The sequence below is a fragment of the Rutidosis leptorrhynchoides genome, chromosome 10, assembly GCF_046630445.1.
Source record: "Rutidosis leptorrhynchoides isolate AG116_Rl617_1_P2 chromosome 10, CSIRO_AGI_Rlap_v1, whole genome shotgun sequence".
Taxonomy (NCBI): Eukaryota; Viridiplantae; Streptophyta; class Magnoliopsida; order Asterales; family Asteraceae; genus Rutidosis; species Rutidosis leptorrhynchoides.
This window is the reverse complement of record NC_092342.1, coordinates 302,405,509-302,477,597: the sequence shown is the minus strand read 5'-3', so window position 1 is coordinate 302,477,597 and position 72,089 is coordinate 302,405,509.

Genomic DNA, 72,089 nt, shown 5'->3' with positions numbered 1-72,089 from the left:
CTCTAATAGTCGGGACATATTCGAGTCTCTTAAATGTCGATTCATCTTTACTCCCATGTGCCAGAATTTTGAGACATTCTCATCTCATGTACTTCTGGACCTTCAAGTAATTAGTGTAACATGACGGTGTATTGATCTTCTCTCCGTACACCATTATCATCGGTGACAGGAATTCGAATAGCCTTCAGGTCGTAGCTACCTCGGTTGTATCGTCAGATGACAAGTTTGTTTCAACTACGAGGTTAAAACTTCCCAGTTTAATAGTTCTATAGAGTACACGTTGTCTAAGGAAGGTACAGGGTTATAAATGTTGCAACCAAATTCTCTAGCGTTAAAGCTTCTCTCAGCACCGGTGTTGTAGTGACCCGAACTTTTCCATGTTTATATATATTAATTGAGATTGATATTTACATGATTAAATGTTTCCAACATGTTAAGCAATCAAACTTGTTAAGACTTGATTAATTGAAATATGTTTCATATAGACAATTGACCACCCAAGTTGACCGGCGATTCACGAACGTTAAAACTTGTAAAAACGACATGACGATATATATATGGATATACATATGGTTAACATGAGATTATGATAAGTAAGTATCTCCATAAGTATATTAACAATGAGTTATATACATATAAACAAGACTACTAACTTAAGGATTTCGAAACGAGACATATATGTAACGATTATCGTTGTAACGACATTTAAATGTATATATATCATATTAAGATATATTAATATATCATAATATCATGATAATATAATAATTTAACATCTCATTAGATATAATAAACAATGGGTTAACAACATTAATTGAGATCGTTAACTTAAAGGTTTCAAAACAACACTTACATGTAACGACTAACGATGACTTAACGACTCAGTTAAAATGTATATACATGTAGTGTATTTAGATGTATTAAAATACTTTTGGAAGACTTCAAGACATATATCAAAACACTCATACTTAACGAAAATGGTTACAGTTACTTTTCCATTCTTTTCTTTCATCAAGAATTCTAGTCGTATTCTTACCCGTATTATACACAGCTTCAAAACGTACTTACTATGAGTATATACCAATAGGAACTAGCATGGGATACCACTCTTGATTATGTCATGTATGACTAATTAATTTTAACTTCTACCATGAGCTAGTCAACTAACTAGAGCTCCTTTTAACCCCACTCACCACTCACCAATTACCACTCATCATTCACTCCATTTCACTTCCAATTCTCTTTCTAATTCTCTCTCAACATACACACACTATTATGAACGTATTTTTCTAGTAGTTAATCATCATATTCATCAAAAATCACTTCAAAAATCAAGCTATAATCATCATAGGAAGAACAATTCAAGAACACTTCAAAAATCCCTTCAAGTTTACTAATTTACTTCCAAGCTTTCTAATCCATTCCAAGTAATCATCTAAGATCAAGAAACCTTAGTTATATACAGTAGGTTATCTTTCTTATTCAAGGTAATATTCATATTCAAACTTTGATTCAATTTCTATAACTATAAACTATCTTAATTCGAGTAAAAATCTTACTTGAACTTGTTTTTGTGTCATGATCCTACTTCAAGAACTTTCAAGCCATCCAAGATCCTTTGAAGCTAGATCATTTCTTGTCACTTCCAGTAGGTTTACCTACTAAACTTGAGGTAGTAATGATGTTCATAACATCATTCGATTCATATATATAAAACTATCTTATTCGAAGGTTTAAACTCGTAATCACTAGAACATAGTTTAGTTAATTCTAAACTTGTTCGCAAACAAAAGTTAATCCTTCTAACTTGACTTTTAAAATTAACTACACACATGTTCTATATCTATATGATATGCTAACTTAATGATTTAAAACCTGGAAACACGAAAAACACCGTAAAACCGGATTTACGCCGTCGTAGTAACACCGCGGGCTGTTTTGGGTTAGTTAATTAAAAACTATGATAAACTTTGATTTAAAAGTTGTTATTCTGTGAAAATGATTTTTATTATGAACATGAAACTATATCCAAAAATTATGGTTAAACTCAAAGTGAAAGTATGTTTTCTAAAATGGTCATCTAGACGTCGTTCTTTCGACTGAAATGACTAGCTTTACAAAAACGACTTGTAACTTATTTTTCTGACTATAAACCTATACTTTTTCTGTTTAGATTCATAAAATAGAGTTCAATATGAAACCATAGCAATTTGATTCACTCAAAACAGATTTAAAATGAAGAAGTTATGGGTAAAACAAGATTGGATAATTTTTCTCATTTTAGCTACGTGAAAATTGGTAACAAATCTATTCCAACCATAACTTAATCAACTTGTATTGTATATTATGTAATCTTGAGATACCATAGACACGTATACAATGTTTCGACCTATCATGTCGACACATCTATATATATTTCGGAATAACCATAGACACTCTATATGTGAATGTTGGAGTTAGCTATACAGGGTTGAGGTTGATTCCAAAATATATATAGTTTGAGTTGTGATCAATACTGAGATACATATACACTGGGTCGTGGATTGATTCAAGATAATATTTATCGATTTATTTCTGTACATCTAACTGTGGACAACTAGTTGTAGGTTACTAACGAGGACAGCTGACTTAATAAACTTAAAACATCAAAATATATTAAAAGTGTTGTAAATATATTTTAAACATACTTTGATATATATGTATATATTGTTATAGGTTCGTGAATCAACCAGTGGCCAAGTCTTACTTCCCGACAAAGTAAAAATCTGTGAAAGTGAGTTATAGTCCCACTTTTAAAATCTAATATTTTTGGGATGAGAATACATGCAGGTTTTATAAATGATTTACAAAATAGACACAAGTACGTGAAACTACATTCTATGGTTGAATTATTGAAATCGAATATGCCCCTTTTTATTAAGTCTGGTAATCTAAGAATTAGGGAACAGACACCCTAATTGACGCGAATCCTAAAGATAGATCTATTGGGCCTAACAAACCCCATCCAAAGTACCGGATGCTTTAGTACTTCGAAATTTATATCATATCCTAAGGGTGTCCCGGAATGATGGGGATATTCTTATATATATGCATCTTGTTAATGTCGGTTACCAGGTGTTCACCATATGAATGATTTTTATCTCTATGTATGGGATGTATATTGAAATATGAAATCTTGTGGTCTATTGTTACGATTTGATATATATAGGTTAAACCTATAACTCACCAACATTTTTGTTGACGTTTAAAGCATGTTTATTCTCAGGTGAATATTAAGAGCTTCCGCTGTTGCATACTAAAATAAGGACAAGATTTGGAGTCCATGTTTGTATGATATTGTGTAAAAACTGCATTCAAGAAACTGATTTCGATGTAACATATTTGTATTGTAAACCATTATGTAATGGTCGTGTGTAAACAGGATATTTTAGATTATCATTATTTGATAATCTACGTAAAGCTTTTTAAACCTTTATTTATGAAATAAAGGTTATGGTTTGTTTTAAAAATGAATGCAGTCTTTGAAAAACGTCTCATATAGAGGTCAAAACCTCGCAACGAAATCAATTAATATGGAACGTTTTTAATCAATAAGAACGGGACATTTCAGTTGGTATCCGAGCGTTGGTCTTAGAGAACCAGAAAATTTGCATTAGTGTGTCTTATCGAGTTTGTTAGGATGCATTAGTGAGTCTGGACTTTGACCGTGTTTTCTTTAAAAATGATTGCTTAAAATTTTTGTTGGAAACTATATATTTTTAACATGTGAATATTATGTGATATATTAATCTCTTAACGTGTTTGATATTATGTGATAGATGTCTACCTCTAGAACAAGTCGCATTGACTTACCTAATAATAATGAAGAGTCAAATGTAAATTGGAATGATTCGTGGACTGATTCACAAGTTCCCGAAGAGGAACCGGAAGAAGAGTCGAAACCGGAAGAAGAATCGGAACCGGAAGAAGAATCGGAACCGGATGAAGAAATAGAACCGGTGGGGGAAATAATAAAACGGTTAAGTAAAAGAAAATCCTCAACCAACCGACCAAGGTTAATTATGGTCAATGGTGTTTCCGCTAAGGAAGCAAAATATTGGGAGGATTACCAATTCTCCGATGAATCGGATTCTGACGAGAATTCCGATGATGTTATAGAAATTACCCCAACTGAATTTAAAAAGGCAAAAGAAAATAATAAGGGAAAGGGTATAAAAATAGAGAAATCTAATTCCAACCCCGATGAACTTTATATGTATCGTCAACCCCCGAAGTCCTTAAGTTGTAACAATGACCCGGGAACCTCTAAACCACCAGGTTTTTCTAAACCAATGTGGAAAACGACGGCTCGTATTAGGGGAACATCATATATCCCTAGAAACTTGGCAAAACGAACCAAAACCAAAGAAGAAGAAACAAGCAAGCCGGAATAAGATAGTTGTATTCGTGTGGTGTAATATATGTAATATAGTGTGCTTATGCTTTATGATATATGTAAAAATTGCTTGTATTAATAAGTATTTTTTTATGAATCTAACTCTTGTCTATTTTACAGTATAAAAACACAAAATGGATAGACAACCCAATATTTTAAGAGACCTACCTGGAGACATGATTGATGAAATCTTGTCTAGAGTCGGTCAGAATTCTTCGGCACAACTATTTAAGGCGAGATCAGTTTGTAAGACATTTGAAGAACGTTCCAAGAATACCTTGGTTTATAAAAGGCTTTCGTTCGAAAGATGGGGGATATCACATTGGGAAATCCATAAGTTACGATGTGTTTACTTTGACGCATATATTGCGGGGAACCCAAATGCTATTTTACGCAATGGGTTAAGAAATTATTTTGACTCAATATATCCGAATCTTGGACTTCGTGATTTAGAAAAAGTGGCTAACATGCAACATAAAGAAGCATGTTATGCTTACGGATTAGTAATGTTCGCTTCTCACCAAAGTGAGAACAAGAACATCGGCCTACAACTATTAAACAAAACGTTCCCACAAGTGACGGAGTCGGTAATTGGGGTAAGAAATGAGGTTTTTAGATTGTTACGGGACTGTTGGACATTACGTAACCCTCGTCCCTTTGACGACGTTACAACACGCTGTCTTATCAACGGCCATAACGGTTATGTTCCACAAGACCAAGGATGGGAAGTAGTCCTAGTAAAACCAGAATGCATGACTTGTTTCTGGACGTATGAATTACGTGTCTTTATTGCCTTTACTGAACGACTTGTGTACTAGCTAGAATTATCTTCACAACTATCTTGTATCAAAGTTATTGTGTGCTACATTTCATGCTTTATGTAAAATAAGCGGTATTGTAAGTTTGTAAAATATTGTATAAAATTTTGAACGCGAAATATTATTATAATCAGTTTTTCATATAGAATTGTAGTAGTTGAATTGTATATTAGCTACTAAGTATGAACTTAACGGGTAGGTACTACCCGAATTTAAACTTATAAAACGCTAATATGAAGAAAAAGCTTTTATAAATGAGTTCATATTATGCTACGAAATACTATTAACTACTCTTGATATTCTGTATGATTAACTTGTTCCATTTGACTATTTTGAAGGAAATGGCACCGACTACTCGACACACCGTGAATATGAATGAAGAGGAATTCCGTACTTTTCTAGCTTTAAACATAGCCGCAGTACAGGCTGCGCTACATACCAACAATAACCTTGGATCTAGCAGTACAGGAAATCGTGTAGGATGCACCTACAAAGAATTCACTGTCTGCAAACCTTTGGAATTTGATGGAACCGAAGGACCGATCGGATTGAAACGGTGGACCGAGAAGGTCGAATCGGTGTTTGCCATAAGTAAGTGTACTGAAGAGGACAAAGTAAAGTACGCTACACATACCTTCACAGGTTCTGCGTTAACATGGTGGAATACCTATCTAGAGCAAGTGGGACAAGACGATGCGTACGCACTACCGTGGTCAGCATTCAAGCACTTGATGAACGAGAAGTACCGTCCCAGAACCGAGGTCAATAAGCTCAAGACAGAACTTAGAGGGTTACGAACCCAAGGATTTGATATTACCACGTACGAAAGACGATTCACAGAATTGTGCCTATTGTGTCCGGGAGCATTCGAAGATGAGGAAGAGAAGATCGACGCGTTTGTGAAAGGATTAACGGAAAGAATCCAAGAAGATATAAGTTCACACGAGCCCGCCTCCATACAACAGGCATGTAGAATGGCTCACAAACTAGTGAACCAGATTGAAGAAAGAATTAAAGAACAGACTGCTGAAGAGGCCAATGTGAAGCAAGTCAAAAGAAAGTGGGAGGAAAACGGTGATAAGAATCACCAATACAACAACAACAGCAATTACAACAATAATCGCAACAATTATCCCAACAATCGCAACATCAATCGCAACTACAACAAACGGCCCAACAACAACAACAACAACAACAACAACAACAACAACAGCAACAGCAACAACAGCAACTACAACAATCATCCCAACAACAATAATAACCGCAACAACAACAACAATCAGAATCAGCTATGCCAAAGGTGTGAAAAGTATCACTCGGGGTTCTGCACCAAATTTTGCAACAAGTGTAAAAGAAATGGTCATAGCGCGGTGAAGTGTGAGGTCTACGGACCAGGGGTTAATAGAACGAAAGGAACAAATGGTGTCGGAACGAGTAATTGCGGAGCAAGTAGTGTCGGAGCAAGTTATGCCAATGTAGTTTGTTATAAATGTGGAAAACCGGGCCACATTATTAGAAATTGCCCGAACCAGGAGAACACGAATAGACAAGGCCGCGGAAGAGTTTTCAATATTAATGCGGCAAAGGCACAGGAAGACCCGGAACTTGTTACGGGTACGTTTCTTATTGACAATAAATCTGCTTACGTTTTATTTGATTCGGGTACGGATAGAAGCTATATGAGTAGAGACTTTTGTGCTAAATTAAGTTGTCCATTGACGCCTTTGGATAGTAAATTTTTACTCAAATTAGCAAATGGTAAATTAATTTCAGCAGATAATATATGTCGGAATCGAGAAATTAAACTGGTTAGCGAAACATTTAAGATTGATTTGATACTAGTAGAGTTAGGGAGTTTTGATGTGATAATCGGTATGGACTGGTTGAAAGAAGTGAAAGCAGAGATCGTTTGTTACAAAAATGCAATTCGCATTATACGAGAAAAAGGAAAACCCTTAATGGTGTACGGTGAAAAGGGCAACACGAAGCTACATCTTATTAGTAATTTGAAGGCACAAAAACTAATAAGAAAAGGTTGCTATGCTGTTCTAGCACACGTCGAGAAAGTACAAACTGAAGAAAAGAGCATCAATGATGTTCCCATTGCAAAAGAATTTCCCGATGTATTTCCGAAAGAATTACCGGGATTACCCCCACATCGATCCGTTGAATTTCAAATAGATCTTGTACCAGGAGCTGCACCAATAGCTCGTGCTCCTTACAGACTCGCACCCAGCGAGATGAAAGAACTGCAAAGCCAATTACAAGAACTTTTAGAGCATGGTTTCATTCGACCAAGCACATCACCGTGGGGAGCTCCTGTTTTGTTTGTCAAGAAGAAAGATGGTACATTCAGGTTGTGTATCGACTACCGAGAGTTGAACAAACTTACCATCAAGAACCGCTACCCACTACCGAGAATCGACAACTTACTTGATCAACTACAAGGCTCGTCTGTTTATTCAAAGATTGACTTACGTTCCGGGTATCATCAAATGCGGGTGAAAGAAGATGATATTCCAAAGACTGCTTTCAGAACACGTTATGGTCATTACGAGTTTATGGTCATGCCGTTTGGTTGAACTAATGCACCAGCTGTGTTCATGGACCTTATGAACCGAGTGTGTGGACCTTACCTTGACAAGTTTGTCATTGTTTTCATTGATGACATACTTATTTACTCAAAGAATGACCAAGAACACGGTGAACATTTGAGAAATGTGTTAGAAGTATTGAGGAAGGAAGAATTGTACGCTAAGTTTTCAAAGTGTGCATTTTGGTTGGAAGAAGTTCAATTCCTCGGTCACATAGTGAACAAAGAAGGTATTAAGGTGGATCCGGCAAAGATAGAAACTATTGAAAAGTGGGAATCCCCAAAAACTCCGAAACACATACGCCAGTTTTTAGGACTAGCTGGTTACTACAGAAGGTTCATCCAAGACTTTTCCAGAATAGAAAAACCCTTGACTGCATTAACGCATAAAGGGAAGAAATTTGAATGGAATGATGAACAAGAGAAAGCGTTTCAGTTATTGAAGAAAAAGCTAACTACGGCACCTATATTGTCATTGCCTGAAGGGAATGATGATTTTGTGATTTATTGTGACGCATCAAAGCAAGGTCTCGGTTGTGTATTAATGCAACGAACGAAGGTGATTGCTTATGCGTCTAGACAATTGAAGATTCACGAACAAAATTATACGACGCATGATTTGGAATTAGGCGCGGTTGTTTTTGCATTAAAGACTTGGAGGCACTACTTATATGGGGTCAAAAGTATTATATATACCGACCACAAAAGTCTTCAACACATATTTAATCAGAAACAACTGAATATGAGGCAGCGTAGGTGGATTGAATTATTAAATGATTACGACTTTGAGATTCGTTACCACCCGGGGAAGGCAAATGTGGTAGCCGATGCCTTGAGCAGGAAGGACAGAGAACCCATTCGAGTAAAATGTATGAATATAATGATTCATAATAACCTTACTACTCAAATAAAGGAGGTGCAACAAGGAGTTTTAAAAGAGGGAAATTTAAAGGATGAAATACTCAAAGGATCGGAGAAACATCTTAATATTCGGGAAGACGGAACCCGGTATAGGGCTGAAAGGATTTGGGTACCAAAATTTGGAGATATGAGAGAAATGGTACTTAGAGAAGCTCATAAAACCAGATACTCAATACATCCTGGAACGGGGAAGATGTACAAGGATCTCAGGAAATATTTTTGGTGGCCGGGTATGAAAGCCGATGTTGCTAAATACGTAGGAGAATGTTTGATGTGTTCTAAGGTCAAAGCTGAGCATCAGAAACCATCAGGTCTACTTCAACAACCCGAAATCCCGGAATGGAAATGGGAAAACATTACCATGGATTTCATCACTAAATTGCCAAGGACTACAAGTGGTTTTGATACTATTTGGGTAATAGTTGATCGTCTCACCAAATCAGCACATTTCCTGCCAATAAGATAAGATGACAAGATGGAGAAGTTAGCACGACTGTATTTGAAGGAAGTCGTCTCCAGATATGGAATACCAATCTCTATTATCTCTGATAGGGATGGCAGATTTATTTCAAGATTCTGGCAGACATTACAGCAAGCATTAGGAACTCGAGCATGTGTTATCGACTGCCTATCATCCACAAACTGATGGGCAGAGCGAAAGGACGATACAAACGCTTGAAGACATGCTACGAGCATGTGTTATTGATTTCGGAAACAGTTGGGATCGACATCTACCATTAGCAGAATTTTCCTACAACAACAGCTACCATTCAAGCATTGAGATGGCGCCGTTTGAAGCACTTTATGGTAGAAAGTGCAGGTCTCCGATTTGTTGGAGTGAAGTGGGGGATAGACAGATTACGGGTCCGGAGATTATACAAGAAACTACCGAGAAGATCATCCAAATTCAACAACGGTTGAAAACCGCCCAAAGTCGACAAAAGAGCTACGCTGACATTAAAAGAAAAGATATAGAATTTGAAATTGGAGAGATGGTCATGCTTAAAGTTGCACCTTGGAAAGGCGTTGTTCGATTTGGTAAACGAGGAAAATTAAATCCAAGGTATATTGGACCATTCAAGATTATTGATCGTGTCGGACCAGTAGCTTACCGACTTGAGTTACCTCAACAACTCGCGGCTGTACATAACACTTTCCACGTCTCGAATTTGAAGAAATGTTTTGCTAAAGAAGATCTCACTATTCCGTTAGATGAAATCCAAATCAACGAAAAACTCCAATTCATCGAAGAACCCGTCGAAATAATGGATCGTGAGGTTAAAAGACTTAAGCAAAACAAGATACTAATTGTTAAGGTTCGATGGAATGCTCGTAGAGGACCTGAGTTCACCTGGGAGCGTGAAGATCATATGAAGAAGAAATACCCGCGTCTATTTCCAGAAGATTCGTCAACACCCTCAACAGCTTAAAATTTCGGGACGAAATTTATTTAACGGGTAGGTACTGTAGTGACCCGAACTTTTCCATGTTTATATATATTAATTGAGATTGATATATACATGATTAAATGTTTCCAACATGTTAAGCAATCAAACTTGTTAAGACTTGATTAATTGAAATATGTTTCATATAGACAATTGACCACCCAAGTTGACCGGCGATTCACGAACGTTAAAACTTGTAAAAACGACATGACGATATATATATGGATATACATATGGTTAACATGAGATTATGATAAGTAAGTATCTCCATAAGTATATTAACAATGAGTTATATACATATAAACAAGACTACTAACTTAAGGATTTCGAAACGAGACATATATGTAACGATTATCGTTGTAACGACATTTAAATGTATATATATCATATTAAGATATATTAATATATCATAATATCATGATAATATAATAATTTAACATCTCATTAGATATAATAAACAATGGGTTAACAACATTAATTGAGATCGTTAACTTAAAGGTTTCAAAACAACACTTACATGTAACGACTAACGATGACTTAACGACTCAGTTAAAATGTATATACATGTAGTGTATTTAGATGTATTAAAATACTTTTGGAAGACTTCAAGACATATATCAAAACACTCATACTTAACGAAAATGGTTACAGTTACTTTTCCATTCTTTTCTTTCATCAAGAATTCTAGTCGTATTCTTACCCGTGTTATACACAGCTTCAAAACGTACTTACTATGAGTATATACCAATAGGAACTAGCATGGGATTCCACTCTTGATTATGTCATGTATGACTAATCAATTTTAACTTCTACCATGAGCTAGTCAACTAACTAGAACTCCTTTTAACCCCACTCACCACTCACCAATTACCACTTATCATTCACTCCATTTCACTTCCAATTCTCTTTCTAATTCTCTCTCAACACACACACACTATTATGAACGTATTTTTCCAGTATTTAATCATCATCTTCATCAAAAATTACTTCAAGAATCAAGCTATAATCATCATAGGAAGAACACTTCAAGAACACTTCAAAAATCCCTTCAAGTTTACTAATTTACTTCCAAGCTTTCTAATCCATTCCAAGTAATCATCTAAGATCAAGAAACCTTTGTTATATACAGTAGGTTATCTTTCTTATTCAATGTAATATTCATATTCAAACTTTGATTCAATTTCTATAACTATAAACTATCTTAATTCGAGTAAAAATCTTACTTGAACTTGTTTTTGTGTCATGATCCTACTTCAAGAACTTTCAAGCCATCCAAGATCCTTTAAAGCTAGATCATTTCTTGTCACTTCTAGTAGGTTTACCTACAAAACTTGAGGTAGTAATGATGTTCATAACATCATTCGATTCATATATATAAAACTATCTTATTCGAAGGTTTAAACTCGTAATCACTAGAACATAGTTTAGTTAATTCTAAACTTGTTCGCAAACAAAAGTTAATCCTTCTAACTTGACTTTTAAAATTAACTACACACATGTTCTATATCTATATTATATTCTAACTTAATGATTTAAAATCTGGAAACACGAAAAACACCGTAAAACTGGATTTACGCCATCGTAGTAACACCGCGGGCTGTTTTGGGTTAGTTAATTAAAAACTATGATAAACTTTGATTTAAAAGTTGTTATTCTGAGAAAATGATTTTTATTATGAACATGAAACTATATCCAAAAATTATGGTTAAACTCAAAGTGAAAGTATGTTTTCTAAAATGGTCATCTAGACGTCGTACTTTCGACTGAAATGACTACCTTTACAAAAACGACTTGTAACTTATTTTTCCGACTATAAACCTATACTTTTTCTATTTAGATTCATAAAATAGAGTTCAATATGAAACCATAGCAATTTGATTCACTCAAAACGGATTTAAAATGAAGAAGTTATGGGTAAAACAAGATTGGATAATTTTTCTCATTTTAGCTACTTGAAAATTGGTAACAAATCTATTCCAACCATAACTTAATCAACTTGTATTATATATTATGTAATCTTGAGATACCATAGACACGTATACTATGTTTCGACCTATCATGTCGACACATCTATATATATTTCGGAACAACCATAGACACTCTATATGTGAATGTTGGAGTTAGCTATACAGGGTTGAGGTTGATTCCAAAATATATATAGTTTGAGTTGTGATCAATACTGAGATACGTATACACTGGGTCGTGGATTGATTCAAGATAATATTTATCGATTTATTTCTGTACATCTAACTGTGGACAACTAGTTGTAGGTTACTAACGAGGACAGCTGACTTAATAAACTTAAAACATCAAAATATATTAAAAGTGTTGTAAATATATTTTAAACATACTTTGATATATATGTATATATTGTTATAGGTTCGTGAATCAACCAGTGGCCAAGTCTTACTTCCCGACGAAGTAAAAATCTGTGAAAGTGAGTTATAGTCCCACTTTTAAAATCTAATATTTTTGGGATGAGAATACATGCAGGTTTTATAAATGATTTACAAAATAGACACAAGTACGTGAAACTACATTCTATGGTTGAATTATTGAAATCGAATATGCCCCTTTTTATTAAGTCTGGTAATCTAAGAATTAGGGAACAGACACCCTAATTGACGTGAATCCTAAAGATAGATCTATTGGGCCTAACAAACCCCATCCAAAGTACCGGATGCTTTAGTACTTCGAAATTTATATCATATCCGAAGGGTGTCCCGGAATGATGGGCATATTCTTATATATATGCATCTTGTTAATGTCGGTTACCAGGTGTTCACCATATGAATGATTTTTATCTCTATGTATGGGATGTGTATTGAAATATGAAATCTTGTGGTCTATTGTTACGATTTGATACATATAGGTTAAACCTATAACTCACCAACATTTTTGTTGACGTTTAAAGCATGTTTATTCTCAGGTGAATACTAAGAGCTTCCGCTGTTGCATACTAAAATAAGGACAAGATTTGGAGTCCATGTTTGTATGATATTGTGTAAAAACTGCATTCAAGAAACTGATTTCGATGTAACATATTTGTATTGTAAACCATTATGTAATGGTCGTGTGTAAACAGGATATTTTAGATTATCATTATTTGATAATCTACGTAAAGCTTTTAAACCTTTATTTAGGAAATAAAGGTATGGTTTGTTTTAAAAATGAATGCAGTCTTTGAAAAACGTCTCATATAGAGGTCAAAACCTCGCAACGAAATCAATTAATATGGAACGTTTTTAATCAATAAGAACGGGACATTTCAGGTGTTGACAACATATATAAACATTATGGTTGATGAGTGAGAACGTGACGAATTTCATGGAAACGGAAATGGACAAGGTGTAATGGCAACTCAAACCAAATCTGGTATTTAATCAGAAAGGGTTGGTACAAACTTCCAGACGTATGTGTCTCGCTGGAAATAGATGAGGTGTAGTTCGCGTCGATGTGTTCAAAGTTGGTCGGTAACGTTTGTGGGTATAATGAAAATGATTGCCACTTAAGAAAAGTGCGTTAGATCAGAATGAGAAAGGATACGGTGACAAGTAGTACTTACTAGTAGCAATGGGTGGCAGTGTTAGCGATAAGTAGCGATGTGTTGTGATAAGCAGTGATGATAGTAGTGACGTATAAGTTGTTAGATCGCATGTCCGCATCATAAGTATATACACATGTATACTAATTGCACCCAATAAGGCATAATAATTATCAGTCGGTAGACTCGTGTTGGGAATCAAAATCATGAAACGGCGGGTGGCTGAATGATAGGTAAGTTGGAAATCGAGTAGACAATACCTACTATGTATTGTGCGGCTGTTACCAGGAATTCCCCCTCTAAGATGTATCTGAAAGGAGATGTGATGCACAGTAGCGAGTAGCAAAGCGTGGAGGTGTTAGTAGTGACGAGTAGTACTTAGTACTGGTAGGTAGTAATGAGTAGTACTGAGTAGTGGCAAGTAGTAAGGGGTAGCGGTAAACATTATTTAGTAGTGACAAGCGGTGAGAAATAGTGATCAGTCGTGACTAGCAGTCAGAGGCAGCGTTGAGTAGTAGTTAGCAGCGTTAAACAGTGCTGAGTATTGGTATGAGATGACGTGTGTGTTCAAGTAGTGTCTTTCTAGTGACAAGTAGTGATCGGCAGTGACAAACAGTGTCGAGCAGTGACGATTTGTGTCATGACTACAAGTTATATTAACAATTAATTTGCACATGGTAAGTTTCTTCTCACATTTGAGATTTCACGGTTTGTTTTCTAAACGTTGTTTATCTAAGTATCCTACTTGACTCGGCCCCAATTCCTTATTTTGCAATGTCGGAACTTCCATATGAGTTACCATAATGTAATCCCGATCATTACATTACGCTATCTCACATTTCCGTTCGACATCACTCCATGAGTTCAAGATGGCGTAGTCAGCTTAATTCAGTTAAACCTCGCGTTACGTGTACGTATGCGATTCGTAGTATAGCATTTAGTTCAAGTCCTTATCATATGGGTATAAGGTGTATATGTACGTGATGTAATTTGTAGCTCTACATGTCGTATTGTGAAGCAAATAGTGCAGGTATGGTGTATAAAAGTCATCCAAGACACACGACTATAGACTAGACTTCACTAATGCGCCTTACGGTTAGACACACTAATGTATCCTAATTCCCTATAGACAAAGCTCCGATACCATATGTAACACCCCGTCAAAAATCCCTTTGACGGAACGTTAACTCTGGTCTCAGTGTTTGGCTTGACTTCTACGTAACGGCAACAATTTACATCGGAAACAATTAATACCTGAGAATAAAACACGCAAAACGGATCAACAATAATGTTGAGTGAATCTACAGGTTTTAGGTAAACAATGTAGTATGTTTAATATTCAATATTGAGAAAATATTTATTAGTGGAAGACCACCAAGGTTTAATGTTAAAAGTTTGTAGACAACACCGTGTCCTGTTTCAAAAGTTTGTTGACACTACCATGTCAAGCTTCAAATATTTGTACACAATACCATGTCACGTTTTATCTCAATTGTTCGTAAACCACAGTTTTAAATAACTTTGTATAGTATCTGAAAAACAGTTATCAGAAAAATAGTTTAATTTCCTTGACCAGGAGATTTTACAAGTACAACATCAAGTCGTAAAAACGTTTGCATAATATGAGCACCTGAATACTAGCAATGACCCGAGTATAGAAACCACTATACCCGCCTTTACCTCCTAAAATTTTATACACTTGTTCGAGGGTATCTAATGTTCAAAATAAATGCACCACAGTTTTTATAGCGGGTGAGGTTGTCAACCTAACGGATCCGTCCATCTAAATTGTGCGTACACCGATGGTATTAAAAGTATTCAAGCTAGAGGCTTTTTGAACAAACTCAATATGCATATATAGTACTCGTGTCAATACAAAAGCATTTGATAAAGTAAGTATAATAGTGTGTATTCTCATCCCTGAAAACATGTAAAAAGTGGGACTGTAGACTCACCTTTGAATAAAGCTCGGACCGAAAAGTGGACAATTAACTTGTACGGTTTACAGCTGAATAATGCAACCTAAGTATACGTATTTAGGTTGGTCAATATATGTATTTTAAATAAGGGTGGTTTCATAGTATAAGTTGTCTTATTGCTCGACTCGACGCGTTTCAAAGTAAAAGTCAACTATATCATGCAAGTCAAATAAAGTCAACCGAAGTCAAACCGAAAGTCAAACTTGGTCAATGTAGTCAACTAAAGTCAACATCAATAGGTTCATGTCAAATGTTGGTCAACATGTCAAACCTAAGTCACACAATACGTTTCAGGTCATGAATGATCATTTTCACAATTTCAGTTTATCGTTGTGCACAAAGTTCATGAACACGTAGCATACTTAGCACAATATCTCATAGTAAAAAATTCACATAAACATGGAAAACTCCAGATCATAAATATACTTAAAATTGATTCCAAAAAGTCTAGCCAGGGACTCATACGATAATTAAAAGTCAGGAATCAGAAGGGGTACATTTGGGGTTTGCCCAGTCAGTTTCTGACCATGCACTGATTTTGTTTTGGCTATAACCGGAGTTAGGGACATGCAATTGATACAAGACCACTGGAAATAGTTCAAGGACAAGTCAAAGTAACACATATAAAAAATCTAGCAACTTTTGTTTAGCCAATTTGTACTGTTTATTCATGCAAGTTGAATGTTCAGTTTTTCAGCTCAAATCCGAATCCACATAAAGTATGGCTCTATTGTGCCCAAAGCATAAGTTTTCAGAGATTGACATAAACTAACAATAAGTCACATATCATGTTAAAATTCATATTACAGAAGCTTACATGCTCATTCAATAAACACAATCCACAGAGTATAAAACAGAGAGCAATTTACAGATTCGATTCTAGTTTAGCTAGTCACATTCGCACGCGATTATCCGAAGATCTAGACACAATTAGGCTATGATATCTACATGAAAGGTGAAGTAATTTTTGTGTAAATTTCAAATATGTAAAGCTTTAATAACAGAAGTTAACACGTTTTATCATACAAGGTTATTTTCATGCAAGTGCTCTATAAAACTACTTTTACACTAATTCAAGCATATCTCGGGTTATACATAAGAAAACGACATGATATCCTAGTCTAAATTGAGTGTTTTTAAATTATATTTCCAGTGGTATAATTTTTACATGCCAATTTGTGGTCTATCAAATCCAGATTTCTGATCAATCACGAAAACACAACGTTAATTTCAATTAAGCATAACTTGATCATCCGGAAACGAAATCAAGCGAATCCAAAGCCTAAAATCAATAGTTTTTCATGAGGATTCTAAATACATCAAAATAATTAACATTTAGTAAAGTCAATTTTTCTGTACACACAAGAACCAATTCGTTTTTAAACCCTAACGCGTCAAACGATCAATTTAACGACACCAATCAACAATAACGCGCATAGACTTGAGCAATTGACAACATAAACTATGAAACATCAACAAAATTGGATTTTAAAAGTTAGGGTTCATAGAATTATACCTTAATCGAGCAAACAATGGACGTTACTAGATGTAGAACGACGCGTAGAACAACGTTTATGTTCAAGGTTTTTGCTAATTTTGAGTTTTTGATGGTGAATTTGGGTGATGATGATGATGAACGAATTTGAGAGATGGGGAAGGGTTTTTGATCGACTAAAATTAGGTTAGGAATGCTTGCAGTGTTTTTATTTAATACCCTAATTAGCTTTAGGGCCTAAGTAAGTAGTTAATGGACCCATTAAGCAAAAAGACCCAAATTAAATGCCATTGATTAATAATTTCGGCCCTTTGAACATAAAAGGAAGTTTTTGGGCTGATTTGAACTAGTTAGTACATTTATAGTGTAGCCCGTTAGGTGTCGATAGGTTATGTGGCCCGAAAACGCAAACTGGAACGTTAACTGAGTGTTTTAGCGAATTTTACGCGTTTTAAATTCTTAAAACTTCTAATAAATTAAAAGTATTCTTAAAACATAATAATTACATAAAAATAATTATTAAAAGTGAAATACCATTTGTTTCGTTATTTTCTTGTATGCGCGTGATCCGTTTCGAGTGCCGTTAACCGTACCGGGTCTCCGGAACGTTAACTAGTCGTTGAAACGAATTCACCGGGTTTAATTTACTAAATAAATAATAAATTAAATAAGTTCTTCGTAAAGTCATTAATTATTAAAAATAATTATTTTTTCGTTTTACTGAGTTCCGTAAACTGAAAAGCTTTCTAGGCGATTAACTTAGTCGTAACGTTTTCTAGTTATTTCGCTATCCGAAACAAGTTCATAGATTAATATAACATATTAATTCAAGTAATCCACTAGGATCAAGTATGCATTTAATTCTGTTAAATACAAAAAGTCTAAGTAATCACCTTCAAATATTTAACGGACAAGTAACGATAGTAACGGAAAAAGTCGGGTTGTTACACGGCATGCATACCATTTCATAATATATCCAACTATAAATGACTTGATAATAATCTTAATGAACTCAATGACTCGAATGCAACGTCTTTTGAAATATGTCATGATTGACTCCAAATATCTCTAAAATGAGCAAATGCACAGCGGAAGATTTCTTTCATACCTGAGAATAAACATGCTTTAAAGTGTCAACCAAAAGGTTGGTGAGTTCATAAGTTTATCATAAAACAATAAAATTCATCATTTTGATATACCACAAGATTTAAATGCGGCATGGTACAAATGGACCCGAATCCTATACCCACCTGTAATGTACATGCGAAATACAGTACACCTTTCTTGTGTACGAAATCATCTTTCATAAATCTTAGTAACCGTACACATATCTCGTGCACAAAAATAACATACACATAACCTGTGTATAAAATCATTCTCTCGATACATAACATTCACTTTTCATTTCTTTCATAGCTTGGCTTGGTAACTGACCTTAACATATAATGCGCATAATAATATTCCCAAAACAGAACATCTCGTCTGTATAATAATCATATAAACTTCGAAGTACTAAACACCACGCCCACTAGCCCTTCCGTCTAGTGAACATTCTGGGTGGGGGTGTTAAACCCGGTAGCTACCTTTAGGATTCGCGTCAATTAGGCGTGCACTAATTCTCAAAATTAGTGATGTTCCCTAATTCTTAGGTTACCAAGCAATAATAATTAGGGGGAAAATATTCATATCAATTGTGGCAATTATCACGTCCACATAATTCAATGGTGGCAATTATCACATCCACATAATTCATTCGAGGAATGTTTTGTTTGTATTTATCTCGTCAAACATTTATAAAAGCATTTCATGTATTCGCAGTTCAAAATGTATCTCAAAAGCATTTAATAAAGCAGTTGTAAAAGTAGCGCATGTATTCTCAGTCCCAAAAATGTAAAGAGTAAAAGGGAATCAAATGAACTCACCTATTGTATTTTGTAGTAAAAATACATATGACGACATTGAACAAAAGTAGGGTTGGCCTCGGATTCACGAACCTATATCATTCGTATATATTTATTAAACCATGTATTTGTAATTGAACATATATATATAAATTTATTAATTATATCATATTTATATGTTTATATTATTAATATGTATATATTTTATATATTCATTTTGTATATAAAAATATTAATTTTTGTTATGTCATATATATTAAGTGTCTTTATATATATATATATTTATATCATTTGTTTGTTAAAAATAGTAATTATAACAATACTAAAATTATATTAAATATGGTAAAAATAATAATAATTATAATACTTAATTTTTATTAATAAAGGTAATAATGTTAATAATTCTATTAATGATAATAATGACGATATTAATAATAATAATAATAATATTGATTTTACTGTTAATATTGTTATGATAATGATTTTTGTAATTACATAATAATATTACTCATGATAATATAAATAATAATATCTATGTTAATATTAACAATTCTATTATTTATAAAAAGATACTAATACTAATATTTACGAAAATAATAATAATTTGTATTATTTTCATAATGATAATAATAATAAATACAATTATGATACTTATAATAATAAATATAATACTAATAATAATAACAATAATAATCACAATAATAACAATAATAAACATAATAATAACTAATAATAATAATGATAGAAATAAAATAAAAGTGTATACCCTCTCCAAGCTTTTTCTAAAAAGAAATGTTCCAGATGTCCCAGACGAGACTCGAACCCGCGACCTCATGCTAGACAACACAGCCTTTACGCCATTGAGCTGTTTGCTTACTTCATGAATTTATTTTACTCCCAAACATGTTAACCCGTATTATCTCAGATCTCATACATCATCATCTTAACTCATAAGCCCAACAGAACCATATATATACCTTGGCCCAAGAGTATAACTTCGGCCCAACAGACAATTTCTCAAGCCCAACAGCAAGTAAATCGGCCCAACAGACATCTTTTATTGAAAAAAAATATGCTGATGCCTGGTTTCGAACCCACAACCTCCGGTTAACCTAACAACACCCCTAACCATGAATCCAAGTCTGTTTTTCTGAAATCATTACTAGCCTAAATGTTTTTAACTCGTTTTCTTTCTGTGTCATTTCCTTCTTCGTACACAGCTCGATCAATGGTTACCCAACCATACAATCACACATATATCATATCCTAATCGTAGTCATACGGTTTAATCATAATTATCATTATTCAAACCATTAATATAATATCATCTTCGCGTAACCACTACCATGATCATACATCAATATCATTTTCATGAAGCATTATCGACTTAATTTTTATCTAATCATCATCTTATTAACATCATCATCTAACACCACAATTCGATTATCATTTAATATCATTCGCTATAAATCCTTTCTTATTACTACCATCGTCTTCATCATTCCTTGTAACGTATCATCTTTAACAGGATCAATCCATTACCACTTTATATCACCATATAACCTTAACCTCTTCATATACAATTCATTATTATCCTCCAGTTATTTCGTACAGGTAAATCAGAAATAGCAATTAAGCTAATCGAAGAAAAAAATAAAGGTGGGATGATACCTTCAAACGGTTCAAAGTGGGTAGGGTCGACCCAAATGTAAAAACTGAACATAACGGCCCACCAACATAGCAGCCCACTCGATTTGGTTACTATGCATTTTAGTTTACCACAGCCCATGATGATGATGTATCTAGGATTCGAAACAGGAAAAGCAAAGTCGACATCCCACTTGTAACCTTTATCGTTATTTAAATCCCCTCTTTGTCCATCATTCTTTATTCGTTAATCATTATCATAATTCAACAGCTCATCACCAATATTATTTTTCATTATCGTTCATCATCTAGGAGTTTGGAAGAAAGAAAAAAAAATATTGCTGCAGTCGTATAGTTCATAAAAGGAGAAAAAAAATATTGCAGCAATAAAGAATAGCAGGTATGTTTAATTCAAATGGGTTTCATCGAATAGGAACTAAAACATGTGTGTTTTTGGGTTGCAATTAAACTAGAAACTAGTAGCAACAGAATTTGGAGAACCACAGCAACCTTTCGTTACATTAATCTTGTTCGAATAATAGACCCAGTTGGCGGTGGTTTGATGATTAAATAGGTTTTATTGTTTTATGATTTAACGACAAAGAGAACAAGAAACAAAAGCATGTATCACAGCTGCAAGTTGCAGGTCTGTTGGTTGTTGGTGGTGATTTCGAAAGAACAACAGAAACTGTTCGAGTAGCAGTAATATTGGTGGTTCGTGATACAATTGTAGCGAGAGAGAGAGAAAGAGAGAGGTGAGATGTTGGTGAAGGAGATGGTGCATGATCATGGTGGTTGTGATAGTCATGGCGGTTGTATGGTGACTCGACAGAGAAAGATAGGAAGATGATTGCAAGGTGGGTTGTAATTGTGTATGTGGGTGTTTGTGTGATTTTATTCGCATAACATCAGATGATACACATATATTATAATCGATTGATTTATACAGAAGTGATAATGGATTAATATTGCTGGTAGGGTTCTTGATGGTTGACAGAATCACGGGTAAAGGAAGAACAGGGAAAAGGAGAAAACAAACAAAAATAATTATATCCGTGATTTAATATATACGCGTAATAATTTGTTTCTATATTTCTATATGTATTATATTTAATATTAATAATTATTAAATATATTAAATATAATGATATGTTAATATTAATAAAATGTTTTTAGATAATATTACCTAATTCTTAATTAGTAAATTTATAAAATTAATAAATAATATTAATAAGTAATAATATAGGGAGAGAGAGAAAAAATGATGGTAATAACATTATTAATGATGATAGTAATAACACTAGTTATAATAATATTAACATTATTAATGATAGTAATAATATTAGTAATGGTACAACAATTTATATATATCAATTTCATATTTATATATTATATATTTAAAATAATAATATCAATAATATTGTTATTAATATTGAAAGTACTAATAATAATAATAATAATAATAATAATAATAATAATAATATAACAAATTAATATATATATACTCAAAATGAAATATTATAAATTTCTACATGTAGTATTTATTATATATATATATATATATATATATATATATATATATATATATATATATATATATATATATATATATATATATATCTATTTGAAATTAGTCGTTCGTGAATCGTCGGGAAATGGTCGAACGTCAATTGAATATATGAAATAGTTCAAAATTTTTGAGACTCAACATTACAGACTTTGCTTATCGTGTCGAAATCATATAAAGATTAAGTTTAAATTTGGTCGAAAATTTCCGGGTCCTCACACATTTCCACTTAGGTTTACCCACCATAACCGTAAACTCGAAATAATTTTACGAACTAAGTGCAAAAAATCATATTCGAAATGAAGCTTTCACGCACTACCAACAGAGATTTGTTTTTGAGTAATAAACATGAAAATGAATTACAATTACATTTTTGATCCTACATTCTTTATGAACATACAAATCTATCTATCATAGTATTAAATATAAATGACCACCTCCAAAGTACCGTTATTTTTCTTTAATGACACATAACTTCTATAAAGTTAAATTTGAGGATTGAACTAAAAAATTAATTTCAAACATGTCCTGAATTATTATTTATCACACATAAAAAAAGGCGAATAAACTAACTTGTGCGACACCGCATTTCCCGCTATTCGAAAAATGGTGGAGTTTTCATTTTTTTTTTTTCCTTTTTTTTTTCTCAGCTCAATTATTTGGCCCAACAAAATAGGCCCTACCTTATATCCAAAATTTTATATATATATAACGATAATCATCCAACCTGAAATAATATATTTTGACCCAACAAAGCGAGTCCGGGTCAATATCTACTTAACTATAAGAGCAAAAAGCTCTTGAGTTAATTAGAGTTCATGTGTAGTACAAAAGTAAAAGTTTATTGTTACCTTTCGTAAGCTGACAACTCTGCTTGGCCCAATATCGGTCCAATATCGGTCCAATATCGTTACCATAGATTTCCTTTGGGTTTCTTTTCTTAAAAAAAATGTTAAGACTCCGTGGTTTATTGAACTTATATTTTGTATAATCTGAATATCTGAATATGATGTTTATTACTCATTCACATATCTATTATATTATGTACTCGTATAATATCGATGAGATATATGTAATATTCGGTCTCAAGTGAGGTTTCTCTCATGGCGCTAAGTTAAATGCAGTTTGTAATCTGAATATGAGTATGGAATAATATCTATAACTAAAACTAATACTCTATGTATGAAGATGATGTAATAATATACTTATAGGTCGCTAAAGCAGGTCATCAAAATCTCATTTTATTACCAGCTAGCAAGTTAATAAAAATAATCAGCTTGTTACTTTGTATGAACATTGCTTGGTTCGATTGTTTAACCAAGGCTGAAGTATTTATTCTAACTTTCTAAGATACAAGTAGTTACTGAGATGGTTTATCGAAGGATCATAGTAGCATCATCTAGTAAGATAGGTTTTTTAATTGCAATGTGACCATACAGATATTCTTGGAAACATAACATTATGTGATTACTTGCTTTATTGTTTCTTTTTCGATATCGGATAGAGAGGATGTTGATGCCTCAAATAGTCTGTTAAATTGGTTGTTAGATGCTTATAGGCAGCAGAGATTACATTTTCATTTCATATATGAAAAAGCTAAACAAGAATACACATTTGAAGATCACATTTAAAAGTTTCTTACAATCTTCTTTTCAATAACTTTGTTTCTTTTTACTTTTGCTTTTCGTATAACACGTCTCTATTCACTTTGGTCGTGGCTGATTTTCATTTGCATTGATATATTATGGTACATCTTTTATTTTCGCATTTGACCAACTGTAACTTCATCTACTTTTTATGCTGATATTATTTAAACATCCCATATCACCAGCAAATATGCCACTTTGTTAACAAAGTTAACTGTAAACGATATAATGCTATCATGTCGATAAAAGAAGAAAGATCTTTAAAATGGCTGGATTTTAGACGTGTAAAGTGTGCATTTGCACAAGGCTCAAAAGGCCAAAATCTTACTAGGCCCAAAAAATAACTCAATGATATATATATGATAATATATAGGGTCAATCACCAAAATACCCATTTTTTGGCCTTTTCTGAGCTGGAACCCCTTTTTTTTTTTTTTGAGAATTTGCCCGCGCAAGGCGCAAGTATCTTTAGACCTTGCGACCTTGCGGCTTGCGCCTTTGCGTGTAAACGCAAGGCGCAAGGATAAGGGCTTGCGTCCTTGCGCCTTGCGCCTTATCAGAATGGATTTTTCCTGATTTCTGGATAAGATTTTTTTGGATTCTTTGTACCTTTACGGATAAGATTATGTACCTGTCTATTTAATGAGGCTAGAACTCCAGATTAATAATTTTATTTTACTTCATTTTCAAAAAGATCAAGTCATTAGAGCATCGTTAAGGTACCAACTTTTATCTATTTTTTCACTAATTTGTGTTTTAATGAGCTGTAGTAATGATGAAGCATTTGTTGTTCATGTATGTTGTGGAGGTAATTTTGAATTTGTTAACAACATACCTATGTATCTGCCTCTTGACTGTTTTAGAACCAGATTAAAACTACCACTTGCTCCACAAAAACCAATAAATCGAAGAGTATTGTTAAGGAAAATTCTCAAAAAAATTGAATTGCCACCTAATGCACCTGTTTCGCTAAGATATATTGATAATAATCATATTTTTGATATTACTGATGATCATGAAGATTTTTTTGAGTTTTTAAAACACGCTGTCACAAACGAGCCTATTGATATTTATGTTGTCGACAAAGTTAGAATGCTTCAACCCGGACAAAATTCACAAACACACCAGCCCCAACAAAATCCACAAACACACCATCTCCAACAAAACCTCCGGATTCTCGAGTCTCAACCAATCAAACAAACTCACCATCTGCAAAAAGAACAGGATGAAATACACAATTCCGAACCAAACCTCGAAACACACTATTCGGAAGAAAAACAGGCTGAAATACCACCTCCAAACACAGAAGAATTTGACTTCTTCAACCATGGCGCCGAGAACGTGTGTAAAATAAAAAAAATAGAGAACCCGTTTATACCTGTTGTTGGGTCTAGTGAATCGGATGAAGCAAGTGACGAGGAAGATGAAGATGAAGAAGATGAAGAAAAACAAGATGTATTCTGGAATATGCCAACTCTACACAGTCAGCAAGATGAAGAAAACCCAGAATTTACGACCCCAATTCCAACCACGTATCAGGTATCTGATTTGGTCAAAGTTCGTCAAACGTTTTCGAACAAGGAAGAATTCCTAAACCAGCTATTTACAAAATGCCTTGAAGAAAACTTTCAAATAAAGCCTGTAAAGTCAGACAAATCTCGGTACACCGCTAAATGTGTGTTGCCAAATTGTGAGTGGAAATGTAGTGCATACAAAATAAGACACACTGAAAACTTTATGGTTAAAAAGTTGCATGACGTACACACTTGCTCACGCACACAAATTATGGGAAACAATAAACATGCTACTAAAAAGGTGTTGGGTAGTATTCTTATGGATTCGTTCAAGGCTGCTAATCGAGAGTATAAAACAAAAGATATATGTGATGATGTAGCTAATCGGTTTAGAGTGAGTGTATCATACAATCAAGCATGGAGGGCCAAGTGTCAAGCAATAGAGATGTTACGTGGCAGTAGTGATGACTCCTTTAGAATGCTTCCCATTTACCTTCATAACCTTAAGATCCACAACCCGGGGACCATCACCAATTTGGTTACCGATAAAGAAAATAAATTTGTGATGTGTTACATGTCCATTGGAGTAGTTGTAAGTAAATATATTTTAGCAAAAACCACCTTTTAATATGTACACCATACGCAAAGGCGCAAGGGTCACCTTGCGCCAACTAATACGCAATGACGCAATAAAAACCTTGCGCCTTGCGTATGGTGTATGAGGTCTTTATTAATAATATTTGATTTACTGTGAAAATTTCATGCATATTCGATCATTTGTGCAACATGTCCGCCCGATAATCATCGTCGATGCTGCACATTTAAAGGGTGGGTACCTGGGTACTAATTTAGTTGCTGTTGCGATGGATGACAATAATAGAATTTTGCCATTGGCTTATGGAATTGGTGAAGGCGAGACAAACAGTGTTTGGTCATGGTTTTTTGGTAACCTAAGAGATCATTTAATGAGTTATGGTATGGTTGATCGTATGTCAGAGATTACTTTTATTTCTGATCGTGCTGCTTCAATAGCACACGGCATTGCAAACGTGTTTCCGGAAGCGTTTCACGCTCATTGTGCACGTCATTTATTCATGAACATCAAAACTAAATCCAACAAGATGAAATTCTTCGAATGGCACTTTTGGAAAATGGTTAAGGCGTACCGTGCGTCGGATTTTCATGATCATCTGGATGTATTTCGAAGGAGATTGAAAGCGTCTTATAAAGTTCTATGTGAGGATGGTATCAATAGATGGTCCAGAAGTCAATCTACTCATATTAGGTATTCATACCTTACAAGCAACAGTGTAGAGTCTATAAACTCTCTATCAAGACATGCTCGTAAACTACCCGTTTGCATGTTGTTCGAATTTTTTCGTTGTTCAATACAGGATTGGTATTTCAAACATCGCAACAAATCAGTTAGTCTTACTTCACCGGTTACTCCATATGTTGAACGTAAGCTAGCTAAGAGGACGGACAAATCAAGAAGATGGCGAGCATTTCCATCGACAAATGATCTAATAGAGGTACATGATGGACGAAAAAATGGGTTGGTTAATCTACAAGATAGAACTTGTTCATGTGGTCAATGGCAATTATCAGGCATACCCTGCGGTCATGTGATTGCATCAGCACGACACTTCGGAGTGGAGGATATTAGTTGTTATGTATCACATTGGTTCAGCACTCAAACATACATAAATACGTATTCCGAACACATTCTTCCTCTCCCCCATCGGTCTGAATGGTCGGATCCGGTTCCCGGGATTTTGCAACTTGTACACCCCCCAGTTCTAAAGAAAAGACAACCTGGACGTCCTAAAGGTAAAAAACGCATTCCTTCAAAAGGTGAAGAAACTTCAAAAAAAGTAAGAACTTGTAGTCGTTGCAAAGAACCAGGTCATTCTCGATCAACATGCCCAGCTGCTTATGACCGAACAGGTGAATCAACTTCTCAACGGGCAAGAAACACAACCTCGAAGGCGAAAGAGACAGTCGAACCATCTCAAGCTTATCAATCTCAGTTTTATCCAACGTACAATTTAGGTAGTAATTAGTTCCTAGAATACGTTTATTTTCAGGAACAAATTAAGGTGTGATGTCTTCCATTGTTGTAATATTTTTTAATTAGTATTTTATGATGTGGTTTCGTGTGTTACTTCATATGTTATAATATTGAATGCACAAGCTAGTGTTACAATAATAATAAAAATTTTGTGGCGCAAGGTCGCAAGATGAACCTTGCGTATGTTTCAAAAATAGGCGCAAGGACGCAAGAAGAACCTTGCGCCTGCTTAATAAAAAGGCGCAAAGACGCAAGAATCACCTTGCGCCTGCTTCTAAATACGAGGCGCAAGGCCGCAAGAAGGACCTTGCGTCTACGGCTATTACGGGACGCAAGGTCGCAAGGTCTGATTACACACCTTTGCGCCTTCAAAAATACAGTTACGGACCTGTTCACAGTTTACAACATTTACAGTTTTATACACAAATTACATAATTAACTACAGTTTTCAAAATAAAACCTCAGTTACCAAGAGCTGAGTGTCGGGGTGTGTGTGTGTATGTGGTGTCTGATTTCTATATTTGACCTAATTTTTTAACACAAGGACGCAAGGCGCAAGGACGCAAGTCGCAAGGTCGCAAGGTCTCTTGCGCCTTGCGCGGGCATTTTGTCAAGGTTTTTTTTTTTTGGGTACCAGCTCAGAAAAGACCAAAAAAATGGGTATTTTGGTGATTGACCCTAATATATATCTATGGCCTACCTATTTATAAGGTTTTAAAAGTATTATGTTTTTTTTGTAACCGTTGTTTTAATTAATGCTAATACTTACATTTTTCAGTACTGTTGTACTTATTCTTATATATAAAAAAAACTTTTGTATACAAAGAGTCGTTTTTGCTTATTGAACAAGGTTCTTATAATTAACAGGACGGCCATATTAGATCTCCTTAGTCGTAGTCAAGCGTGTTTCGCCTTTATTAAGGTTGTTGATCCCATCTTCTTAATGTACGTAACTGTTGGGCCTAATTGTTTGGTTTACTGACAAAAAGATAAAGGTACACCTATACTTAGCATCATACCAATGTTTATTTTTTAAGTAATCAACATAAATGCTTCAGTAAACAATTGCTTATTACCTGAAGGACTCATTCTTCATGGTTGCTAAAGTAACCACTATGGCATTACTTAGTGACTTAAGGGTAAGAAATTAGCAACACCCCTTTATATAATGCTTATTATAGAACAACTACTCTTTAGTCTTTGGGGGATGATTCTCACACACTGTTTTTTTATCCTCACACACCAATTTACTTGAACTCCTCCCTAATAATAGGGTAAAAGGGTGTGTGAAGATAAAAAACAGTGGGTGAAAATCATCCCCCTTAGTCTTTAGAGATGAATAACCTTTGTTTAATCGATTAAACAATGTCAAAATTGGTTTAATACAAACTTTACTCGATGCTCATATCTGAATATAGAGTTGTCGACATAAAGACAACCAACGTCATAAAGTACCCCTTCCATCCAGTATTTATGGAACCGGTAATTTTGACATGTACGTCACAGATAAAAAGTGTTCCACTTACGAAAGTGAGATAAATACGTCCATCAAATGTGATGGATGACAATACTTGATCCTTTCTTTTCTATCTTAGTACTAAAATTAGGTGATTACTACATCAAGAGTAAGTTAAAGGGACTCCTTATCTTGTTGCCAACCCAAATTCCGGTAATTAGGCAGTTCCCTAACTACCGAGACATTGTTTGAGTGGTATACGAGGGGCTGCCTGTTTGTCCTAAACGAATAGGCACATGTTCGATTCTAAGGGCGGGATGTAATTGGTACTGTCAGTAATTAGCTTCTCAGAGGAGGTTTTCCCAACCTTCAACCTTACTATCAGAGTTGTTATCGTTGGAAAAAAAAAAATTAGGCAATGCCTGCTAACCGGTAGGCATAAGAATATTTTGCCCCCCACTAACGTTGTCCAAATAAAATGAACAGAGTAAGGAACAAAAAGGTTTGTTGTAGTAAGTTTTCTAAGTGCCTGAGCATACATGCTGAACAATTATGGATCACCTAGCTGCATTAAAATAAAAAATAGGAGTAGAAAGTGAAAATGATTAGATCTTAGGGGGTGTGACTGCAATTTATCGTAGTTAAAAGGACCTTATAGTTCCAATTAAATAGAAAAGACAAGTCCTTGTCTTTCTCTTCTAGTTAAGAAATGATTGAACAGATCAATTTGATTAGTTTTAAAATTCTTTCATCATGCACCATCAAATTTAAAGAATAAGACAATTATTTGGGCCCATGACTAATATCTCTGTTTACTTTCTTATTCATATAAGTTCAGAGCATAAAAGAATCTAATTGTAGTAATTTACTGTAACACCTTAAGAATGCACTAATAACTGTTTTATTCTTAACAACGTTTAGTATTGAGTTTAAGTTTTTCAAATTACTTGCTTTAACTGCAAATGAAAAAGAAAGACCACATACATAAACTTTCTACCTAGCCTCAAAAACCCTTCTAAAATTAAGGAGTCTAATTGAATCATGATCAACCTTTTTAAAGTTGTTTTTGATCACCGCAAGAAAATAAAGTTCTGAAGTGCATACTTTGGGCATAACATATATGAAGATATGTTTAATTAGTTCAGGATTAGTTTAAAAAATACTCTAAATTAGTAATCACCACACTAAACAAACCAAGAAAAGGACACTTTTTTCAGGGCTCATGTGAACCATTCAAATTATCATGTCTGGCCACATGCACCACAACAGCATAAAGTACACACCCTTAATAGCCCTTCTTTATTCAATCAAAGATCTCAAAAATGAAAAAGTAACCCATGACATGAGATTTCATCATCTTTGTCTCTTTTTTTTTTCTCCATGATAAAATGTAATAGCGAATCCGAAGATCAAACATGTCACTACTAGAAATACCATTTTTTTGGCGATGAAAATCGCCGCATTAAATGGGGTTCCTCGCCGCAAAAACTTTTTGGCGGCGACCACTCGCCGCTTATAAGGTCGTCACTGTAAGTTCGCCGTCTAAAATCTTTTGCGTCGTTTTTTTGCGGCGGACAAAAATGGGGCCCACTATTTAATAAGAAAAAAGAAAAGAAAATAGATATTCTTTTTTGCGGCGACTTATTTGCGGCGACGAGATGGCGCCAAACGTTCCCGGCAAAATCTTACAAGCAAGTGTAAGCTGATTATTGGCGGCGAGTATTTGCGGCGATGTGTCCCTTCTTTTGCTGCTATTTTTTGCGACGATTGTCGTCGCAAAAGGTATCTGATGGTTTTAAAAGAATTCTGCTGTATTTACAGCATCCCGCCCGATTTTCTGGGCGTTTTTCCGAAACCTGTTTCATACAATTTAATAGCACCTATAACAACGTATATAACTCCAAAACAACAATAAACACGAACAACAATATATAAAGAATAATAAACGTTTACGAAAGTGAACAATTATACGAATTACAAATATTAAAGTTTTAACGTTTTAAAGTTCTAAAGTATCAATATTGTTCCATCCATGTGTTATCCTCATAATTTTCTCCGATATCATCATCTTCCGTACCATCTCCCGGACCATCATCCGACGGTTCGTCTCTCAAAGTAAATTCCGGTTCTTTTCCTTTACCGCCCTTTGCTTTTTTATTCTTTTTCTTGGGCTCTCCGCTTGTACTTCCCGATCCCGATAACATCTTTTTTTTTATGTAACTTTTCACCGAATCTTTAATAGCATCTTTCATGGATTTTTCAAACTCTTTTGTTAAATCGGACTTCACTTCCGGAATCAAACTTTGTTTTAGCTCGGCTTTCATTTTCTCATGTTCCAACTGCCACTTTGAATTAAATTCATCCTCGGTGTAAAAAAGTTGACTTGAAGTTGAACTTGAGCTATCAACGGACCTGCGGGACCCAGAAATGAGTGGACCGATACCACGCTCCCATCCGGGGCGTGACCCCAATACCTTGTTCATGATTTGTAGTTCGGTCATCGGGTTTTCTACACCAACTTGCTCATTTAGAAGTTCAACCATTTCATCCTACATATTTAAAACACGAGAATAATTCAAGTTATAATACGAACACTTTTAGTATGTTTTGACTTATATAAAAAATTAACGTTCTAGTGAATTATAAGGTATTTACTTACATATTTTTCTTCTGTGTTGCCACGAAATTTACCATCTTTATCAGTGTTGTTCCGTTTATACGCTTTAATTAAACTTTCAAGCTCATTTGTCTCCAAGTTACGCTGTACGGTATATAATATTAATAAGTAGCTAATAACAATATATATATATATATATATATATATATATATATATATATATATATATATATATATATATATATATATATATATATATATATATATATATAGGCATATATATATATTGTTATTAATCCGAATTACACACAAATTAACTTACATGTACGTATCGATATTGGGAGAATGACTTTCTTCCCATATGAGGTGTGACCGTTTGTTGTTTTCGACAATCTTTGTTCGTTTTGGCTCGTTCCTTGGTTTTCTCATCTTCTTGGTGTTTTCTATAAAGATCCAAGTCTTGTTGTGTAACTTTGCACCCGGATGGAGGCTTTGACATATCCTTTTAGTCATCCCAAAAAGTCTTCCTGAATTTTGTTTTTTTTTCTCGATACAACTTTCTAGCATGGGCAAGGATACCATTAGTTATTTGTTTCCCGTGAGGACCTTCGAGGTGGTCCTTTAAGTCGAAAAAATGCTACAAAATATTGATCAACAATTAGGTGCTTGATTCTCCCACTCAGGAAAATATAGCGGTATGCCGTTTAAAGTAGTTCCTAATACGGAACTAAAAGATGCTTGATTTTCGCCATAAGGATTGTATATATTCTGGCTAGCATATTCAAAAGCTATCGGAAGTTTTCCATGTGCTTTAAGAAGTTTCTTTAGCTGCAGATTACGGGTTTTTCCCCGACCTCCTCTCCGGGGCGCTACAAACAAATATACAATTATATGTACGTATATATATACGTATATATATATATATATATATATATATATATATATATGTATATATATGTACGTATATATATAAACGTATATATATGTACGTGTATATATACGTATATATATATACGTGTGTGTGTATATATATATATATATATATAAATGTGTGTGTGTGTGTGTATATATATATATATATATATATATATAAATGTGTGTGTGTGTGTATATATATATATATATATACAATTATATGCGTAAAAATAAACTCTTACCTAACATGTGAGATTTGGATGGCTCCCAAGGATCATTCCGTTCTGGAGGATCGTTTCCGCCACCATACATTCGATCAACGGCTGCCATCTGTAAAAAAAATATACAACTATACAAATACACATACACAGATAACAAGTAAAATAAATGAATATATAATTACATACAAATTTAACTTAAGCAAATATTGATAACGATTAAAGATAAAATGTTTTTACAAATTACAATCTAAAATCATTCACTAATATAATCCATAGGTTCACGTTCATCATCTTCATTTACGCTAGTATCACTATCTGTATCGCAGAAAGCATCTTCATCCACATCGTCTTCATCGACTACTTGGTTGTCATCATTGACTTCTTGGTCGTCATCATTGATTACTTGATTGTCTTCATCATCCACATCGTCGTCTTCGTAGTTGTCTACATCGACATCAAGATCGATTGTGGCATTTACTTGGACCTGTTCAACTAATGTTGCTTCATTTCTACTCAAATTAGTTTGAACGAGTTCTTCCAAGTTAGAAGACAAACGAATATATGATGAAGTGTCGGCATGTATAAGGTCCAATTCGTCATTTCCAACAAAGATATAGATAAATATGGATGAGCGTCGAATAAATAACTTACAAAAAAAACATGGGTGAAAAAAAACACTTACTCTTTGTATTTGTCGATCTCAGAGCTGTTGTTAAGTACGAACCAATCAATACTGGCCTTAACTGGGGTATCCAATACTGTATCTTCACCTTTACTAATAGGTTTACAAATTGACTGAAAGACGAAATGCTTACGTGAGGGAACTGAAGCATCCTCATTTCTGTCTGGCCTATTAAATTTTGTTCGAACGGTGTCAAGATACCTCGAAGCATAAGTTAAGGCTTCATTTGCAACATACCCCTCAGCAATGGAACCTTCTAACCTAGCTTTATTCCTGACATAATTCTTCAACTTTTTCATGTATCTTTCAAATGGATAAATCCCTCTCATGTAAACAAGGCCGCCTTGAATAGCCTCTTTTGTGTAGTGACCCGAACTTTTCCATGTTTATATATATTAATTGAGATTGATATTTACATGATTAAATGTTTCCAACATGTTAAGCAATCAAACTTGTTAAGACTTGATTAATTGAAATATGTTTCATATAGACAATTGACCACCCAAGTTGACCGGCGATTCACGAACGTTAAAACTTGTAAAAATGACATGACGATATATATATGGATATACATATGGTTAACATGAGATTATGATAAGTAAGTATCTCCATAAGTATATTAACAATGAGTTATATACATATAAACAAGACTACTAACTTAAGGATTTCGAAACGAGACATATATGTAACGATTATCGTTGTAACGACATTTAAATGTATATATATCATATTAAGATATATTAATATATCATAATATCATGATAATATAATAATTTAACATCTCATTAGATATAATAAACAATGGGTTAACAACATTAATTGAGATCGTTAACTTAAAGGTTTCAAAACAACACTTACATGTAACGACTAACGATGACTTAACGACTCAGTTAAAATGTATATACATGTAGTGTATTTAGATGTATTAAAATACTTTTGGAAGACTTCAAGACATATATCAAAAAACTCATACTTAACGAAAATGGTTACAGTTACTTTTCCATTCTTTTCTTTCATCAAGAATTCTAGTCGTATTCTTACCCGTATTATACACAGCTTCAAAACGTACTTACTATGAGTATATACCAATAGGAAGTAGCATGGGATTCCACTCTTGATTATGTCATGTATGACTAATCAATTTTAACTTCTACCATGAGCTAGTCAACTAACTAGAACTCCTTTTAACCCCACACACCACTCACCAATTTACCACTCATCATTCACTCCATTTCACTTCCATTTCTCTTTCTAATTCTCTCTCAACACACACACACTATTATGAATGTATTTTTCCAGTAGTTAATCATCATCTTCATCAAAAATCACTTCAAGAATCAAGCTATAATCATCATAGGAAGAACACTTCAAGAACACTTCAAAAATCCCTTCAAGTTTACTAATTTACTTCCAAGCTTTCTAATCCATTCCAAGTAATCATCTAAGATCAAGAAACCTTTGTTATATACAGTAGGTTATCTTTCTTATTCAAGGTAATATTCATATTCAAACTTTGATTCAATTTCTATAACTATAAACTATCTTAATTCGAGTAAAAATCATACTTGAACTTGTTTTTGTGTCATGATCCTACTTCAAGAACTTTCAAGCCATCCAAGATCCTTTGAAGCTAGATCATTTCTTGTCACTTCCAGTAGGTTTACCTACTAAACTTGAGGTAGTAATGATGTTCATAACATCATTCGATTCATATATATAAAACTATCTTATTCGAAGGTTTAAACTCGTAATCACTAGAACATAGTTTAGTTAATTCTAAATTTGTTCGCAAACAAAAGTTAATCCTTCTAACTTGACTTTTAAAATTAACTACACACATGTTCTATATCTATATGATATGCTAACTTAATGATTTAAAACCTGGAAACACGAAAAACACCGTAAAACCGGATTTAAGCCGTCGTAGTAACACCGCGGGCTGTTTTGGGTTAGTTAATTAAAAACTATGATAAACTTTGATTTAAAAGTTGTTATTCCGAGAAAATGATTTTTATTATGAACATGAAACTATATCCAAAAATTATGGTTAAACTCAAAGTGGAAGTATGTTTTCTAAAATGGTCATCTAGACGTCGTTCTTTCGACTGAAATGACTACCTTTACAAAAACGACTTGTAACTTATTTTTCCAACTATAAACCTATACTTTTCTTTTTAGATTCATAAAATAGAGTTCAATATGAAACCATAGCAATTTGATTCACTCAAAACGGATTTAAAATGAAGAAGTTATGGGTAAAACAAGATTGGATAATTTTTCTCATTTTAGCTACGTGAAAATTGGTAACAAATCTATTCCAACCATAACTTAATCAACTTGTATTGTATATTATGTAATCTTGAGATACCATAGACACGTATACAATGTTTCGACCTATCATGTCGACACATCTATATATATTTCGGAACAACCATAGACACTCTATATGTGAATGTTGGAGTTAGCTATACAGGGTTGAGGTTGATTCCAAAATATATATAGTTTGAGTTGTGATCAATACTGAGATACGTATACACTGGGTCGTGGATTGATTCAAGATAATATTTATCGATTTATTTCTGTACATCTAACTGTGGACAACTAGTTGTAGGTTACTAACGAGGACAGCTGACTTAATAAACTTAAAACATCAAAATATATTAAAAGTATTGTAAATATATTTTAAACATACTTTGATATATATGTATATATTGTTATAGGTTCGTGAATCAACCAGTGGCCAAGTCTTACTTCCCGACGAAGTAAAAATCTGTGAACGTGAGTTATAGTCCCACTTTTAAAATCTAATATTTTTGGGATGAGAATACATGCAGGTTTTATAAATGATTTACAAAATAGACACAAGTACGTGAAACTACATTCTATGGTTGAATTATCGAAATCGAATATGCCCCTTTTTATTAAGTCTGGTAATCTAAGAATTAGGGAACAGACACCCTAATTGACGCGAATCCTAAAGATAGATCTATTGGGCCTAACAAACCTCATCCAAAGTACCGGATGCTTTAGTGCTTCGAAGTTTATATCATATCCGAAGGGGGTCCCGGAATGATGGGGATATTCTTATATATATGCATCTTGTTAATGTCGGTTACCAGGTGTTCACCATATGAATGATTTTTATCTCTATGTATGGGATGTGTATTGAAATATGAAATCTTGTGGTCTATTGTTACGATTTGATATATATAGGTTAAACCTATAACTCACCAACATTTTTGTTGACGTTTAAAGCATGTTTATTCTCAGGTGAATACTAAGAGCTTCCGCTGTTGCATACTAAAATAAGGACAAGATTTGGAGTCCATGTTTGTATGATATTGTGTAAAAACTGCATTCAAGAAATTGATTTCGATGTAACATATTTGTATTGTAAACCATTATGTAATGGTCGTGTGTAAACAGGATATTTTAGATTATCATTATTTGATAATCTACGTAAAGCTTTTTAAATCTTTATTTATGAAATAAAGGTTATGGTTTGTTTTAAAAATGAATGCAGTCTTTGAAAAACGTCTCATATAGAGGTCAAAACCTCGCAACGAAATCAATTAATATGGAACGTTTTTAATCAATAAGAACGGGACATTTCAGTTGGTATCCGAGCGTTGGTCTTAGAGAACCAGAAAATTTGCATTAGTGTGTCTTATCGAGTTTGTTAGGATGCATTAATGAGTCTGGACTTCGACCGTGTTTTCTTTAAAAATGATTGCTTAACATTTTTGTTGGAAACTATATATTTTTAACATATGAATATTATGTGATATATTAATCTCTTAACGTGTTTGATATTATGCGATAGATGTCTACCTCTAGAACAAGTCCCATTGACTCACCTAATAATAATGAAGAGTCAAATGTAAATTGGAATGATTCGTGGACTGATTCACAAGTTCCCGAAGAGGAACCGGAAGAAGAGTCGGAACCGGAAGAAGAATCGGAACCGGAAGAAGAATCGGAACCGGAAGAAGAATCGGAACCGGAAGAAGAAATAGAACCGATGGGGGAAATAATAAAACGGTTAAGTAAAAGAGAATCCTCAACCAACCGACCAAGTTTAATTATGGTCAATGGTGTTTCCGCCAAGGAAGCAAAATATTGGGAGGATTACCAATTCTCCGATGAATCGGATTCCGAAGAGAATTCCGATGATGTTATAGAAATTACCCCAACTGAATTTAAAAAGGCAAAAGAAAATAATAAGGGAAAGGGCATAAAAATAGAGAAATCTAATTCCAACCCCGATGAACTTTATATGTATCGTCAACCCCCGAAGTCCTTAAGTTGTAACAATGACCCGGGAACCTCTAAACCACCAGGTTTTTCTAAACCAATGTGGACAACGACGGCTCGTATTAGGGGAACATCATATATCCCTAGAAACTTGGCAAAACGAACCAAAACCGAACAAGAAGAAACGAGCGAGTCGGAATATGATAGTTGTATTCGTGTGGTGTAATATATGTAATATAGTGTGCTTATGCTTTATGATATATGTAAAAATTGCTTGTATTAATAAGTATTTTTTTATGAATCTAACTCTTGTCTATTTTACAGTATAAAAACACAAAATGGATAGACAACCCAATATTTTAAGAGACCTACCCGGAGACATGATTGATGAAATCTTGTCTAGAGTCGGTCAGAATTCCTCGGCACAACTATTTAAGGCGAGATCAGTTTGTAAGACATTCGAAGAACGTTCCAAGAATGCCTTGGTTTATAAAAGGCTTTCGTTCGAAAGATGGGGGATATCACATTGGGAAATCCATAAGTTACGATGTGTTTACTTTGACGCATATATTGCGGGGAACCCAAATGCTATTTTACGCAACGGGTTAAGAAATTATTTTGACTCAGTATATCCGAATATAGGACTTCGTGATTTAGAAAAAGCGGCTAACATGCAACATAAAGAAGCATGTTATGCTTACGGGTTAGTAATGTTCACTTCTCACCAAAGTGAGAACAAGAACATCGGGCTACAACTATTAAACAAAACGTTCCCACAAGTGACGGAGTCGGTAATTGGGGTAAGAAATGAGGTTTTTAGGTTATTACGAGACTGTTGGTCATTACGTAACCCTCGTCCCTTTGACGACGTTACAACACGCTGTCTTATCAACGGCCATAACGGTTATGTTCCACAAGACCAAGGATGGGAAGTAGTCCTAGTAAAACCAGAATGCATGACTTGTTTCTGGACGTATGAATTACGTGTCTTTATTGCCTTTGCTGAATGACTTGTGTACTAGCTAGAATTATCTTCACAACTATCTTGTATCAAAGTTATTGTGTGCTATATTTCATGCTTTATGTAAAATAAGCGGTATTGTAAAGTTTGTAAAATATTGTATAAAAGTTTGAACGCGAAATATTATTACAATCAGTTTTTCATATAGAATTGTAGTAGTTGAATTGTATATTAGCTACTAAGTATGAACTTAACGGGTAGGTACTACCCGAATTTAAACTTATAAAACGCTAATATGAAGAAAAAGCTTTTATAAATGAGTTCATATTATGCTACGAAATACTATTAACTACTCTTAATATTCTGTATGATTAACTTGTTCCATTTGACTATTTTGAAGGAAATGGCACCGACTACTCGACACACCGTGAATATGAATGAAGAGGAATTCCGTACTTTTCTAGCTTTAAACATAGCCGCAGTACAGGTTGCGCTACATACCAACAATAACCTTGGATTTGGCAGTACAGGAAATCGTGTAGGATGCACCTACAAAGAATTCACTGCCTGCAAACCTTTGGAATTTGATGGAACCGAAGGACCGATGGGATTGAAACGGTGGACCGAGAAGGTCGAATCGGTGTTTGCCATAAGTAAGTGTATTGAAGAGGACAAAGTGAAGTACGCTACGCATACATTCACAGGTTCTGCATTAACATGGTGGAATACCTATCTAGAGCAAGTGGGACAAGATGATGCGTACGCACTACCGTGGTCAGCATTCAAGCACTTGATGAACGAGAAGTACCGTCCCAGAACTGAGGTCAATAAGCTCAAGACAGAACTTAGAGGGTTACGAACCCAAGGATTTGATATTACCACGTACGAAAGACGATTCACAGAATTGTGCCTATTGTGTCCGGGAGCATTCGAAGATGAGGAAGAGAAGATCGACGCGTTTGTGAAAGGATTACCGGAAAGAATCTAAGAAGATATAAGTTCACACGAGCCCGCCTCCATACAACAGGCATGTAGAATGGCTCACAAACTAGTGAACCAGATTGAAGAAAGAATTAAAGAACAGACTGCTGAAGAGGCCAATGTGAAGCAAGTCAAAAGAAAGTGGGAGAAAAACGGTGATAAGAATCACCAATACAACAACAACAGCAATTACAACAATAATCGCAACAATTATCCCAACAATCGCAACATCAATCGCAACTACAACAAACGGCCCAACAACAACAACAAAAACAACAACAACAACAACAACTACAACAACAACCATCCCAACAACAATAATAACCGCAACAACAACAACAATCAGAAGCAGCTATGCCAAAGGTGTGAAAAGTATCACTCGGGGTTCTGCACCAAATTTTGCAACAAGTATAAAAGAAATGGTCATAGCGCGGCGAAGTGTGAGGTCTACGGACCAGGGGTTAATAGAACGAAAGGAACAAATGGTGTCAGAACGAGTAATGGCGGAGCAAGTAGTGTCGGAGAAAGTTATGCCAATGTAGTTTGTTATAAATGTGGAAAACCGGGCCACATTATTAGAAATTGCCCGAACCAGGAGAACACGAATGGACAAGGCCGCGGAAGAGTTTTCAATATTAATGCGGCAGAGGCACAGGAAGACCCGGAGCTTGTTACGGGTACGTTTCTTATTGACAATAAATCTGCTTACGTTTTATTTGATTCGGGTGCGGATAGAAGCTATATGAGTAGAGATTTTTGTGCTAAATTAAGTTGTCCATTGACGCCTTTGGATAGTAAATTTTTACTCGAATTAGCAAATGGTAAATTAATTTCAGCAGATAATATATGTCGAAATCGAGAAATTAAACTGGTTAGTGAAACATTTAAGATTGATTTGATACCAGTAGAGTTAGGGAGTTTTGATGTGATAATCGGTATGGACTGGTTGAAAGAAGTGAAAGCAGAGATCGTTTGTTACAAAAATGCAATTCGCATTATACGAGAAAAAGGAAAACCCTTAATGGTGTACGGAGAAAAGGGCAACACGAAGCTACATATTATTAGTAATTTGAAGGCACAAAAACTAATAAGAAAAGGTTGCTATGCTGTTCTAGCACACGTCGAGAAAGTACAAACTGAAGAAAAGAGCATCAATGATGTTCCCATTGCAAAAGAATTTCCCGATGTATTTCCGAAAGAATTACCGGGATTACCCCCACAGCGATCCGTTGAATTTCAAATAGATCTTGTACCAGGAGCTGCACCAATAGCTCGTGCTCCTTACAGACTCGCACCCAGTGAGATGAAAGAACTGCAAAGCCAATTACAAGAACTTTTAGAGCGTGGTTTCATTCGACCAAGTACATCACCGTGGGGAGCTCCTGTTTTGTTTGTCAAGAAGAAAGATGGTACATTCAGGTTGTGTATCGACTACCGAGAGTTGAACAAACTTACCATCAAGAACCGCTACCCACTACCGAGAATCGACGACTTATTTGATCAACTACAAGGCTCGTCTGTTTATTCAAAGATTGACTTACGTTCCGGGTATCATCAAATGCGGGTGAAAGAAGATGATATTCCAAAGACTGCTTTCAGAATACGTTACGGTCATTACGAGTTTATGGTCATGCCGTTTGGTTTAACTAATGCACCAGCTGTGTTCATGGACCTTATGAACCGAGTGTGTGGACCATACCTTGACAAGTTTGTCATTGTTTTCATTGATGACATACTTATTTACTCAAAGAATGACCAAGAACATGGTGAACATTTGAGAAAGGTGTTAGAAGTATTGAGGAAGGAAGAATTGTACGCTAAGTTTTCAAAGTGTGCATTTTGGTTGGAAGAAGTTCAATTCCTCGGTCACATAGTTAACAAAGAAGGTATTAAGGTGGATCCGGCAAAGATAGAAACTGTTGAAAAGTGGGAAACCCCGAAAACTCCGAAACACATACGCCAGTTTTTAGGACTAGCTGGTTACTACAGAAGGTTCATCCAAGACTTTTCCAGAATAGCAAAACCCTTGACTGCATTAACGCATAAAGGGAATAAATTTGAATGGAATGATGAACAAGAGAAAGCGTTTCAGTTATTGAAGAAAAAGCTAACTACGGCACCTATATTGTCATTGCCTGAAGGGAATGATGATTTTGTGATTTATTGTGACGCATCAAAGCAAGGTCTCGGTTGTGTATTAATGCAACGAACGAAGATGATTGATTATGCGTCTAGACAATTGAAGATTCACGAACAAAATTATACGACGCATGATTTGGAATTAGGCGCGGTTGTTTTTACATTAAAGACTTGGAGGCACTACTTATATGGGGTCAAAAGTATTATATATACCGACCACAAAAGTCTTCAACACATATTTAATCAGAAACAACTGAATATGAGGCAGCGTAGGTGGATTGAATTATTGAATGATTACGACTTTGAGATTCGTTACCACCCGGGGAAGGCAAATGTGGTAGCCGATGCCTTGAGCAGGAAGGACAGAGAACCCATTCGAGTAAAATCTATGAATATAATGATTCATAATAACCTTACTACTCAAATAAAGGAGGCGCAACAAGGAGTTTTAAAAGAGGGAAATTTAAAGGATGAAATACCCAAAGGATCGGAGAAGCATCTTAATATTCGGGAAGACGGAACCCGGTATAGGGCTGAAAGGATTTGGGTACCAAAATTTGGAGATATAAGAGAAATGGTACTTAGAGAAGCTCATAAAAGCAGATACTCAATACATTCTGGAACGGGGAAGATGTACAAAGATCTCAGGAAATATTTTTGGTGGCCGGGTATGAAAGCCGATGTTGCTAAATACGTAGGAGAATGTTTGATGTGTTCTAAGGTCAAAGCTGAGCATCAGAAACCATCAGGTCTACTTCAACAACCCGAAATCCCGGAATGAAAATGGGAAAACATTACCATGGATTTCATCACTAAATTGCCAAGGACTGCAAGTGGTTTTGATACTATTTGGGTAATAGTTGATCGTCTCACCAAATCAGCACATTTCCTGCCAATAAGAGAAGATGACAAGATGGAGAAGTTAGCACGACTATATTTGAAGGAAGTCGTCTTCAGACATGGAATACCAATCTCTATTATCTCTGATAGGGATGGCAGATTTATTTCAAGATTCTGACAGACATTACAGCAAGCATTAGGAACTCGTCTAGACATGAGTACTGCCTATCATCCACAAACTGATGGGCAGAGCGAAAGGACGATACAAACGCTTGAAGACATGCTACGAGCATGTGTTATTGATTTCGGAAACAGTTGGGATCGACATATACCATTAGCAGAATTTTCCTACAACAACAGCTACCATTCAAGCATTGAGATGACGCCGTTTGAAGCACTTTATGGTAGAAAGTGCAGGTCTCCAATTTGTTGGAGTGAAGTGCGGGATAGACAGATTACGGGTCCGGAGATTATACAAGAAACTACCGAGAAGATCATCCAAATTCAATAACGGTTGAAAACTGCCCAAAGTTGACAAAAGAGCTACGCTGACATTAAAAGAAAAGATATAGAATTTGAAATTGGAGAGATGGTCATGCTTAAAGTTGCACCTTGGAAAGGCGTTGTTCGATTTGGTAAACGAGGGAAATTAAATCCAAGGTATATTGGACCATTCAAGATTATTGATCGTGTCGGACCAGTAGCTTACCGACTTGAGTTACCTCAACAACTCGCGGCTGTACATAACACTTTCCTCGTATCGAATCTGAAGAAATGTTTTGCTAAAGAAGATCTCACTATTCCGTTAGATGAAATCCAAATCAACGAAAAACTCCAATTCATCGAAGAACCCGTCGAAATAATGGATCGTGAGGTTAAAAGACTTAAGCAAAACAAGATACCAATTATTATGGTTCGATGGAATGCTCTTAGAGGACCCGAGTTCACCTGGGAGCGTAAAGATCAGATGAAGAAGAAATACCCGCATCTATTTCCAGAAGATTCGTCAACACCTTCAACAGCTTAAAATTTCGGGACGAAATTTATTTAACGGGTAGGTACTGTAGTGACCCGAACTTTTCCATGTTTATATATATTAATTGAGATTGATATTTACATGATTAAATGTTTCCAACATGTTAAGCAATCAAACTTGTTAAGACTTGATTAATTGAAATATGTTTCATATAGACAATTGACCACCCAAGTTGACCGGCGATTCACGAACGTTAAAACTTGTAAAAATGACATGACGATATATATATGGATATACATATGGTTAACATGAGATTATGATAAGTAAGTATCTCCATAAGTATATTAACAATGAGTTATATACATATAAACAAGACTACTAACTTAAGGATTTCGAAACGAGACATATATGTAACGATTATCGTTGTAACGACATTTAAATGTATATATATCATATTAAGATATATTAATATATCATAATATCATGATAATATAATAATTTAACATCTCATTAGATATAATAAACAATGGGTTAACAACATTAATTGAGATCGTTAACTTAAAGGTTTCAAAACAATACTTACATGTAACGACTAACGATGACTTAACGACTCAGTTAAAATGTATATACATGTAGTGTATTTAGATGTATTAAAATACTTTTGGAAAACTTCAAGACATATATCAAAACACTCATACTTAACGAAAATGGTTACAGTTACTTTTCCATTCTTTTCTTTCATCAAGAATTCTAGTCGTATTCTTACCCGTATTATACACAGCTTCAAAACGTACTTACTATGAGTATATACCAATAGGAACTAGCATGGGATTCCACTCTTGATTATGTCATGTATGACTAATCAATTTTAACTTCTACCATGAGCTAGTCAACTAACTAGAACTCCTTTTAACCCCACTCACCACTCACCAATTACCACTCATCATTCACTCCATTTCACTTCCAATTCTCTTTCTAATTCTCTCTCAACACACACACACACTATTATGAACGTATTTTTCCAGTAGTTAATCATCATCTTCATCAAAAATCACTTCAATAATCAAGCTATAATCATCATAGGAAGAACAATTCAAGAACACTTCAAAAATCCCTTCAAGTTTACTAATTTACTTCCAAGCTTTCTAATCCATTCCAAGTAATCATCTAAGATCAAGAAACCTTTGTTATATACAGTAGGTTATCTTTCTTATTCAAGGTAATATTCATATTCAAACTTTGATTCAATTTCTATAACTATAAACTATCTTAATTCGAGTAAAAATCTTACTTGAACTTGTTTTTGTGTCATGATCCTACTTCAAGAACTTTCAAGCCATCCAAGATCCTTTGAAGCTAGATCATTTCTTGTCACTTCCAGTAGGTTTACCTACTAAACTTGAGGTAGTAATGATGTTCATAACATCATTCGATTCATATATATAAAACTATCTTATTCGAAGGTTTAAACTCGTAATCACTAGAACATAGTTTAGTTAATTCTAAACTTGTTCGCAAACAAAAGTTAATCCTTCTAATTTGACTTTTAAAATTAACTACACACATGTTCTATATCTATATGATATGCTAACTTAATGATTTAAAACCTGGAAACACGAAAAATACCGTAAAACCGGATTTACGCCGTCGTAGTAACACCGCGGGCTGTTTTGGGTTAGTTAATTAAAAACTATGATAAACTTTGATTTAAAAGTTGTTATTCTGAGAAAATGATTTTTATTATGAACATGAAACTATATCCAAAAATTATGGTTAAACTCAAAGTGGAAGTATGTTTTCTAAAATGGTCATCTAGACGTCGTTCTTTCGACTGAAATGACTACCTTTACAAAAACGACTTGTAACTTATTTTTCCGACTATAAACCTATACTTTTCTGTTTAGATTCATAAAATAGAGTTCAATATGAAACCATAGCAATTTGATTCACTCAAAACGGATTTAAAATGAAGAAGTTATGGGTAAAACAAGATTGGATAATTTTTCTCATTTTAGCTACGTGAAAATTGGTAACAAATCTATTCCAACCATAACTTAATCAACTTGTATTGTATATTATGTAATCTTGAGATACCATAGACACGTATACAATGTTTCGACCTATCATGTCGACACATCTATATATATTTCGGAACAACCATAGACACTCTATATGTGAATGTTGGAGTTAGCTATACAGGGTTGAAGTTGATTCCAAAATATATATAGTTTGAGTTGTGATCAATACTGAGATACGTATACACTGGGTCGTGGATTGATTCAAGATAATATTTATCGATTTATTTCTGTACATCTAACTGTGGACAACTAGTTGTAGGTTACTAACGAGGATAGCTGACTTAATAAACTTAAAACATCAAAATATATTAAAAGTGTTGTAAATATATTTTAAACATACTTTGATATATATGTATATATTGTTATAGGTTCGTGAATCAACCAGTGGCCAAGTCTTACTTCCCGACGAAGTAAAAATCTGTGAACGTGAGTTATAGTCCCACTTTTAAAATCTAATATTTTTGGGATGAGAATGCATGAAGGTTTTATAAATGATTTACAAAATAGACACAAGTACGTGAAACTACATTCTATGGTTGAACTATCGAAATCGAATATGCCCCTTTTTATTAAGTCTGGTAATCTAAGAATTAGGGAACAGACACCCTAATTGACGCGAATCCTAAAGATAGATCTATTGGGCCTAACAAACCCCATCCAAAGTACCGGATGCTTTAGTACTTCGAAATTTATATCATATCCGAAGGGTGTCCCGGAATGATGGGGATATTCTTATATATATGCATCTTGTTAATGTCGGTTACCAGGTGTTCACCATATGAATGATTTTTATCTCTATGTATGGGATGTGTATTGAAATATGAAATCTTGTGGTCTATTGTTACGATTTGATATATATAGGTTAAACCTATAACTCACCAACATTTTTGTTGACGTTTAAAGCATGTTTATTCTCAGGTGATTACTAAGAGCTTCCGCTGTTGCATACTAAAATAAGGACAAGATTTGGAGTCCATGTTTGTATGATATTGTGTAAAAACTGCATTCAAGAAACTGATTTCGATGTAACATATTTGTATTGTAAACCATTATGTAATGGTCGTGTGTAAACATGATATTTTAGATTATCATTATTTGATAATCTACGTAAAGCTTTTTAAACCTTTATTTATGAAATAAAGGTTATGGTTTGTTTTAAAAATGAATGCAGTCTTTGAAAAACGTCTCATATAGAGGTCAAAACCTCGCAACGAAATCAATTAATATGGAACGTTTTTAATCAATAAGAACGGGACATTTCATTTCGGACAAATGCATAACCAAATGAATCATTATATCAAAAAAACACGGTGGAAATATTTGCTCGAGCGAACATAAAATGTTGATCAACTGAGTTTTGGCGTCTTCCATGTCAGATATCGACAAGGTTTGAGAACAAAGTTGCTTAAAGAATGAAGAAAGCTCTATTATCGGGGTTGAAATAAAGGGGTCTAAGTACGCTCGAACACCAACAGGAAGTAACCGTTGCATCATTATATGATGGTCAATGAGACTTGAGCCCTATATATATATATATATATATATATATATATATATATATATATATATATATATATATATATATATATATATATATATATATATATATATATATATATATATTGTAGAATATATATAAAATGTAATTTTTATATTTAAGTTTATAAATTAGTCGACCGCACATATTATCGTCATCGCCGTCATTAGCGTTATCATCGTCATCTTCATCACCGTCATCATCATCCATCACTATCATCATCGTCCATCACCGTCATCACCATCATCGTCCATCGTCGTCATCTTCATCATGGTCATCATCGCCATCACCGTCATCACTTTATTAACGTTACTTGATGACGTTACTTTACGACGTTATTTGATGACGTTACTTGATTACGTTTCTAGTTTCAGTTTCTAGTTTAACTTATTTAACAATGTGTTTTAGTTTCTAATTAATATGTGTTGAAGTTTCTAATTAATTAATATATGTGTTGAATTTTCTAATTGAACCATAATTAACCCCTAATTAACATATCAACTAATTGGACGGGAAACTTTTGGCGGAATATCTTGGGCGGGAAACACTTTGTGGCAGTATATGTTTATGGCTATTTAAAGACTATCCAATGCACCCACGTGTTCCTTCACATCCACCAACTCAACTCAATTCTCTATCCCAATTACACAATGAATCACTCTGTGATCGGTAGACCTATTAGTGAAGGTCGTGAGGTCAATCTAGAAGATCTTCCAGAAATCGAGCACGAATTCGAAAGAATGGGTTGGCTTTCTTTCATTCAGGTTAATAAGTACTTGTTTCCTCTACTCGTCTATCAATTCTATTCAAACTTTCAATTCATTAATGAGCAAATAGTGAGGTTTCAAATCTTTGACCATCCATATGAGTATACTCTTCAAGAATTCGGTGCACTATTGGGCGTTCCATTTGATGGTATAAATATCTATTATCCTGGTGAAGACCTTCAAGATCTTCCTGAGGGTATGGTACCACATCAAATAACCATACTTATATGTCGTACTTGTGTTCCATACAAGAACATAGTACGTACGGGCATCCTTGACGATTATATTCGTCCCGAAATTTCCACAAGAAATGCAGTTATCTCAAGTAACATGTACCACCGTGATCCAAATGTCAGTCGTTTGTCAACGACTAAAGCTTTGATTCACCGGTGCATGACTCACAATATTAGAGTTAATATTGCTCATTTAGTCGCTTCCCGAATGAATGAGCTTCATAATGAAACAAGACCTCTTCCATATGGAGCGTTTTTGAGTCATTTATTTACTAATATCGGTGCGGTTAATGGTCTTGTAGGACGATGTCTTTTAAGTACGGTACCTATTAACATTTCCTTCGTTGCTGCAACTTCGGCAGCATCGGGCTCGGGTTCTGAAAATTCGTCCACTAGGTCGGATGCTCGTAGTCTTCATCGTCGTCATGGTTAGTAGTGTGATTTTACTTCAGTAACTTTGTAAGATCGTCATTTAATAATTTATGTTGAAGTGTGTGTTTAATTCAGTAACATCGTATGACCTTTATTTTATGTTTGTCGTTTGCAGTGTTTAATTCACAATCTTTGTATAATATTCGATTGAATGTTTGTCGTTTGTCCGGTGTTAATTAAAGTAACATAAATGATACAACATAAAAATGATACTAATAACATAAACGATAGCTTATAAAACGATACTAATACTTGAAAACTAGAAAATGACAATAACATAAACGATTTCATTCAACATTGCTTATAAAACGATACAACATAAAAACGATACTAATAATACTAAACTTAACAGTTTAGTTGACGGAAATTAAAATACATTTCTTCATCTTCTTCGAAAACTAAATAGAGAGAAATGCGATTGGAACTCCAATTCAATGTCTCTTTTACACCGTTCCACTCTTCTTCGGTACGGAGATATTTAGCGGATAATTCCAGAACATAGTCATCTTCGTAATACAACACGTCAGTGTGTTCAAACGGAACCATTTCTTTCAAAAAATATAACAGGGCCTCTAAACCTGCGTGGCGAACATCAATTTCTCTGAATATAGACTGAGAACTACGGGCATAATCGTAATCTCTCCTTTAATTATGGAAATTACTTCCGTAATAAACATCCACTGAGACAATCATCGGCGCAAGGATAGTCATTTTGTTTATTGTTTGTGTGTAATGTACGTGTGCATGTATTGTGTGTGTTTGATGATAAGTTGTTCAGCTAGTTAAATAGAAAAAAATTATTATTTGCGGCGACTCTTTTGCGGCGAGGTGCAAATTGGAGGGAATTTTTTTGGCAGGAAAAAATTGGTGGGAAAAAGTACGATTTTTTGCGGCGAGATACATCGCTTCAGAAAAAAATTCAACGCTTTGACCGTCTGTCATAAAAAGAAAAGGAAAAAGAAAATAAATTACTGATTATTTGCGGCGAGAGGTAAAAAGGAATCGCCGCAAAAAAGGGTGGACCCATCTGTGACCAGAAAAGGAGTCAAAGAACGTGAATTTTTTGGCGTTTAGTGGCTTATTTGCGGCGATCGCTAAGCGCCGGTAAAAAAGGTCAACGCTTGTCCTTTTTTTCTTATAATGTGTACAATCGATACAATAAAATTTAACAACGAGCCCTAGTCAAACTAAACAAACCGAAGTAAACGGTCTCACCAACATGGTGAAAAATATGTTTACCCAGACAACTAAAGCAAGACAAAAAACTATAATAAACGGAAATATTATGCCGGCTATACTAAACTAAACCTAATAACAACCAACACAATACACCGAAGCTTTGCTTGAGTGATATGTGGGTAGGATACAACTTGGGGTACTGCTAACCCAGGTTCGATTCTTACTCCAAGCATGGAGTTTCCAACCTTTGATGATACTACCAACATCAATGCGATTTGGGAAGGTCTCGGGGAGGTTTTTTAACCTTCGATGGTACTGCAAACATCGTCGTGAATTGGGTTTTTCTCCTAACTTGTGTGTAAGTGACAAATGAGAGCATTCGATGTCGATATCGCCGTTTAAATTAAATTACTAAATAAATAAATAACAACCAACACAAAAAATCAATGACCGGTAGAACATTAACACCGCAAACAAACTGTCAGTTACCCGCCAACTTGAACAAACATATGAATCCTACAATCAAAGGATATAAATTCTTCAATCAAAGAAGATCAAAATTTATTGACCAAAACTTCAAAGTATCAATCTTTCATAGATTTTTTACAAGTACAGTAAACTCTCTCAATCACACTAATAATAGTTTTGTTATGGTGGTTCGTGGCGGTAACAGAGTCGGTGGTCGGATCGATAGGTTTTGTTGTGAAAGAGTCGGTGGTAGAAAATTTTTCGTTAACTGTTGGATCTATGTGATATTTTATCCTTAGGTTTCCGACTCACAGATCTAGTGGTGTACCAAATTTGAAAGTGATCAGATGTGACACCGATAAAAAATTTTTTAAACGTGGCGGAAGCATTAGTATTAGTTAACCATTACAATAACATAAACATAATTAATTACATATCCAAACCATTTGACGGCTAACATTAAACAATAATTCTAGTGTCACGTAATATTACAACCAAAATCAGTTTTAAAGGGAAAGACAAATAAGTGTTTATTCATAGTCAAACATAACATCACAATGCCCGTCTTCTCCCCAAAATGCACCACTTACAAAAGCTAACAACCTGCAGGGAGAGGAAGGAGGGGAATTAGCACAAAGCTAAGTGAGTACGACTAACTACAGGTAATAGTATACCGAACTGTTATACTAATCATGTCACATAGGCTAACACACAAACATCACCTAAGTGCCGTCTACAGAGACTCTAGCGTCTCGGCCAAACCATTAACCACCAGCTGATCGGACTGGGGCTTACCAGAAGTTCCTCCACCACCGTGTGTATATATATAATCCACACACGACGGACACGTCATTCACATATATATACACCTCGATTGTCTAGGCTACCACATGAGAAACCCAACTCGCAGGTTGATCTCTCCTACCGAGGCTACCACACAATAGGGACGCACTGGGCTCCAGCAGACAAGCATCAACTAACATACAGTTATCACATCGTACTAACTAACCACATCAATAAGTATATCTAACAAGCATGACAATCATAATATAACATGTTACTCTATACTATATTCCCCAGTTAGTCCTACTCACCAATTACCAGCAACCATCTCAGATAATCTACTACTGAGTGGCTTCTTTATCCTTATCACCTGAACATAAGGCAAATCAAGTTAGTTACTGTCTGTTAACACCAAATAACAAAGTACAGAAATTTTTGTATCAAAAAGCGTCCGCTAAATTTTTTTTGCTTAACGGCTAAAAATCAACACTTAGTAAAATATTTCACTGTCAAAGACACTTGGTCGACTGTCAAAGACACTCGGCCGAGTGTCTAAACTCACTCGGCCGAGTGTCTAGTCACTCGGTCGATGGTCTCTCACAGACACACTCGGCCGTGGGTGTTACATACTCGGTCGATGGTTGAGTCGGTCGGTCAAGTGTCAGGAGACACTCGGCCGACTGTGTTTATCTGCAGAAGCTGAAGACAAAGTGACGGGTTTCACCCAAATTCATTCAATTCTTGCTCTAGAGCTCGATTACGACCTCAAAACTGACCAAATCGAAGACACTAAACATGTAGAAACTTAAACCCACAAGATTTGGACTCAAACAACATCAAATCTAACCATTTTGACCCAAATTACTTACTTTGTAAAAACTTACACAAAAACTCAAATTTCTCAATGATTAAAGCATGAAATGCTATGATTCTTACCTTGTTAGAATCAGTAAATCATAAGGAACAAGATAATGTAAAAGATTTGAGCTCAAGAACAAGGATTAAAGATTAGGGTTTTGATGTAGGTAAGAGTAAAGAACGAGGTATGTGTTGGGAAAAATCTGGAAAGTGTAAGAAATCAGCTGCACTAGTGATCATAATTGGGTTAAATTCCCACACTGTGTAACACACGGGTATTTATCAGTTATCTGATATCTTTCGTACATCATTTGGCAACCCAAACGAAGTCCAAATACCCTTGTCAGAAACTGGTCCTAACTACATCATTAAATAATAATAAACAATAAATAAAAATAAAAGCATATAATAACACAATACTAACTTAAGGGCAACATAGTAATCTTACAGCTAGGCCCGAATGAGGATGTTACATAAGACAGTTGGATTGGAAGATACAATTTTCCGAAGTTGCAGTAACTCGGTTTAGGGTTTAATTGCAGAGCTGTAGTCGAAAATTCATAGAGGGTTCGTAACCGTCAGATCATCTTGAAACTTTTTTGTAGGTGTTAGACATGTAGGTCTAAAACATATCCAAAATTTGTAGCAATCAGACCGTTCAATTTGGAGCTATATGTTTTCGAAGTTTGCAGCCGTCAGGAAAAACCCTTTTGGGTTTTGTTTGCGCAGCTGTGCGAGAAAATTAATTGTGGGTTCTTCTACCATTGGGTCGATTTTATTTTTGGGCTGGTAATTCTACACACATAGATCTAGTGGTGGTAAAAATTTGAGGCTGATCGGACCGTTGGATTTTCAGATATGATTTTTCGAATTTGGGCAGTTTCAGGGTTGAACTTTTTCGAGTTTGATGACGCGAGTGCGAGACGGTTTTTTGTCTCGTGAAACTTCAAGCTAAATGACATGTGTTTTCAAAGATGTTGGTTTGTTACGGAAGCTCAGTAGGGTGGTTTACTTAGATATGGGTGACGTTGTAATGAACGGGGTGCATCAAGTTGAAAGTCGATAGTGGGAGTTATTGAGGAAGTTTGTTGCTTGCGTGGGTATGAAACTGGGTAACCAAGTGTATGGTCGATTATTCCAAGCCAATGGAATATGCGGGCAGGTTACAGTTCCTTTTCACTAAGAAAATTGATTGTCGAAGGGAGTCGGATAGAACGCGTTCGACTGTTGCTCGGGTTTTTTGGTTGACGTTTCAACAAAGGGTGCTTTTTTCTTCGAAGGTGATCAATTAGGAGTCTTTAGGTGATGGATAGGGCAGATAATCTTGTAAGTCCCAGAACTTGAGCTTTCTAGGATCGTTGAGGGTGTCAGGAACTCGGTATGAGTTTGGTAACCGACGAAAGTTATCGAACTAGTAGGAGTTAGACAACTGGTGGAGTTTGTGGAGATGGTTGAGCGACTTGTTTATCCAATATTCTCAAGATAAATGTGTGTTGGTTCCTTGATTAACAACAGGAGTATTATAGGGGGTGAATACAATGTAGTGACCCGAACTTTTCCATGTTTATATATATTAATTGAGATTGATATTTACATGATTAAATGTTTCCAACATGTTAAACAATCAAACTTGTTAAGACTTGATTAATTGAAATATGTTTCATATAGACAATTGACCACCCAAGTTGACCGGTGATTCACGAACGTTAAAACTTGTAAAAACTATATGATGACATATATATGGATATATATATAGTTAACATGATACTATGATAAGTAAACATATCATTAAGTATATTAACAATGAACTACATATGTAAAAACAAGACTACTAACTTAATGATTTTTAAACGAGACATATATGTAACGATTATCGTTGTAAAGACATTTAATGTATATATATATCATATTAAGAGATATTCATACATGATAATATCATGATAATATAATAATTTAAAATCTCATTTGATATTATAAACATTGGGTTAACAACATTTGACAAGATCGTTAACCTAAAGGTTTCAAAACAACACTTACATGTAACGACTAACGATGACTTAACGACTCAGTTAAAATGTATATACATGTAGTGTTTTAATATGTATTTATACACTTTTGAAAGACTTCAATACACTTATCAAAATACTTCTACTTAACAAAAATGCTTACAATTACATCCTCGTTCAGTTTCATCAACAATTCTACTCGTATGCACCCGTATTCGTACTCGTACAATACACAGCTTTTAGATGTATGTACTATTGGTATATACACTCCAATGATCAGCTCTTAGCAGCCCATGTGAGTCACCTAACACATGTAGGAACCATCATTTGGCAACTAGCATGAAATATCTCATAAAATTACAAAAATATGAGTAATCATTCATGACTTATTTACATGAAAATAAAATTACATATCCTTAATATCTAATCCATACACCAACGACCAAAAACACCTACAAACACTTTCATTCTTCAATTTTCTTCATCTAATTGATCTCTCTCAAGTTCTATCTTCAAGTTCTAAGTGTTCTTCATATATTCTACAAGTTCTAGTTACATAAAATCAAGAATACTTTCAAGTTTGCTAGCTCACTTCCAATCTTGTAAGGTGATCATCCAACCTCAAGAAATCTTTATTTCTTACAATAGGTTATCATTCTAATACAAGGTAATAATCATATTCAAACTTTGGTTCAATTTCTATAACTATAACAATCTTATTTCAAGTGATGATCTTACTTGAACTTGTTTTCGTGTCATGATTCTGCTTCAAGAACTTCGAGCCATCCAAGGATCTGTTGAAGCTAGATCCATTTTTCTCTTTTCCAGTAGGTTTATCCAAGGAACTTAAGGTAGTAATGATGTTCATAACATTATTCGATTCATACATATAAAGCTATCTTATTCGAAGGTTTAAACTTGTAATCACTAGAACATAGTTTAGTTAATTCTAAACTTGTTCGCAAACAAAAGTTAATCCTTCTAACTTGACTTTTAAAATCAAATAAACACATGTTCTATATCTATATCATATGCTAACTTAATGATTTAAAACCTGGAAACACGAAAAACACCGTAAAACCGGATTTACGCCGTCGTAGTAACACCGCGGGCTGTTTTGGGTTAGTTAATTAAAAACTATGATAAACTTTGATTTAAAAGTTGTTATTCTGAGAAAATGATTTTTATTATGAACATGAAACTATATCCAAAAATTATGGTTAAACTCAAAGTGGAAGTATGTTTTCTAAAATGGTCATCTAGACGTCGTTCTTTCGACTGAAATGACTACCTTTACAAAAACGACTTGTAACTTATTTTTCCGACTATAAACCTATACTTTTTCTGTTTAGATTCATAAAATAGAGTTCAATATGAAACCATAACAATTTGATTCACTCAAAACGGATTTAAAATGAAGAAGTTATGGGTAAAACAAGATTGGATAATTTTTCTCATTTTAGCTACGTGAAAATTGGTAACAAATCTATTCCAACCATAACTTAATAAACTTGTATTGTATATTATGTAATCTTGAGATACCATAGACACGTATACAATGTTTCGACCTATCATGTCGACACATCTATATATATTTCGGAACAACCATAGACACTCTATATGTGAATGTTGGAGTTAGCTATACAGGGTTGAGGTTGATTCCAAAATATATATAGTTTGAGTTGTGATCAATACTGAGATACGTATACACTGGGTCGTGGATTGATTCAAGATAATATTTATCGATTTATTTCTGTACATCTAACTGTGGACAACTAGTTGTAGGTTACTAACGAGGACAGCTGACTTAATAAACTTAAAACATCAAAATATATTAAAAGTGTTGTAAATATATTTTGAACATACTTTGATATATATGTATATATTGTTATAGGTTCGTGAATCAACCAGTGGCCAAGTCTTACTTCCCGACGAAGTAAAAATCTGTGAAAGTGAGTTATTGTCCCACTTTTAAAATCTTATATTTTTGGGATGAGAATACATGCAGGTTTTAAAAATGATTTACAAAATAGACACAAGTACGTGAAACTACATTCTATGGTTAAATTATCGAAATCGAATATGCCCCTTTTTATTAAGTCTGGTAATCTAAGAATTAGGGAACAGACACCCTAATTGACGCGAATCCTAAATATAGATCTATCGGGCCCAACAAGCCCCATCCAAAGTACCGGATGCTTTAGTACTTCGAAATTTATATCATATCCGAAGGGTGTCCCGGAATGATGGGGATATTCTTATATATGCATCTTGTTAATGTCGGTTACCAGGTGTTCACCATATGAATGACTTTTATCTCTATGTATGGGATGTGTATTGAAATATGAAATCTTGTGGTCTATTATTATGATTTGATATATATAGGTTAAACCTATAACTCACCAACATTTTTGTTGACATTTTAAGCATGTTTATTCTCAGGTGATTATTAAGAGCTTCCGCTGTCGCATACTTAAATAAGGACGAGATTTGGAGTCCATGTTTGTATGATATTGTGTAAAAACTGCATTCAAGAAACTTATTTTGTTGTAACATATTTGTATTGTAAACCATTATGTAATGGTCGTGTGTAAACAGGATATTTTAGATTATCATTATTTGATAATCTACGTAAAGTTTTTTTTTAAACCTTTATTGATGAAATAAAGGTTATGGTTTGTTTTAAAATGAATGCAGTCTTTGAAAAACGTCTCATATAGAGGTCAAAACCTCGCAACGAAATCAATTAATATGGAACGTTTTTAATCAATAAGAACGGGACATTTCATACAACTCTTTTAAATTAACTTAATTAGTTCAAAGCAATTGGTATTCAAACAAGTAATGTAATTAAGAGTCAAAGGTAATTTTCAACGCTTATTCTTTATTGATATAAATCACAAAGAATCACAACTATCCTTGGCGGAATGATAGTTGGTTGATACTGATTTACCTAAGTTATAGCTATCGAGGTTATCTAAAGCTTTCACAAGTTTGGACTCTTAATAAATAAAACCCACACCACTAGTTATTACAATAGTGAATACTTCTATTTATAGTAGTCCTATTAACCATGTAATTGTTCTATTGTTCACCGGTACATAGGATGTCTGTACTTATGGGGACAACTGCATCAGAAAGCATGCTCTCTTCTTTCTTCTTTGGTAGCTATTTGCAGGAACACCCCAATTCGGTTTGATATCACTATTTGATTAAACAAATAGAATATTATGTTCCTTAGGTGTTGACAAAGAATAACACATGTCTGCACATGCGTTAAACTTCTGCATTCCCACGTGGTCTTGTAAGGTCACTTGTCAGCCGCCGAAGCGTGTACTTTTCTGTTCAACTTTGTCTTTGACTTCTGTTAAATAGTACAATTGATGTAGACCACTCAGGAAACCACTATGCTTGTAATGGAGCATAGCTGTCATGTGTAGTAAGCTGCTTACCAGCTATGCTGGTTCTTCTATGTTGAGTCACTTGATATTCTTGATTTGCTGGGCATACATCCTGTGCTAATTGAAGAATACTATCTACTTTGTGCTGGTAGACCAGATAGTAAACTAAACACTCGACACAACAATATTTGCTGTCTATACGTAAACAAACTTGTGCTGGCTGCACATAACATTCTAGTGTACAAATCTGCTGTTTTGTCATGATTAAATCCTTAATTACTTTGAGGACTCAACAATCTCCCCTATTTGATGATGACAAAACCTATGACATAAGGAGAAAAACACTAAAGCCAGCATTAAATGACATAATGAAAATAGGCAGTGAAATTTATCCCTTTTTGGTTTTTTTTGGGAGCTTTTGCCGAGTTATCTATATCTTATAAATTGATATGATTTTGAAGATAAACTCATTTCACATTCATTACAACAAATATATACAAAAATTACAAGGCAGTATAATGGATTATGAAATAACAAAAGATACAATTCCAACATAACAAGACTATCTATCTTTAGCTTTATCCTTCCCTTTTTCTTCATCAGATAGTTCTTCTTTTTTAACTTTTAAGGATCCCCAGGCTTCAGGGAATAATACAGGTAAGTCTGCAGGATCAAATACAGGTATTTGAGGAGGTAGAGTGATGGGATCTCTTCTGTGTGGACCAGCACCAATAGATTTCTTTCTTTTTAACTTTTGAGCCAATACTTCTTCTACGTTCACTACTGGTGCTTCTCCATACTTAACTGCTTTATTAAAAAGGTCTTGTAGTTCAGGTTTTAGTGTATCTCTGAGAGCACTTTTACCTTTACCAATGAAGTACTGCAGTATCTCCATCCATTCACTGAACCCAAGAGTTCTCAGATTAGTGTAATCCACCCTCTCATGAACATTATTGTCCCTGCTGACACTGAAGGTCCTTCTTGTACCTTTATGAACCTTGATGATCTTAAAAGGATTAGATATTCTGGTCATCACATCAACATATTTGCTCCGGAAGAAATGATCAGTCAGTTCTTTGGTTCTTTCAGTGTCTTCTGGAGCAAAATCTGTAGGGACCTTCTCAGCAGATTCATGTTTGTCAAAGATTTTATCATGTCCTTTAACTATGGCTTTTGCTAACTTAAGAGATGCATCTTCTTGTTTTCTGTTTTGCTCCCTAAGCCTCAGTCTTCAGCATACTCAGCATCATCCCTTCTTTGTAGTTCAAGTTGAACACTTGTAATGTATTCATTTACTGTGATGTTTAGGGATTTTGCTGTTGCAATCAATTGCCTACCTTCATCAGTTGTCAAGACATTGTGATCATGCATATTTTTACCATAGGGTTAATATGCCTGTTCAATGCATAAAAGGGGGGGTTTAAGGATCTTAGAACAAGGCTCTCCGGTCTGGCTACCGTGAATAACCCTGGCCGACATGATGATGTCGGCGGGGTGGCCAAGTGATTAAGTCCACCTTCGATAGCGGTCGCTGATCAGAAGGCCCCCAAATAAGGTTGTAGGTGCTAGTTTAATAAAGAACTACCCTGTTAACCTTGAGAGATGATGCTGATTACGTAAGATGAGTAGCAGATAATGGTTACGTAACGTAGTTCTGGTTAGAATGATAATTAGGGTTTGTATATATAGGCAAACCCTAATTCTAGAACCATCCGAGATAATGGTAATCCTTTCCATAACAAACTCCCCCGAATCACGGATGTAATTATGGAAAAGATATTTACTTGATAACTAAGTAATCGCTATACCGGGAACAAAGGCATTCAATATGAATACGCATACCGCATTGCGCATACCAATGCACGCATACGCATGCTAGCGGGTGCCTGCATACGTATAGGATGCGCATGCGGGTTGCGGTATCATTACATTGTAATATTGCTCTAAGTCCATACCCAGCTGTAAAGCCTCATAGAAGAGGGCTTTTTCCTCATCATTGTAGTCCTTGACCACTGTTTGATAGATACATGCCAATATCTATGTTGAAATCCATAGCATTAATGTAGAACTGTTGATCAAGAGGATGATACAACAGTCTGATTTGGTGTATTCTTTCTGGTCTCCCTGCTGCTCTTAGATTTAGCAGCTCAAGGACAGTGATCTCAAGTCTGTAAGCCTCTCTTTCATCAGGATTCATCTTTCTAATGTCAGGCTTTCTGCGTGCAACTGAATCATCTTCCCAAGTGATATGTTTGTCATTTTTCTTGGGAAAAGATGGAGGATATAAAAAGGTGATTCTGCTGTGCCTGAAGGACCCACTGGTTCATAGAAATGAAGATCACCCAGTATCCTGTCAAAGAAAGCAAGTGATTCTGTTGGTAGTGGCGATTGGACAAACGTTGAGCTAGCACTATCCCAGATAGTATAGTTAGTAACAACAGCAGAATAATTATCAGTTTTAACTCCCAGCTCATCCTCCTTTGTTGGGTCTTCAGTTCTTCTTTCACCCAGCAGCACACTTATGGCTGGGTCTTCTATCACAGCAGTCCTTGCTGTGTCTTCATTACCCGCTGACTGCTTAGTATCAGCTAGTACAACTGCCACAGTACCTTCACCAGCTGCCTCGAATAAGGGCTCTTTCCTTAGGGGCTGGTTATCCCTAGGGGTAGATTTTACCCTTTGTTTGTCAATAGGCTTGGGTTCAGCTGGTGGTTCTTGTGTTGATACTAGTTCTTATGGAGGCAGTAGGGGAGTTATTGCAAGATACTCCCCCTAAGCAGTAGACAGATCTGTCTCTACTGGTTCTTCAACAACATCATCAAGGTTGATGATCTGTATTGGCTGTTGTAGTGCAGCTGGCTGAGCAGAAGATGCAGGTTGAGAAGATTTACTGTTTTTCATCATATCATCCAGCCATTTCATATATACATCAGCTCTTTCTCCCCCTGACCTGTTAGAATTCAAATACTTTTTCATCCCTTCAGGTGTCATGTTTCTGATTCTTTCTGTTCGCTCAGCATACAAATTTACCTTCTTTCTATCATATTTCACCATGAACTTAGCATTTCTTTTTCGAGCATCTTTCTTGTATTGATTAATGCTGAGAGGTTCATTGTGAATTTCAAGTTTCTCAAGGGAGAGGCTTCTTCTATGCTCAATTCTGTGTCTTTTTCTTGCAGCATAGGCCTCAAATCTAGCATTGAAGGCATCATTTAAGTCCCGCTGTCTCTTCTGGTGCCTCTCCATTTTTCTTTTTAGCTTTCTTTCAATGGATTGAGAAGTGTAACAACCCGACTTTTTCCCGTTACTATCGTTACTTGTCCGTTAAATATTTAACGGTGATTACTTAGAACTTTATGTGTTTAACAGAATTAAATGCATACTTGATCCTAGTGGATTACTTGAATTAATATGGTTATATTAATTGATGAACTTGTTTCGGATAGCGAAATACCTAGAAAACGACACGATTAAGATAATCGCCTAGAAAGCCTTTCAGTTTACGGAACTCAGAAAAACGATAAAATAATTATTTCTAATAATTATTGAATTTATAAAAAAATTATTGAATTTATTATTTATTTAGTAAATTAAATCCGGTGAATTCGTTTCAACGACTAGTTAACGTTCCGGAGATCCGTTACGGTTAACGGCACTCGAAACGGACCACACGCATACATGAAAATAACGAAACGAATGGTATTTCACTTTTAATCATTATTTATGTAATTATTATGTTTTAAACATACTTTCAATTTATTAGAATTTATATAGGAATTATTATGTTTTAAACATACTTTCAATTTATTAGAATTTATATAGGTTAAAAACGCGAGAAATTAACGTTTATCGATCCGGTTTGCGTTTTCGGCTAACGACACTTAATGAGTACACTTAGGAAACTTGGATAGCAAAATTTGTGAGCCTATGGACTCCCTTTTGGACCCATTGGCCGAATTCCCATCACTCCAAACATTTATGTGATTAATTTTAGCCCATGTGTGATTAACTAGTGAGTTAAGCCCTAACCTAATTAAGGAAATAAGTATAAAAGGCATTTAATCACAACTCTTCCACCCCTAACCCTAAAACACGATCAAGATCAGCTCCCAAACCCCCATACATGTCAAAATCTTCATTCTCATCAATCACCATCAAAAATTGCTTGTTTGCTTGAACCTTCAACACGAAAGTGCTTCCTTTGATCGTCCTCTACATGCTAGTACCAATTGATTTGTGTTTTGAGGTATAAAAACTAACCCTAATTACTTTAGATCTGATTTTTGTTCAAATACATACTGTAATCAAGTCTAGGGCTCAATTAATGGTGTCTTGTGTTATCGTTTATCGTTTAATTGCTCGATTGACGTTGTTTGCATGAAAAACGAATTTGTATTTTAATGATATGATAAAATTGACTTATGAACTGATCTTGGATGTTTATCTATATGGATAGAGATCGAAAAACTATTGAGTTTGGACTTTAATTTTGCATGATTTCGTTATCGTATGCTCAAGATATGATTAATCGAAGTTTCGTTAGGGTTTGCATGATATCTGAATTTTCTGAGTTGCATGCTTTGTGTTTTAGCTTATAAAAAGTGTACTACTGTATTCCTTATTAAAATTTTTGCAATTTGGACTTAGGATTTGCGTCGAAAGGTTATATAATGCTCCCGTTATGTCAAAACGAAGATTTGGTTCTTAAAGTGTGCTGAATCGGTTTTCAAAGTTACAAAAAAATTTCTAGAGTGAACTAGGAATTTATTGAGACTTTTATATTCTGGAATATATTATTTTAAGTTTTCCTTGACATGTTTAATTTGTATGCGAACTTGAGATAATGTGATTTGCCATGAGATATAGGCTCGTCTACCTGATGTGTCCGGTTGATGATTAAAAACTGATGAGTCTGTATATGTTTTCAAAACTGTGCAAATTGGCTAAAGTAATGTTTCTAATTATTTTATCAATACAACTTTGGGATGTTTTGAGATGACTTCAATTGGCCATTCATCAAAATCTATTTTCTATATTTTATGAAAAATGTTTTAAAACTGACGCGCGGGCAGAAATTTCTGTAATAAACTATGAATAGACCCTTTCTGATATTGGAATTTTATTTATCATATGAGGCTTTGGCTGGACTTTTTGGAATCTATTTTAAGTGTAGTTAAGATCTGGAGTTTCTCATGATTTAATGATTTATGTGCTATGAGCTATAGTTGGATCTTTCTACGACGTACGAATTTCAAAGACGTGCTTTAAAGTGCGAAAGTGCAATATGCTTAATTATGACTTGTAAAGTGATACTTGAACTAGGTTTGACTTGTTGACCATGTTTGCATGACCTACTGAGATGTTTGACTTTAGTTGACCACTTTGACCGAGTTGACTTTAGGGTTGACTTTGGTTGACTTTTATTGACTTGCTTGGATTTGTTGACTTTTACTTATTCGTTGAGTCAGTATAAGCACTAGGACTTTGCGTACACTATGGGTTGACATAGTATGACCTATATGTGTATACTTAAGATGACTTACATGATTAGGTTGCGTTGTTCGGTCGAGATTGTTCGACTACGGTACATTTTGCTAAGATATTTCAAGTGCTTTTACTAAGGTGAGTCTACAGTCCCTTTTTCATCAACATTTTTGGGATGAGATACATGCTACTTTCGAAACTATTTCTTAAACTATTTTTTAAATGTTTTATGCACTAGGCACGAGTAACTTACCAAAAATATACATATGAGTTCAGATAAAAAATCCCGTAGCTTGATTATATTAGTTACTTTGTAAGCTCGACTTATAGGGACGGTACCGTTAGGTTTGACAAACCTCGCCTAAAACATAACAGGCTTCTATTCTGTTGTTACTCATACACTTGATTGGTGTAGCGCAATGATAGGGTAAACTGAAGACGTGGGCTCGGCCTACGCAAATGTTAAAACTTTATAATCAAGTGCTCATGATAAGTGTATATTATTACGAAGCTTTTCAGAAATCTCGTGGCCTAACTTACGATGAATGTTAATTAAACATGATGTTTACAAACTTGAACTAGACATGTTAATGTCTACAAACAGATGAAACGAAAAGAACATTTTGATGTCACTCAAAGTTGAAACTTGACATCTTACAAACAGTTTATTACTTAGCATTTGCTATATGCAAACTTTTGAGATTAAACCTTAGCAGTTTATTCAGATAAACGATTTTGAGAAATGATTTTCGACAAACGATTTATGGAAACTATTTTATGAAACATACGAGAACTATTTACTCAAACCTGTAGATTCACTCAACTTTATTTTGATCCGTTTTGCATGTTTTATCTCAGGTGTTAGTTGCTTCCGCTGTAGAACATTGCTGTTATGTAAAAGTCAAGCGAAGCATTGGGACCAGAGTTAATACGTCGTTAGTAGATTCTGACGGGGTATTACATTTGGTATCAGAGCTTTGGCTATAGGGAACTAGGATACATTAGTGTGCTAACCATAGGGCGCATTACTGGGTCTAGTCTATAGCCGTGTACTTAGAATGACTGTTATACGCCATGCTTGCACTGTTTGCTCTACTATGCTACCCGTAGGGCTACATAATAGACATCACATGCATATACGCATCTATATCCATAATGATATGGACTTGGACTAGATATATGATGTCACGAATCACAAACGTACACACGACGTGACACTTAAGAGCATTAAGTTGACTACGCTATCTTGAACTTTTGGAGTAATGTCGAATGGATATGTGAGATAGCGTAATGTAATGATCGGGATTACATTACGGTAACTCATATAGAAGTTTCGACATCGCAAAATAAGGAATTGGGAGCGAGTCAAGTAGGTTACTAGGATAAACACCGTTTAGAACATGAACCGTATAATCTTAAATATGTGTAGAAGTTTACACTGTGCGAATTAATTGCTATTATAACCTATAAGAAGCGTGTAATCACGTCACAACTCGTCACTACTTAACACTGTCCATCACCACCGAACACTACTTGACACTACGAAGATACCGCTTGGAACATACTCATCATCTCATACCACTACTCCTTACTACTTATCGTTGCTAACTACTACACAACGTCCGTCTCACTGCTAGACACGACTGATCACTACTTTCTCACTGCTTGTCATTACTAGTTACTACTTTATGCCACCCATTGCTACTTACCATTACTAAATACTACTCATCACTACTAGAACCTCCACGATTTACTACTAGCTACTACGCATCGCGAATTATTTCTGATATATCTTTAGAGGATGAATTCCTTGTAACAGCCTGTAAAATCCGTAGTAGATATTGTCTACTTAACATCCGACTTTCCTATCATTCAGCCACCCGCGGATTCATAATTTTGCTTTCCAATACTAGACTACCGGAAGAGGTATTCACACCTTCCCTCATAAAGGGAATTTCGTTCTTCTTTCCTACCGATGTGGGACAAGTCTGATAATTCACCCTGCAATCAACATCAACATCGGTGAAGTTCTTCACGAGTCTGTTTTTACTCAGTGTGATGCCCCGTACAAAACCATCGTGTACGGTTCATCAACAACATGATCATTACAAGGTCAAACACTATATGCTGTTTGAAAACCAGTTTTGCATTCATAAAAAGATAGCGTTTTACAAGAGATAACGTGACACAAAGGTCGTTACAAGGTCATTGTTTGAAAATAACATAAGTTGCGAATACAAAAGAAAAGTTCCATGATTGAGACATCTCTAAGTAATGCAGCGAAAATCTAACACAGCAGGTCCGTAACAGCAAGACAGTAAGACTAACAGCGGAAGCAACATCGTCTAAGCACCTGAGAATTACACGCTTAAAAGTCAACACGAATGTTGGTGAGCTATAGTTTGTTTGTAATCAGTAATGTAATGTAGACCAAGAGATTTCAGTGCTTCAACCATCAGTTTAAATCAGTATGAAAAGTATATGCTTAACCGTGGGCACCCGGTAACTAACTTAACGTAATAGTAATACCCCCTAAAAGTACACTTGGCGAGTGCGTATGTCCTTGAAGTATTAAACACCCTTTAAATGCTAGCGCGATTAGCCCGAGTGGGGATGTCAAACCCTATGGATCCATATCTAATATTCGCATTCACCGGTTCAAAACCAATGATTAAACATTACCGTGCTAAGGGGAATCTTTATGCCGTTATATAACCCACACATATGTAAAGTTTAAGTAATCGTGTTTAGTAAGTAAAACGTAAAAAGTGCATGTATTCTCAGTCCCAAAAATATTAAAAGTAGTAAAGGGATGCTATAACTCACAGTGAATAAGCAGTAAAAGTCGATACGAAACGTATGCAGGTAGTAAGTCGGTCCGAAAGGTCGTTGATAATGCTAAAAACGAACATATATTTCATAGCATTATTCCTCAAGAAAGACAAGCTTTTAGTTGCAATTGTTCTATTTAAAAGTGATATTCGTTTAAATAATAAAAGGTGAAGACAAAAGACAGATTCGACGAATTGAAGACGCAAACAACCAAAAAGCTCAAAAGTACAAAAGACAATCAAAGAGGTTCCAATTATTGATAAGAAACGTCTCGAAATTACAAGAGTACAAGATTCAAAACGCAAAGTACAAGATATTAAATTGTACGCAAGGACGTTCGAAAATCCGGAACCGGGACATGAGTCAACTCTCAACGCTCGACGCAACGGACTAAAAATTACAAGTCAACTATGCACATAAATATAATATAATATTTAAATAATTCTTATAATTATTTATATATTATATAAATATTTAAAACCGTCGGTAAACAAAGAGCCAAACTTGTGTGAGCTGTAAAAGCAAACTCCGCGACTCGCGGAGTTTGAAGGCAAAAAGGGCCGTGAGTCGCGGAGCCCCAAAGTTTGAAACTCCCTATAAAGCCAACCGAATTCTGATCATTTTTACTCACTCATATATCCATCTCTCTATCTATATCGTATATATTTATATTTATATTTTAATTTTAATTTTAATTTTAATTTTAATCATAATAATAAGGGTATGTTAGCGAATGTTGTAAGGGTGTAAGTCGAAATTCTGTCCGTGTAACGCTACGCTATTTTTAATCATTGTAAGTTATGTTCAACCTTTTTAATTTAATGTCTCGTAGCTAAGTTATTATTATGCTTATTTAATCCGAAGTAATCATGATGTTGGGCTAATTACTAAAATTGGGTAATTGGGCTTTGTACCATAATTGGGGTTTGGACAAAAGAACGACACTTGTGGAAATTAGACTATGGGCTATTAATGGGCTTTATATTTGTTTAACTAAATGATAGTTTGTTAATGTTAATATAAAGATTTACAATTGGGCGTCCCTATAAATTACCATATACACTCGATCGGACATGATGGGCGGGGTATTTATATGTACGAATAATCGTTCATTTAACCGGACACGGGAATGGATTAATAGCCACTAGAATAATTAAAACAGGGGTGAAATTATGTACAAAGACACTTGGTATAATTGATAACAAAATATTAAAACCTTGGGTTACACTCAGTCGACATCCTGGTGTAATTATTAAACAAAGTATTAAAATCTTGTTACAGTTTAAGTCCCCAATTAGTTAGAATATTTAACTTCGGGTATAAGGATAATTTGACGAGGACACTCGCACTTTATATTTATGACTGATGGACTGTTATGGACAAAAATCAGGCGGACATATTAAATAATCTAGGACAAAGGACAATTAACCCATGGGCATAAAACTAAAATCAACACGTCAAACATCATGATTACGGAAGTTTAAATAAGCATAATTCTTTTATTTTATATTTAATTTCCTTTATTTTATATTTAATTGCACTTCTAATTATCGCATTTTTATTGTTATTTTATTTAATTGCACTTTTAATTATCGTACTTTTTAATTATCGCAAGTTTATTTTATCGCACTTTTATTATTCGCAATTTCATTATCGTTATTTACTTTACGCTTTAATTTAAGTCTTGTATTTATTTTTAATATTTTACATTTGGTTTTAACTGTGACTAAAGTTTTAAAATCGACAAACCGGTCATTAAATGGTAAAAACCCCCCCTTTTATAATAATAATATTACTTATATATATATTTGTATTTTTATAAAAGTAAACTAATATAGCGTTAAGCTTTGTTTAAAAAGATTTCCTGTGGAACGAACCGGACTTACTAAAAACTACACTACTGTACGATTAGGTACACTGCCTATAGGTGTTGTAGGAAGGTTTAAGTATATCCATTCTATAAATAAATAAATATCTTGTGTAAAAATGTATCGTATTTAATAGTATTTCCTGCTAAAATTAATAGCTATTTTATATACACCTCGCACGACATCAAGTATATTTTTGGCGCCGCTGCCGGGGAATCTCGCTTAAAAGCCGGAAGCGCAACGCTAATATATATATAAAAAAAAAGATTTTTAGTTTACTTTTATTAAAATTCGTTTTTATAAAAATACGTTTTAAATATTCAAAAATATAAAAAGAAAAACAAAAATATAAGTATTTTTAAGATTTTGTTAAAAATTTAAGCTTTATAAAGTTTCTTTAGTTTGTAAAAATATAAGTTTTATTTAATTTATTTTATAAATATATTTTATAAATATAAAACTGAAAAAAAAATATATATATATAAATCTAGCTTTAAGATTTTTATTTTTAAAATTATAAAGTAGTTCCATTTTTATTCTAGTTTTTAAAATATAAGTTTTTATTATATATAAATTTTAGATTATAAAACAGAAAAATATAAAACAGAAAATAAAAAAAAAACGCGTCGAATATTAAATAACCTGTCAGTTGAATTCTGGAACCCCGCGAGTCGCGGGGTTTGATGCTTTGAATACCGCAAGTCGCGGAGCCGTCTGACACGGGCCACACAGAACCCTAATCTGCATTAAATACGGAGTATTATTAATTATTATTAATTAATTTGTAATTAGGGTTAAATATTTAATTAATTTAGTATTTAATTTAAGTTTTAATTAATTTATGTATTTAGTTTAATTAGTTTAATTAATTTGTAAAATTAATAGTTTTAATAAATAAATAATATAAAAATAATATTTTTATAAAAATTGTACTTTTTACAACTTTTTGTATATTTTTATATTTTGTCCCTTTTTAATCGTTTTAGCGTAATATTTGTATTTTTCGCTCATATTTAGTTTTAAACTTAGTTTTTGCCATAGTTATTTTTACTTCTAGATTTTTAGGTTTTGCCGTAAAATCCCTTAAGTGCTTTTTCTTTAGACTAAGATTTAGGTGCTTTAGAATTTTGCGACGCCTTTTTAAGTTTTAGTTTCTTTTTAAGTTATTTCCATTTGAGATTTAGTTTTTCCTGTAAGCTTTAATATTTTTAGACGACTTTTACCTATGTATCAATTATCATTCCAATTAGTAATCTCAATTTGCGATTATAATTTTAAGTTAGTTGTAGTAATAAGGTTAGGTTAGTCAAGTATTTTTAAGTTTTATAAGTTTCTTTTATTTTTCCGTCACCTTTTATTTTTCAACCATTTTTCTTTTTCGACCTTTTTCGACGAACTCTTTTTCTTTCTTATTTCTCGCTATTCTAATTTTTAGGACATAGATTTTTATTCTACTTCTTATCTAAATTTCTTAAAATTACGAAAATTTATTTTAAGTGGTTAAATTGATAGACATCAAAATTTTCTGGTTCGTAGTAATAGTTGGATTTGTATGTGGACCGGGTTATTGGAGCCAAACAGTCCTCAATTATATTGAGACCAAACGAATCCTGCCCCTCTGCTGCATCTTTTGGCTATTCGAAACGTGGGCAAAATCAGAAAAGTCTATTGATTGGATAACTTATTATAATTTTTCTTTCCTTTTAAAAACTAATAGGATATTCAGTGAATGCACCGAGCAAGACGTTCACCACCTTTTGTACGTTCACCACCTGTAACTAGATCAAGACATTTAGCAAATATTACCGCCGTTGATTTTTCTTTAGAATCGTCATCCAGTCGACCAAGTACTCCAGTTCAAATTTCCGATAATCCATTTTTTGAACCCGACCTCACAATTGAGAATCCGGAGAATATTCAGGAACGGATCGTAGATCCTGAACCACTAAACTTTCCTCCGGAACCACCAATCATTCAAACAGAGATTGTTGAGGAACGAACCATTAAATCAGAATCCTCTAGTGATTCCGATTCAACAAATTCAATTATGGAGAATCTGGAACCTTTAAGTATGGAAGACCGAATGAGAGCTAAACGCACTGGCCAAGGTCACGCAATTACTCATCCAGACATTAATGCGCCAGATTATGAAATCAAAGGACAAATTCTACACATGGTGACTAATCAATGCCAATTTAGTGGTGCGCCGAAGGAAGATCCAAATGAACATCTACGTACCTTTAATAGGATCTGCACACTATTTAAAATCCGAGAAGTGGAGGATGAACAGATATATCTCATGTTATTTCCCTGGACTTTAAAGGGAGAAGCCAAAGATTGGTTGGAGTCGTTACCTGAAGGGGCGATCGATACATGGGATGTTTTAGTTGAAAAATTTCTTAAACAATTCTTTCCTGCATCTAAAGCCGTAAGACTTCAAGCAGAAATTGTTACGTTTACACAGAAACCAAATGAAACTCTATATGAGGCGTGGACAAGATTTGGAAAGTTATTAACAGGATGTCCGCAACATGGTTTAGACACCTGTCAAATAGTACAAATATTCTACCAAGGATGCGACATCACTACAAGGAAAGACATAGATTTAGCAGCTGGTGGTTCTATTATGAAGAAAACTGAAACTGATGCTTACAAAATTATTGATAACACTGCTTCCCACTTACATGAGTGGCACCAAGAAAAAGATATCGTTAGATCATCTAAAGCAGCTAGAGCTGATTCTAGACATGACTTAGATTCCATTTCCGCAAAAATAGATGCTGTCGAGAGACGAATGGAAAAGATGACTAAAGATATTCACGCAATACGAATTAGTTGTGAGCAGTGTGGAGGACCACATTTGACAAAAGATTGTCTCAGTATTGAATTAACAATGGAACAAAGAGAGAATATGTCATACATAAACCAAAGGCCTGGAAATAATTATCAGAATAATTATCAACCGCCAAGACCGATTTACAATCAAAACCAGAATTATAACCAAAATATTCCATACAACAACCAACAAGGTCCTAGTAATCAACAAGTATCCAATAATACTTACAATCAGCAAAGACCTAATTTTCAAAACAAACCACCACAACAAACCGATGATAAAAAGCCGAATTTAGAAGATATGATGACAAAGCTAGTTGAAACTCAAACGCAGTTTTTCACATCTCAGAAACAAACTAATGAACAAAATGCTCAAGCATTTAGAAATCAACAAGCTTCTATTCAAAATCTAGAACAAGAAGTAAGTAACCTAGCAAGGTTAATAGGTGAAAGAAAATCGGGAAGTCTACCTAGTGATATAAATGCTAACCCCCGGAATGAAACAGCTAAAGCCATTACCACAAGAAGTGGTACAACGCTTAAACCACCTGAAATACCTGTAACTTCTGATGAAGCTATTCCTACTCCACAAGAACCACAACCTGATCAAGATAAGGAAAAAGAACCGGTAGTTGAAAAGGTTAATGAAGATAACATAGTTAAGGCTAAACCTTATGTTAAACCATACCAACCACCACTTCCTTACCCGAGTAAGATGAAGAAAGAGAAACTTGAAGCCGAGCAATCCAAATTCTTGGATATGTTTAAACAGATAAATGTAAATCTTCCTTTCATTGATGTGATTTCAGGAATGCCAAGATATGCTAAATTCTTGAAAGATCTAATTTCAAATAGAAAGAAAATGGAAGAACTCTCGGCTGTTACTATGAATGCTAATTGTTCAGCAGTGCTGTTGAATAAGATACCAGAAAAATTATCTGATCCAGGAAGTTTCACAATTCCATGTTTTCTGGGTAGTCTTAGTTCAATAGAAGCATTGGCTGACTTAGGTGCTAGTATAAATCTAATGCCGTATTCACTATACGCTAAACTAGACCTTGGAGAATTGAAACCAACCAGAATAAGCATACAACTAGCCGATAGATCAATAAAATATCCTAGAGGGATAATGGAGAACATGCTAGTTAAAGTTGGTACTTTAGTATTTCCAGTAGATTTTGTTGTTTTGGACATGGAAGAAGATTCTCAAGTTCCTCTCATATTAGGAAGACCATTCTTAAATACGGCTAAAGCAATGATAGACGTGTTCAGTAAGAAATTGACCCTAAGTATAGAGGATGAGAGTGTTACCTTTTCAGTTGATAGAGCAATGCAACAACCACAATCTGCAGATGATACATGTTATTATATTCAAACTATAGATGCACATGCAGAATTATTAGAAGAATTTCCAGAATTACAAGGAACAGGAGAATGTTCTTTAGGAGAAGGTAATGAACCAATTGATGAAGCTGAAATGTTAGCTACACTTATAGCTAATGGATATGAACCAACAACAGAAGAAATTCAAATGCTAAAAGAAGAAGACAGATATCGATATAAAGCATCGATAGAAGAACCTCCGAAATTAGAATTAAAGCCACTTCCAAACTATTTGGAATATGCTTATTTACATGGTGAATCTGAATTACCTGTAATAATATCGTCTTCTCTTACTGAAAATGAGAAATCACAACTCATTTCTGTGTT